General features: G+C 46.7%; 1 protein-coding gene across 1 annotated transcript; it reads right to left on the bottom strand.

The window, feature by feature from the left end:
• Nucleotides 1-47,621: 47,621 nt before the first annotated feature.
• LOC147703001 (uncharacterized) lies at nucleotides 47,622-61,425 on the bottom strand. Its single transcript, XM_086928862.1, has 4 exons — nucleotides 61,220-61,425; nucleotides 60,364-60,414; nucleotides 58,584-58,727; nucleotides 47,622-50,077 (listed from the first exon to the last, which is right to left on the bottom strand). Exons 1-4 carry the CDS (start codon nucleotides 61,364-61,366, stop codon nucleotides 49,952-49,954), a joined length of 468 nt encoding a protein of 155 aa, XP_086784988.1. The 5' UTR covers nucleotides 61,367-61,425; the 3' UTR covers nucleotides 47,622-49,951.
• Nucleotides 61,426-72,089: the final 10,664 nt, after the last annotated feature.

The following is a 72,089-nucleotide window of genomic DNA, read 5'->3' as shown; positions in this document are numbered from 1 at the left end:
TTGACATTTACTAAGAGGAGTTACATGTATACAAGTGGCAAATGATCTCAAGCACATGTACTGGCAGGCAACGCTTTTGCATCCACTTGATAGGGCTCGTAGGAGTGCTTACGGTACTAAGTACAGCTAGTAGAATTGTGTTAGAAGCTATTGGATTTGTTCAATTCAGCTATTGTTGACATCCTCAACTTGCTGTCCAGATTCGTTGCATTTTCAGTATACTGGGGGCTGTTCGCCTGGTTGGTGTCCTGTGCGTGAGAGGGGCAGTTTCGGGCCTCCCGTCCCCGGGTTGGGGAGGGCAGTGCTCTCTCTAGATACAGTTGTGGCTTGGGGGGCCTTTGGGGTGCTACTTGATGATGGCACCTTGACTCCCAAATCATTGTGTATAGGTCTGTCTCACACATGCACACTCCAAGATCGGGAATATCTCATAAAAGCAGCCATAAACCAGGGTCCTCTTAGAGTCTTGCTGGTCAATTGGTCGTAATCAGTGATATCGGTCTCCCTCATCCTCATGGTTTCATTGCTAGCAAGAAAGTGTCATTCATACAGCCTAATTCATGAAGCTGAATTCGGCTCGCAAAGGGCCAGATTCTGAGAATCTGGCCCTTTGCGAGTGAGATTTTTGCATTTGGGATTCATCATCCCAAATGCAAAAATCGGTATTTGCGTTTTCGCAAATTTGCGATGGATTACATTTAAGGAATCTCTATTTGAGATTCCTTAAATGCAATTCATCATCCATTAAAAAATTGCGAAATCGCAATTTTGGGCCGCTATTTACCGCGAGGTCAAACCTTGTGGTAAATAGCGATAACTCAGAAAAATGCTTCTAAAAGCATTTTTCTGAGTTGCATGTTGCACACACACATGTCCTTGGGACATGTGTGTGCGCAACCCCTGTTCATATTAGCATTTAAGGGGTGCTACAGGGTGTCCTTTGGACGCCCCTGGCACCCTTTCAATCGCTATCTTATTTGCGATTAGCTAATTGCTAATCGCAAATAAGGAATACTCCCCATTCATTCCTATGGGCCTTTTGGGGAGTTATTCCTTATTTGCGATTAGCAATTTGCTAATCGCAAATAAGGAATTAGTAGGAATCGCATTTTTTTTGCATATTCCTACATGAATCCCGTTTTGCGAGTCCTTAATAGCGATTCGCTATGAATCGCTATTAGGGGCTCGCAAAACGGGAGTATGATGAATCAGGCTGATAGTCATTTAAATGTAATTCATAGTGCACCGAAAGGATGATATGTCACACATAGCAGTTGAAAGTTGGCAGCCGTAGATAGGGGCGGCTAGCTCTAGGTGGGCTACACAAGAAAGCGATTTGGTAGCTTCTTTAATCTGATGCAACTAAGAAGCATGGACTATGTCAGCAGATGGGCTGGTTGTAGAAGTAGTGCTCCTTTTGTGGTAATTATAGTGAGGCAATGGTATAGTTGGGCATTACCAGGCAATCTTCAGCACATTGCCTGAGCACGCTGGGTAGCCCTGTTGATTAGTTGGGCCCGCATAATCCATACCTCCTATAACCTGGCCCACGCTGAGACATTCACTTAAGTTGTATCTCAGAATCACCAGTTTCTCATGCAGGCCCATTCGCACTAAGGTGATGTGTGAGCAATTTGCACAGAATTTGGTCCTGCTTTAGCCACACTTACCCCCAGTCTGACCCCACTAAGACCATTCAAGTCTGGCTCCGCTAGATTACAGTCTTTACTGATAACGCTAGTGTGGGCCGGTAAGAAACCAAGAGTGAAATGGGACGTACTGACTAAACCATATGCTTTGGGAGGCTTCGCCATCCCGGATATGAAGCTATACTACCTATGCGCTCACGCGCAGTTTGCTGCTTATTGGTTGTCAGCCCCGCCGTACACGCCACATGTGGCGCTTGAGGCCAGTGCGGTTCTGCCTATTCCATTGAAATAAAATGATCGTTAATTCGCACTCTGTGTTTGAGAAGGGGGAAGTAGACACTGTGCGATCCACCGCTAACGCCTGGCACGAACTGGGTAGGCGGGTGGACCGGCTGCCGCTATACGCCCCAGATATGCCACTGCTGTATCACACGGACATCTCGGTCTCCAGTGAGATTGGGGCTTTACAGCTCCTTTAGGGGGTAGGCCTCAACACGGTAGGGGACCTTTATCTGGGTGCCTCTTTTCTCTCACTGTGGGATATGACGGATCGATCCCCGAACGTGGTTATGTCCACATTTATATATGCCCGGCTCCGAGCTGCCATACACACCTTATATCTTACATATCCGAAGGAACCATTATCGCTGGGTGCGCTGCAGTTGCTGTACACCGTGCCGGATAAAGTTAAACTGCTCTCCAGACTCTATAAAGCCTCGCAGGAGGATGAGGGGGGGGGTGCAGTGACGGCAAAGGCTAGGTGGGATGGGTGCTTGCCTGACCCGCTCACAGATGATGAATGGGCTGAGTGTTGCTCCATGACTGGGAGTTTTGTTGCCAACGGCAACTTTCGCCTTATACACTATAAGTTTATGCATCAATGGCACTACACCCCAGTACAGCTGGCGAGGTATGGTCTTCGAGAGACATCTCAGTGTGTTCGATGTGGGGCAGATGGGGCGGACTTTGTGCACTTGGCCTGGGGCTGTGCGCGTGTGTATGCTTTTTGGGTCGCTGTGACTGATGCACTCTCTACAATGATGTCGGTTGAGGTTACGCTGGATATCCGCTTATGCCTGTTGGGCATGGCATCTGGAGTGCCTGCAAGTGTGAGACGATTGATACTATTGGCATTACAGATTGCTAAACGTAGAGTGGCTATGGCCTGGGGAGGGAGGCGAGCACCAGAGGTACGATTGTGGCTGCAGGACATGGCGTACTGCAGGGATCAACTGGTTTGCTACCATGAGGGGCTCCCTGCAAACTTGCGCCCGCGCGATATCTGGGGCCCGTATACGGCGTATATGCTCTCTTTGGATGCAGACGGAAGCACTAGCAGTGTGCATGATGGCTCCCTGGTAGGGGAGGGAGGCTCGGGGTATTTCGATGCAGGGGTGGTCCACTACAGAGAAGTGCTGGATGCGTGTTGTGATTTCTCCAATTCACAGACTATCTTCGGTTGCTCACCTGTAGCGCCGAGTGGGCAAGTTGGATATGTGATGCCGCCATGCTCGGTGCGCAGTTGTCAATAATCAAGAGCATTTGAGATGCGTTTCCCTGATGTCCTATACAGCTGAATGTTGTTTGATGCTAGATCTAACTCCTAAAGCACTGTGTACAGCTATCCGAACCTGACTCATGGGGTGTGGGGTGGTGGGAAGTTGGAGTATTGAATTGTTCACTGTATAAAGCACAAAATGAGACCATATTTCCTGTGTACAATGCTGTTGTAAGATACAAGTGACACCAGAGGAGCGGAGAGAGACTGCCTTCATAATACCACTACGTACTGTTATCTATGACTAACTATGTGCTTCTCTTTGTCGCTGCCAAATTGATCGCGGCCGGCCCTATTAACGGGTTGTAGGCCTGTTGCCGTGTACTTGTATTCTTTGCAATAAAGGTGTACCAAAAAAAAAAAAGTCTGGCTCCGCGTCGGGTCTGGTCGATATAAAAATGCCTCTATCTGACCCATGTAGGCGTTTGGTTCGGCTGAATTGACTTGAAGTGTCCCAGGTTGGCAGGCACATTTTAACAGTCAATATTCAACAACTAGGGTTGACACGCAGTGGAGGGCCCATGGCTAGGTCCACGGGTAAGCCTTTACCTAGACGAATTTTATTTGGTGGTTATTCAGGTACCAAAGTAGTGTTTCCTTTGGCAGTTTTCACATGCCAGGAAATAAGAGTGAGGAAGTAATAGTTCCCCTAGTTGCACAACATGTATATACAGTTGTATAGGCTGCTTGTCAAAAGCTTCATAGGGTCCAACAATGGCCAGGCAAAGGGGCAGAGTGGGACGACTTGTACAAGTGACAAACATGAGGAGATACTCTACACAGTGTTAAAAGGGATGATGCCTAATGAGGAAATATAAATTTTATGGTCAAGATGTGTTCCCTAGCGCGTACCCCACCGTCTCCATGTACGAGTTAAAGTGCATGTAACTTCCCTCCTGTACCAGCTATGAAGACGCAAATACATTTGCGTCTAACGTTAACATGTCCTCTTTCAGACCCACCATGAATGGGTTGAATGGTCCGTTCCTAAGTATGCTATGCCAACGTCTTTTTGTAGTGTACTTCTACGATTTTCAGCTCTAGCTGAGTAGGCCCCTGAATTTCTGCCACCGAGCCTCTTTTCTGGCTTCTGACTCCAAGGGCCTCTGCCCAGGCTGCCTCTGTACCCGTGAACTCTGACTTACTTTCAGCGCGGCCCCTCGCGCTCAGCTCAGCCTGCTGCCTGCCAAGGTTGACTATAATCTTCGAGTTATCTGTTCCGCTCTCCGAAAATACATTCCTGCCTGCCAGTTTCAGTAAACATTCCTCCCAGCTGCAGAGCCAAAGGGCCGGCCTGTCCATATGCAAGTAATTCAAGTAATTCATAGCCCTTGTTGCCATGCTCCCATGGAAGGCCCATGCCCCCACGCTTCTCATACAGACACTCAGGCGCTTATACACGCACTCACAGCAAGTATAGAATAGCTTCTGCCCTAGAGACCTTTCCGCCCAGATAGCTTAGTTCCTAAACATCAGATACCAGATATGATAGAAGCACAAGTTGATCTGACATGCCAGACTTCTGTCTCTTTCCGTCAGTGTAAATGTCAAGTCCCCTGCACCCTCCAGCTTCACGTCAATCACACGTCATGCAGCTGCGCGCGCATCCAAGCTTCCGATTTCTGCTGACATTGCAACATTTCTGTTAGTGCCACCCCTTTTGTGACACCTATCAGTGACGTTTCTAGCACACACCTCTAGTTCACGCCTCTTGATTACGCACTTGTACCACGTGTATACTGTTATCTTGTCTTCTCTCAGCTGTTACGCCTCCTGCACTGTTGCTTATGGCATGAATTAAGTATATAAGCTATGTACTGTTAATAAAATGTAGCGCTCTATCCCTTCTGACACCCCTGTGGTGGTCAGAACATGATATCCTGGCCATGACCATTCCTTTTTAAGGAATAAAACCCCTAAGATCTCTAACACCACGGACTCTGTCTTTTTCTTCCGATCTGAGTTATTATTGATTAAGTACTTACCTGCATAGAAATTAAGAGAGTAAATTAATTATTTACGTCATTTGGCGCCCGAATAGGGACCCCTCCCCCACCTCACGCGCCGGTTGGCGCATTGCAAGCTCTGTCCCCTGCCATCAGTTAGATGGACCATACGCGTACCGGCAGGATTTCCTGCATCTCCCTCTGACCCACGGAGGTGACGAAGACTGCGATCAGTGCCCAGACGAGGCGGTGAGGAGTGCGGAGGATCCCGACCAGAGCCTAGCCGAAAGAAACAAGGTCCGAGGTGTCAAGAGGCCCACCAGGTTTCCGAAGTTTTCCGACGTTTCCCGAAGTTTTCCGAAGTTTCGAGTCGAGTCCAGTCGAGTTTTCCGAGGCCTTCTGTTTTCCGTGCTTCCCGGTGAGTACCATTGCTGGGACGTATCTAGACGGGTTTAGGTACACAAGTCCGGTCTGCACTGTTTTTAGGCAGTGTATCTGTACTGTATAGCAGTATATCTAGTATTTTGAATTTCTGAATTTCTGCACTGTTACAGCAGTGTATCTGTACTGTTTAGCAGTACATCCGGTATAGGGGGTAGTCATCTATGTCTCAAATGTCTTTTCATGTGATTAATGTTGTGGTATGAATGTGACCGTTTTATGTGCATTATTGTGTGTTTTCTTGTATAACTAGTTATATTCAGAATTAAGTATCAAGGATCGAGCATTCAGTATTAAGTAAGCAAAATGCCGTTTTTCAACAAGTTAAAGCAGATAGGAACTAGGAAAGGGATGTTAGAGGAAGAAATTCCTATCCCCCCTAGGGACACTCCAGGTAACTTTATGTATAACAAGCATGGCATAGATGCCATATTGTATCTAGAATTATGGGCCGATTATACGAAACATCTAGACGAGAGACACAGATGGCCAGTTAATGGAACATGGGATGCCGAGTGCATCATGAAGGTAGAAGAGGCATTATGGAAAAAGAAAGCCAGACAATCTCAGAAAGACGCCATAGAATTCTGGCGTAAGGAATCACATAAACGTACTGAGAAAGCACTGCGTAGAGAAGACAGACTTAAAGAATCAGATAGAGCTCAAGAAAACGAATTAGTTATTGAAGGAATCCGAGTAAAAACAGAACAAATAGATCGCATCCGAAATAGCCAAGTAAACGGCATGTATCTTATGGCCGAGGGTACACCTGACGCCATTTCAGAAATACCGAAAAATCTGCCGCCACCACTGGTTCCAACTAAAGTAACTCATAGGACCACTAAAGATATATTCCTGAATTCCTATCTAGAAGATGTAGCTCCCGCTTACACCAATCTGCCTGTCCGCGCCCTGCCTACTGACAGGGACGAGGGTGGCACCCCGCCCCCAAATCATGCTCCGCCAGTACCACGACAGACCTCCCCCGTTCCACCAGCCCCGCCACTTCCTGCACTCAAAACAGATCTACCGAAACCACGTTTACCTGATCTAACAAAAAGACAGATTCAAGTACAAAAACAGACTCCACAAGGAGATAATACACAAGCCTCCGCTTCAGGGGGTGCGACCGCGGGTCCTCGGACCCCGCCATTAACTCACAGATTAAATCTCAGGGATATACAGAGTCCTCTCACGTTCAGATCACCCCGCTATGATGCATTTAAAGAAAACATTTCAGTTTGCAGATACGATCCAGTACCCGGAAAAGACGACCTAATGATATTGGCATCACTACGGTTAAGATCTGCTACTGATATGTTGCTATGTTATGTAGGTATGAAGGAACGTCTAGATAGAATATATGAGTTTGTTCAGACAGGAAAAGACCCTGACAGCATCAAGGATGCCATGGAGAAACAGAAAGTTGACATTCAAGCACAGATATTACGATTTTTCATAAACTGTCTAATAAGAGAACGAGACAGGCCTGAGACAGATCAGGATGAAATAGAGGCACTCCACAAGTGGGGTCAAAATATATCGGAAGGAAAACATGATAGACAGAATTGCATAGCTAGCATGTACAAGAAAATAAGAAAGACAGTAATAGAAATACACGAAAAAGAGAAAGACAAAGCTCCCTCCGAGGAGGAAGAAGAATCTGAAGAACCAGAAAAGACTGCAGATACTATCGCATATGTAGGTAAGGGAAATTACCTTAGGAAAGGCATCCGTCCAGAAAGCAAGAGAGTTTTCTTCTCTGCCTTGACAAATCCGAATTCTGCTGAGCATCAGTTCCAGGAAACTGATAAAAGGCTTCGAGATCGAGTTGGGTACCACGTACTCAATTCTATGGATGAACAAGAACTAGCCCGATCAGCTGTATCATGGGCCGAAAATGCAGACATATATAATGATGACACAGTAGCGCAGACATTTCTGAACCTCTCCCCCGACGAACAGAAATTAGCAGGTGTATACATGATTCAGCACCTTCTCATCAAATACAGAAAACATTATTCTGATCCAGGTCCCTTACACGAAACACTAGAAGCACTACTCATGGATAGATGGAGAGGTTTAAGCACCAAATTAATTCAAATAATTCTAGAACAACGACACAGATATAATACCTTCGTAAGCTCTGAATATGTTCCCGCCCGCCCCCAGAAAGGAAGATGTATCACATGCAACGCCTGAGTGGCGTTGAAAGTCAGAACCCCTTACGAGAAGTGCACCCTGTTATGGGTGAGGATCGTGTCTTGAAGCGCGTATATGTACACACGCCTCTGACTAAGTTAGAACTGTTAGAAATGAAGAAACTAGTCCCGTGCCATGATAAAGACCCTGCAGGTTTTCACAGAGAGCTTAAAGACATGTTACTGATGGGGGATTACACATATGATGACATCATGAAAATGTTAAAAGTACTGTTGCCCACGGGTATCTTCGAGAAATTGAAGGAAAAGGAATGGGAGGTGGGGGACACAAAGATTGCATGGGCTGAAATAGAGGACGAAGAAAGAAAACGGGTCCCAGGGGTAGGCCTTGGGGACAAAACTAAAGCATTACCAGGTTTGATAGTACAGGTTCTGCCCAGATTATTGACGACTAGAAAGGAAGATTGGGACGCGATCTCGTCCTGTAAACAGAAACATGATGAAGATACTAGTGACTTCTATTCAAGATTCGAGAAATGTTTTATTATTAACAGTGGCCTCAAACCAAGCAGCGAGTCATATCCGCATCTTTTTGTATCAAAGTTAGTCGAGAATTCCCTACCGTTAGTTAAAAACCGTGTGTACAAAGTTGAAAGTACATGGCAAGCAAATACGCCATCACAGATGTTACAGATGTTACAATATCATCAGAACAGAATTAGAGAAGAACAAGATCAGGAACAGAAACGTATGAAAGACACGAAGATGAAAATGTTAGTAGCTCAGACGGTCCCAGCTGACGGTCAGAGAAAAGGTGGGACCCAGACAAGTCACGCTACAGCTCCCGTTAAAGGGACATGTAATTACTGCAAGCAGCCAGGTCACTACGTACATGAATGCCCGGTCCTGAAACATAACATAGCGACAGGTAAAACTAAAGAAAGACCGCATCCGCCTAGACAAGACCATAACCAGCATCAGTCTTCACAGAATACACAGAATACACAGCCTATGCATGCTTCTTCAACTCCAGCACAGACAGTAGCGGTACCGCAGCCACAACCCATTGCCGCGTCTCAGCAAGTGTCACAGCAGATGTACCAGTATGCCCAGTCCGCATATCCAGATTATCCCCGATATACATGAAACAGCCTAGAGAGGGAAGGTGGCTTGCCTCTTATTGAGATTCCTGTAGACCAAGAAGGTCCTTATGTACATAGTCAAGTATTAGGAAAAGACAGAAAATTCTTAATTGACACAGGGGCAAGTCGCACCACAATCAGCCATGACGAAGTCCCAGGGGCACCCCTCTCAGGCTCACAGAATGTTTCCCTTGGTTTTTCAGGACAGCCTATTGTAAATGAGGTATCGCAACCAGTTCCCCTGGCTGTGGGTCCATTATCACGTGTTACAGACTTGTTACTTACAAAATCATGCCCAGAAAATCTGTTAGGAATTAAAACATTGAAGGCTCTAGGAGCTATAATATGCTGTTCCCAGGAGGGAGTTAGACTCTTTCTACGGGATTTCAAGGGTCATTATGTTTTGCGAGAATTCGATGTCAGATTGAAAAATGTACCAGATTACTTGTGGGCAAAAGGCCCAACTGATGTAGGTTGTATGCACATTACACCATACCGTGTTACACTTAAGGCAGGAGTTGTGTTACCCCGAATCAGACAATACAAGTTACCACCCGATGCTGTAGTGGCTTTACTGAAAATCATTGAAGAGCTCATAGCCCAAGGAGTGGTCGTAGAGACCGACTCCAATGTCTGTAATTCACCCATCATTCCGATTCTTAAACGTACTGATCCCAATGCACCGCCAGTATATCGGCTGGTGATTGATCTTCGAGAATTAAATAAATGCATTATACCACAGTTCCCTGTGGTCCCCGATATCTCTTCCTTATTGACTGCTATTGATTCAGAAGCAACGTTCTTTACTGTAATTGACCTCAAGAACGCCTTCTTCAGTGTGCCCATTGATCCAGAGAGCCAATATCTCTTCGGATTCAGTTTAAATGGACGAAGTTTCAAATTTTCACGCGCACCTCAAGGATTCACAGAAAGCCCCAGCATCTATAGTCAAGCACTGAAAAGACAACTAGATTGTATTCAAATGCCAGTTAACACCGCTTTACTGCAATACGTCGATGATCTACTGATCACCGCACGAAGTGAGCCCGAATGCGAACAAGCATCACTGACAGTTTTACATTTCCTGGCCGACAAGGGACACAAGGTGTCCCCTTCAAAGCTACAATTCTGTGTTCAGCAAGTTGTGTACTTGGGTCACTTGCTGTCCAAAGTGGGGAGACAGCTCACTCCCGATCGCATTCAGTTAATTGTAAATATGCCAAAACCCCAGACACAAAAGGAAGTGCGGGCCTTCATAGGCCTCACCTCGTACTGCAGACAATGGATTCCTCAATATGCATTTCTAGCCAAGCCACTCATTCAGTTAACGACACGGGAGGCAGCAACTTCGACTGCCCTCCCTTGGACTCAAGAACATACACAAGCTTTTGAAGAATTAAAGAAAGCCTTATGCCAAGCACCAGTTTTAGCGACACCATGTTACAGCAAACCGTTTACACTTTTTGATACAGAACGTGATGGTACAGCGTTGTCTGTCCTCACCCAAGATCAAGCAGGTTCACATAAGCCTTGCGCTTATTTCTCAAGTACATTGGATTCAGTAGCTCAAGCACTCCCTGCATGCTTAAAGTCAGTAGCAGCAACAGCGTTAGCAATAAGACAAAGTGATTCAATTGTTTTAGGCCATCAGTTAACAGTTCAAGTACCACACTCTGTAGAGGTTCTGTTGAACAGAACCCAGACTCAGCACTTGACTATAGCACGACTGACAGGTTATGAATTAACGTTATTCCAGCCACACATAGAAATCAGACGCTGCAGCATCCTGAACCCAGCAACACTGTTACCTACCGTTATGACAGACCCAGCCCCGCATGATTGTATAGAAATCATTAATGCAGTAACAAAGCCACGACGAGACTTAACAGATGTACCACTGACAAATCCAGACCTGACACTTTATGTGGACGGTTCATGCATGAGAACAAATACAGGAGAATTAGTGGCCGCGTATGCCGTGACCACTGAAACCGAAGTTAAAGAAACACATCGTATTGACACACTGTCTGCTCAAGCAGCAGAGCTCATCGCTCTGACCCGAGCTTGTATTCTAGCCAAGAACAGAAATGTTAACATATACACAGATTCACGTTATGCATTCGGAGTTGTACATGACTTCGGAGTCCTCTGGCAAGAACGAGGTTTCCTGACCTCTCATGGGGCCAAGATACAACATGGTCCCCTCATTCAAGCACTGCTAGAAGCAATACATTTGCCCTCGGGCATATCAGTCATGAAGTGTAAAGCACATACTAAAGTTACAGATTCTGTTTCCCAGGGTAACGACCTGGCAGACCAGACAGCAAAACATACAGCACTGACTCACACCCAGATCACTGATGTGACAAAGACAATAGTACCGACAAAGTGTATGGCAGTCAAGGATCCCGCTCTAGATGTAATTGACATTCAGGCACATGCTACCCCAGATGAAATAAAGAAATGGATTGAACTAGGAGGGATCCAGACAGATCAAAGTTGGATGACGAAGGGAAAATCTACATGGTTTCTCCCTGACTCTATGGTTCAAGTCATGATTAATACAGCACATAGCCCGGCACATCTAGGAGAGAAAGCGATGTTAGACAGTTTACAAAATCTCTGGAGCAATAAACACTTACGAGCAGCAGCAAGACAGAAAGTGCGTACTTGCATGATCTGTTGTCAGTTCAATCCAGGTAAAAGCGTCCCTGTAGAGCAAGGTGGATTTCATCCTCCCGATCACCCTTTTGAAGTCCTCCAGATGGATTATATCCAGATGAACAGTTGTCGAGGATTCAAGTATGTCCTTGTAATTGTTTGTGCTCTGTCCCGTTGGACCGAAGCATACCCAGTATCAGATTACACCGCCCCAACCACTGCCAAGCAGCTGGATCGTGAATTCTTCCCACGGTACGGTTTGCCCCGTGTCGTGTATTCAGATAACGGACAGCCATTCTCGTCCGAGTTAATGAAGCAGGTTTCTTTACTGTTAGGTTACCAGTGGAAATTCCATTGTGTCCGACATCCTGAAGCAGCAGGCCTTGTAGAAAGGCATAACCAGACATTAAAAATCCGCCTTGCAAAGATATGTCAGGAGAAAGGGGTCGACTGGATAGTCGCCCTGCCCGTGGCACTATTCTACATGAGGATGGTCGCCCACTCGAGATCAGGGCTATCTCCGTACGAAGTGGTTTTTGGCAGACCACCGAATATGTGGGGGACGCCCATTCCGAAAAAAATCACTGATGTTGATTGTAATATGTTGACAGATTACCTTGCCTCCTTGATGTCTGCACTCCAATCATGTCGTTCACAGGTTGCCGCAGCCTTTCCTGACAACACTGATGTAAAGCCACATGAGGTCCGTCCGGGGGACATAGTTCTCGTCCGAAATTTCGACAGGAAAAGCCCGCTGGAGCCCCGCTGGAAAGCCCCGAAGATCGTCCTCCTTACGACCAGGACCGCCGTCAAGTTGGAAGGAAGAAAGGGGTGGGTCCACACGAGTCATATTAAGCTTTGCAATGAACTGAAAAATAAACTGAAACAGGACTCTGACTCGTCCACCCCCACCAAAGACTGTGTTGAGCAAAAAGACTTTACAGTATCCGAACGCGAAAAAACTCCCCAAGAAGAGTACCGTATGAAACTCCGATCTAGCAAGTCAGACAGTTTAATTGTTTAAGTCCTCCCCTAGGTGAATCGGTTAAATAGTTTCTGACATGTATCCCCTAGATCGAGATAGAGAGAGAGAGAGACAAGTTAAAAAAGGTGCATATTGTAAATCACTCCGTAGTCACTGTATAGTGACCCTATTAATCATGTTTATTCTAAGTATTTTAGTTATTGTTGCCAGCTTTCTGCTACCTATCTACTGGCCTATTTTCAAACGTGAACAATCTGTTTACAATGTCTCTGCTGAACACACTTTTAGTGAACTACCTGCACACGAACTCTCTTACAGACTTGCGCTGCGCAACAATACATTCATTAGTATGTTACACCACTCCCATCAGACTAATAATGCTACAGACTGCTGGATATGTGGCCGACTCCCTCCCTACCAGAATTACAAGGGAGCTCTGCCCCTCTTCCCGTACCCGTTCACTCACAATGGCTCCTGTGGGGCATGGTTTAAAATAATTAATTCCTTAGATCCTGATATTGCTGTTTTCGATGGGGGCTGGGTTTGGGGAAACTTGAACTTAGTCCTGCTCGATGTCTGTTACCCTGATAAGGAGGGACTCCCTACTCGAATAGGAACTGATCTAGAAAATGAAGTATATGGATTAGGTAACTACACAATTAGTCTCATGATCCTTACTGTTGAATCCGAAGCTGCACCAGTTCTGCCCCATATGCTAGTATTACCAGTCACTGGTGAATTATGTGTCCGAAAGAAAGGTTCAGTACACTTAGGTCATAGTAAATGCACTACTGTGGTCGAATTCAGTGACCATGGTAAATCGTCCTTCAAAGCTATCAGTCATTCCTATTTTGTTTGTGGTCATACCGCATACATACGTTTGCCTCCAGATTGGGATGGTACTTGTTATATTGCATTCCTTCTGCCACCTGTTTTTCTAGCTCCCCCTGATTATCACAGAAATACAAATCTTGTAAAGAATAGACCCAGAAGAGATGTCCCACCTGTTGACTACACAGAAACGGCATGGGAACAGTACACTGATTTTAATAAGGGATTCTTTTTCTTTTTAGGACCTGTCCAAAACAGTAAATTAATACGTAGATTAACTAGAACACTTGAAGCTGTAGTACATGAAACTGCCTCCGCCTTAGGTAACTTAACAGAGGAGCAATCTGCTATACGGGTTGTTGTCCTTCAAAATCGTCTTGTTATTGACGTCATCTTGGCAGATAGAGGTGGAGCCTGTAAGGTCATCGGGTCAAGTTGCTGCGTTTTCATCCCACAAAATGCGCCATCTGTCTATCAAGCTATTACCCGTCTGCATAAAATTGCAAATCAGATACATCAGAATCCAGGCACCTGGACTTGGTCCGGTTGGTTCTGGACAACGTTAACTGCCTGGGGATGGAAGATCCTATCCTTCCTAGGTTTCGGCCTTGTCATAGTATTCAGCTGCTGCCTGTGCCTACAGTGTGGGCCGGCAATATGTGGACTGTGTGCCACATCATGCATCGAACATTCCAGTTTCCTCTCAAACCGTCAAAGAAAGAAAGATGAGCAAATGATGTTGCAAGAACAAACTGATCAATTTATGATGATTAATATATCATGAAGGGTCCGTAGGGAACAAGGAGGGAATGAGGAAATAGAAATTTTATGGTCAAGATGTGTTCCCTAGCGCGTACCCCACCGTCTCCATGTACGAGTTAAAGTGCATGTAACTTCCCTCCTGTACCAGCTATGAAGACGCAAATACATTTGCGTCTAACGTTAACATGTCCTCTTTCAGACCCACCATGAATGGGTTGAATGGTCCGTTCCTAAGTATGCTATGCCAACGTCTTTTTGTAGTGTACTTCTACGATTTTCAGCTCTAGCTGAGTAGGCCCCTGAATTTCTGCCACCGAGCCTCTTTTCTGGCTTCTGACTCCAAGGGCCTCTGCCCAGGCTGCCTCTGTACCCGTGAACTCTGACTTACTTTCAGCGCGGCCCCTCGCGCTCAGCTCAGCCTGCTGCCTGCCAAGGTTGACTATAATCTTCGAGTTATCTGTTCCGCTCTCCGAAAATACATTCCTGCCTGCCAGTTTCAGTAAACATTCCTCCCAGCTGCAGAGCCAAAGGGCCGGCCTGTCCATATGCAAGTAATTCAAGTAATTCATAGCCCTTGTTGCCATGCTCCCATGGAAGGCCCATGCCCCCACGCTTCTCATACAGACACTCAGGCGCTTATACACGCACTCACAGCAAGTATAGAATAGCTTCTGCCCTAGAGACCTTTCCGCCCAGATAGCTTAGTTCCTAAACATCAGATACCAGATATGATAGAAGCACAAGTTGATCTGACATGCCAGACTTCTGTCTCTTTCCGTCAGTGTAAATGTCAAGTCCCCTGCACCCTCCAGCTTCACGTCAATCACACGTCATGCAGCTGCGCGCGCATCCAAGCTTCCGATTTCTGCTGACATTGCAACATTTCTGTTAGTGCCACCCCTTTTGTGACACCTATCAGTGACGTTTCTAGCACACACCTCTAGTTCACGCCTCTTGATTACGCACTTGTACCACGTGTATACTGTTATCTTGTCTTCTCTCAGCTGTTACGCCTCCTGCACTGTTGCTTATGGCATGAATTAAGTATATAAGCTATGTACTGTTAATAAAATGTAGCGCTCTATCCCTTCTGACACCCCTGTGGTGGTCAGAACATGATATCCTGGCCATGACCATTCCTTTTTAAGGAATAAAACCCCTAAGATCTCTAACACCACGGACTCTGTCTTTTTCTTCCGATCTGAGTTATTATTGATTAAGTACTTACCTGCATAGAAATTAAGAGAGTAAATTAATTATTTACGTCACTAAGCAAACTCAAACTGGCCTTATACGCATGATGTAGAAGCTTGCAGCCAGGCAGTGGGCTGTCCAACTAGTGGAATATTATATGGGGGCAAGCATGCACCAAGAGATGGATCCTCGAGATCATCCAAGACAGTCAAAAAGACCCGCCCTATAGCCAGGCTTTTGTGGGTTACGGGGCAATAAGGTGAGGGGAACACGGGGTCAGAGCATAGGTTGCTGCAACGATTGAAGAAGGGTTGTGATGGCGATAGCACTGCTCAAGAAGGGGCAAGTATTTGTTCTTGTACTTCCTCCCTCTTACACGGCAGGTACACAGGGACACCCGTGCATATGTCACATTCCCTTGGCAAGATAGTCACCATTAGGTGGGAACGGCCATTGACATGCCTTGACAGGACAGGGCTAGCCACTCACAATAACTGGTAACTCTAAGGAAGATATATGTTACAAACACTGACTGGGTGTGCTGGGCCAAACGCCAGGCTTTGAGGGACGGTGAAGGGCATTAAAAGGCCTAGTGTGTGACAATGTATTTGCAGGGATACAGAAGGATCCCAGCGGACCTTCCAAAGGGACTACAGCGAAGCAGGTGGCACAGAACCTGGTAGTCCGACACCATCCTGGTGGAAGATCAAGGACACACAGGTGGTTAGCAGGAACTGGGCATCGGTGTCAGTACGAAGGTTCAGCAAGCAGGTTAGGCTGCGTAAGTTGGCCTTCACGAAAGTTTCAGTGTCTATATCAGACACACACACTCATTCCCTCATTCATGTGGTGACACCATGCTATGTTTGCCAGGGAGCAATAGAAAAGTACTGTGAACTTGTCTGGGCCAGGGGGCAAGCTGCACCCTAGAAGAAGACCACAAAAGGCAATTGGCCACCCGTTGGGGACAGGTGAGCTTAGTGGTCTGAGTTCACACCCTTAGCTCCCGTGGTTTGGAGCTCTGTTGGGGACAAGTGAGGCAGCTGGCACGCAGGAGGTTTATCTGCACCATGCGTAAATTCATTGAGCAGAATTTTGGCTTTATTAGACATGTGTGCTACACACCAAATTCAGAGGGCGTTTTAGGACGATTGGGTACAGCGGTCCACTTATGCATGGACCTGTTTTGATCGACAGGGAGGAGGCCCTAGTAATAGCAAGTAAGGAATAGCTAGGAGGAATGCCGGCCTTGGTGGGGGGCCCCGGCTGCGACGGCCGCCACACCCAGGGCTGTAGCGGAGTTACAGAATGATCCAGAGGTGGAAAGGTACTCAGGGGTACCCTCTTCAGGAGCACATAGGGTGCGGGGGCCTAATATCCCCAGGAAGTCTGTGTGGTAGACCCTGGGGTGCAACGGTGCCCCGTCTGTCCTATGGGCGGTTGGAAACCTGTAAAACCGGGGGTCGCTTGAACGTTCCACCCCTTGTAGGGGCGGGGTCGTGAGCAAGAGGGTAGACCGATGGTTCACCTGAAGTCGGAGTGGCTATCCACTCACCACAACCGCAACGCACCGATTGGCTAAGGCCACGATGTAAGTTGGCCCATCAGGTGGTAGGCCGCGAGGGGCGGTTTGCCTTTGGATCGTCTGTAAGATAACCCACTATGTTGGCATATGTATATGCTAATAAACCTGCAGCGACTTCATCCCAACAAAAAGTTGTCTTGTCTGCTTATTTACGATACATGCATGTTGCTGCGGGAAGGCTGGTGAGTGGGCTGATATTGGCACTATGCGGGCCGACCAACACGTCCCCACAGGGTAAAAGGGTCTTGGACGTCACTTCCGGCCGTGGTGGGAGGTGAGGAGAGGTATATATTCCTCCCCCCACCCACCTGGCGGCCTCTTTGTCCCCTCACCCTGACGCCGTTTCCCTCCCTACCACTTACCAGGCGCTTCAGGGTGGGGGGAAATAGATGTTCTAATCCCTTTTATTTGTGTTGCAGGTGGAGTTACAGGGCGATCCAGAGGCGGAAAGGTACTCAGGGGTACCCTCTTCAGGAGCATTCCTAATTTCCTGTCTTTACGCTTATTACTTTATACATATACTCCCGCCAGGCGGGCAACTAGAGCCAAATTTTGGGGGGGGGCGAAACATTTTTTGGGGGGGGGGGCTAATTCTTCGAACCATAGACAGAGTGGCTGTAAAATGGGGTGAAAACAAAACAAAAGCCTCATTTACAAGTAGATTGTCTTTTTTTTTACACAGCTGAAGGCCTACAACCCAACAGGCTGGCCGCTATAACGAACTTGTAATCATCATGCAGTATCATCAAGTTATTGTCAGAATGTCAGTCATTTTGAACACCATTGTAACTGCACCGATGAAGAGGCACATTGTAGTCATTATAATATTAATCAGTACTGGTACTTGATTTTCTATTTTTACAGAAACAACAACAAAACAAAAGAAACTCAAGGAATCACATTTTGGTCATGTTTGTTTGATATCGGTCGTGATTAACTGAGTCATGAAATGTCATGAAATGTTCCCCCATTAGAACTCCACCCTGTCCCTCCAACACTGCCTGAAATGCATGTTATTGTGAATACACCGGCTTCGTTGATCTCTACTCCCCAGTAACCTCCCCCATTCGTCCCACTATACTATTCTGCCAAATCTGGTGAAACCCATGGTCTATGGCTTCCCTCCCCATCATACTCTGTGAGAATCCTCATTCCTCCTCACCCTCCTCATCCGATACATCCTGGTCATCTTCCGGCAGTGAATCACATATATCCCCTCTGTACACGTTCCACTTGGTCCAAATTTTGTTCCACTTCCCCGGACAGGCTCGATTAGAGTACACCGCCCTTTCTGTTACCATCACCCTATCCATATTCAGGCACCATTGCGTCTTTGTTGGCACTTCTGCCTCTCCCCATCGCTGTGCAATATCACGTTTCGCCACTATCAAGCCCACTGTGACCCAAAGTTGACCGTATCTGGATAGATCAGTAGGTTCCCATATATTTAGGAGGCACCTCTTTGGTTCAGGTAACAGTGAGATCTCCAATGCCTGTGATATTGTTCTCAGTATTTGTCTCCAAAACTCCTGGACCCTGGGGCAGTCCCATATGGTGTGAAAAAACGTGCCCTCCTCCCAGCACCCACGAAGGCAGTAAGGGTGTTGTGCTCTGTGAATGCGGTGTAACATAGTCCTTGTGTAGTACACCCTATGTAACACTTTCAGTTGCACAAGTCTCAGTCGTGCGGAGATGCCTACTTCCTTAGGCGATGCTATTGCCTCATTCCATTCATGTTCGTCCATTTCACTAGTGTCTCCCTCCCATTTCTCCTTCAAAGGGGTCAGTGGGTCCGGTAAGTTGTTAAGTAGTTTACGGTACGTGAGTGATGTCGCGCGTTCAATCATAAAGTCAGTGAGAATGCGGTCTTCTAGCGTGGACAATTCTGGCAGATCCATGTCCGGGGGCAGAGCAGCCAGTAACGCATGTTGTATCTGAATATATCTATATAACTCCCGCTCACCCAGGTCGTAGAGCTCCCTCAATCTACTAAAAGGTACCACACCTCCCCTCTCCCAGAGATCCCCCACTGTAGATATACCTATAGTATCCCAGTGTGAGAACCCTCTGCTGTTTCTCATGTTACCTAAGGCTCGAGAGTCCCACAATGGGGTAAGCTTGGTTATTCTCCCCTTCCATCCCAGTGTTGCTGTCGCTGTGTGCCATATTGCCACAGTTAGTCTGGTGGGCCCCACCAATTTGCGCATTTTACGTTGGTCATACAACGGAGTCAATAAACTATTTGTGCCCAATTGTGCCCTGTCTGCCTGAAATGCTGGTTCGTTTTGTGGAGTGTGTATCCATTGGTTGATGGGTTTCAGGTGTGCCGCCCAATAATACAATTTTAGATTAGGCAACGCGATCCCGTCATCATACCATCCCCTGTGCAATTTGGGTTGTGCGATGCGCGATGGGAGGTTCCCCCATAAAAGATTGGATACCATTACCGCCACTTTCTGAAAGAATCTCGGAGCCACCGGATATGGCGTGTTTTCAAGTACGTACAAAAATCGGGGCAAAGCCATCATTTTATACAGTGCCGCCCTTCCCAGTAGTGTTAAAGGCAGCCCCGACCAAAACTTAACGTCCTGCTTGAGTCTTTCCAAGTGGGGCCCCAGATTTTTGTCCATGAACTCCGAGGGGTCCCTAGTAACCTGGATACCCAAGTATTTAAATGACGAGCCTGCTATCTTCAGGGGGCATTCTGCATTCAGTGTCAGGACCGGTCCCTTCAGTACATATAGTTCCGACTTGCTCCAGTTCAACGTGTATCCTGACACCCTACCATACCTATCACAGAGATGCAATAGAGCCGGCACCCCGCGTTCTGGGTCCGTTAGATATACCAGCATATCGTCTGCATAGAGTGAAAGCCGGCCCTCCCAGCCCTCCGCCCAGCGTATGCCCGTCAGGAGCGGCAAGGTCCTTATTAGAGTGGCTAGGGGTTCCAATGAGATCGCAAATAGTAATGGTGAAAGGGGGCACCCTTGATGTGTGCCCCTCCCCAGTGGGAACGTCCACGAGATATGGCCGTTTGCTACTACCTGTGCAACCGGGTCAGCGTATAACAGTCTAATCCATGCGGTAAACCGGGGGCCGAATCCCAAACGTGACAGAACCTCAAACAAGTAGTTCCACTCTACAAGGTCAAAGGCCATCTTGGCATCAAGGGTCAATATCACTGCTTGTGTAGCGATCGATTCCGCCCTGGCCAGCACTCCATGCAGTCTACGCAGATTCAATGCCGTATTTCTATGAGGCATAAATCCGGCCTGGTCAGGGTGTATGAGGGACGGCAGATGAGGCAAAATTCTGGTCGCCAAGAGCTTGGCGAGGATTTTAGCTTCTGCATTAAGCAGCGAGATAGGGCGATATGAGGAGCAATCCTCAGGTGGCTTCCCTGGCTTGGGGAGGGCTACTATAGTTGCCAACCTCTGATCTGGTGGAAGTAAGCCCTTCTCTATACATTCCTTAAACATCGCTAGTAGATGTTGGCTTAGGCTCTCGTGCGTCGCTTGATACCGTTCTATCGTGTGCCGTTGGGTCCCAGCGCCTTGCCCGGATTCAACGCATTAATAGCCATCTGGATTTCTTCAGCAGTAATGTCCGCATCTAACTCAGTTGCCACCTCCGAAGAAAGCGTCCGGACCTCTATCTGTTCTAGTGCCTCTCTGGCCATCTTGGGTGTTACCATGCTCTCAGGGGTGTAGACCCCCTCGAAGTGGGCTGCGAGCTTCTCAACTATTTGTTCTAGGTTAGTGTGCATCATCCCCAGATTATCCCTCGCTTGTTGGATTTCTCTAGAACTTCCTCCTCTCTTGTCGAGCTATGCCAGCATCCTGCCTGCCTTGTCTCCCACCTCATAAATCCTATTCTGTGTGTCTGTCATTTTCCCTTTAACCTGAAAACGTAAGTGGTCAGTGTAAAGCTGCTGTTGATGGTTAAGTGCATGTAACGTGGCCGGAGTGGGGTGTTGTTCATGTGCCGTTGTCAATTCCTGTACCGTTAATTCCAATTTAGCTAGTTCCTGAGCCTGTTCCCTTTTGTAGCCCGTGATTGAATTTATGGCTTGCCCCCTGAAAACCGTCTTATACGCCTCCCACACGACCTCTGAGGAGCGTACTGAGTTTACATTCTCGTTGAAATACTGTGTCGTCACTTTTTTTAGAGCCTTGCGAACTTGGGGAATCTTAAGATACGCAGCGTGTATGGGGTATATGCGTTTGCGGGACTTCTCCTGAGTGGAGATCGTAAGAATAAGTGGGGAGTGGTCCGAGATTCCCCGGGGGTGAATTTCTACTGTGTCTATATGTTGGATACCATTGCCCAGGGCCAGGAAGTGGTCTATTCTTGACATACTGCTGTGCACTGCGGAGTGGAAGGTGTATTGTTTAGCCTTAGGGTGGGTGTACCTCTAGACGTCAATGAGACCCATGGCTGTTAAAAAACGTTGGAAGCGGGGGGTCTCCCCGTGGGAACTGGCGTTGGGAACCTATCAAGTTGTGTATCTAAAATGGCGTTGAAGTCCCCCCCAAGAAGAACGTCCCCCTCAGGGAGGGTCAGTATAAAGTCAGCCAGTTTCGGGAGTTGCACCGAGTGAAGTGCCGGTGGGATATATACAGAAACCAAGTTAAGGAGCCTACCCTCCCACTGTCCTTGCAGTGCCGCGAAGCACCCTTGATCGTCATTCTTAGTTTGTAAGGGAATGAACTGTGAGGATTTCTGAAGCAGGATACCAGTCCCCCTGGATCCCGACGTGAAGTCCGAGTGGACCACCATCTTGTAACCTCTCCTATCCAAGGCCTTGGTAGCCCCCCGTCAAATGTGTCTCCTGTAGTAGTGCTATAGTGGGTTTCTGCCTTTTCAGTGCGGTCAGTACCAGTCCTTGTTTTACCTTATCACCCAGCCCTCTCACATTCCAATTCAGTAATCGTAGGGATCAGCTCTGTGTGCTTGGTCATCAGCCATTTGCAATTATGAGGTCCTTGGTATTTCTGACATGATTCGAGTCATGAGTGCCGGCTTTGTACCTGTTCAATAAACTGCTTAGGGTCCTCATGGAAGAGCTAGACCAGTGTTGCATGTACCAAACCTTTGTCAAACCGCCTGTATGCATAACAGTATTCTTCGACCTTACATGTGTATTCCGAACTGTGTCAAAACAACCCCCCCCCCACACTCCCTCCCTGCACCCCTGCTTAACGTAGTTCCAACTGCCCGCCACCCCAACTGAGCAGAGTGCTTAACCCATCCCACAACCAGAGTACTTGCGTGTAGGGGGGAGAGCGTCTCCCCGAGCAGGCGGCATCCTGCTTACATCCGGGGCTAACCAGGCCAGTGTCCATCTGCAACTGCAAACCAGTGTGTCCATAAACAAAGACAGCATCCATTATAGCCTCTTATGTTCCAGGTCATTCTTCTCCGTCGGCCCCTGCGAATCCATGAGTAGGGGATCCTCCCGCTCCTCCTCTGCATGATGTCCGCGACCCTGTCCGTCTATCTTCTCTGTGTCCGTGGTTTGATCTATGAGTTCTCCGCGGCTGGTCCGTAGTGCGCCAACCCTCGAGCCAATCCCTGGCCGCATCCGGAGAGTCGAAGAGCCAGACCTTTTTATCTGCTACCACTCGGAGCCGGGCCGGTAAGAGCATCGAGTAAGGCAATTCTTTTTCTCTTAATGTCTTTTTCACCTCTAGAAAAGTTCTCCTTCTCCTTGAGACCTCCGCCGTATAGTCTGGGAAAAAGGACACCCTCGAGTTCTGGATCTGAATGGCTGGTGCCACTCTTGCCGCTTGTAAAATGGCATCCCGGTCCCTGAAGTTAAATAGTCTCGCTAATATTGTCCTCGGCGGTCCTCCTGTCTTTGGCTTACCCCCTGGCACCCTGTGGGCCCTTTCCACAGAAAAGAAATGTGAGAGGTATTTAGGCTGGAGATGAGTTTTGATCATATCCTCCACATAGAGGTCCATCGCTCCCGTTTCTTCAGATTCCGGTACGCCTAAAATTCGGACGTTGTTTCACCGAGAGCGCCCTTCCTGATCGTCAAGTTTTTCTCGGAGTATTTTGTTGTCCGCTTGCAGTTTACCCATTTCGATTTGTAGTTCCGACACATCCTCGACTAAGGATTTGGTCACCACCTCAACTTGTTTAACTCTCTCATTCATCTTCTGGAGGTCCGCTCATATCAGGGTAACCTCAGTTGCCCTAGACCCCACTGTCGCCTGTACCTGAGCCAATGCCGCCAGAACATCCTCCAGTGTAGCCTTCTTCGCCCCTTCAGTTTCCGTCATTTTCCTCGTGGGCTTGCGTTGTTCTTGGGGGGGAGTCTGCTTCTCATATGCGAATTTGTCAAGCTTGGCCTGCGTGGAGTTGTGCCTGGGGCCTCTGTTCGCCATGTTGCGTCACCGAAGAGCGCTCTATTCACCCACAGAGTCGCGGTATCTGGGCAATAGGAGGGTGTCTCACGTACCTTCTGGTTGATGCCTGCGTGTAGTCGCGATAGTCACTCCGCAGTGCGTGGTACAGGCCTCACCTGGTGGGCCCTCGTCTGCTGGGTCTTCCGTTGTCGACAGTGCAGGATCGGGCAGCGCCCTGTGCAAGTTATGGATAAATGGGGTATCCCTCCGCCTCTTTCCAGGTGGAGAAGGACTCCGTACACCTCTCCAGTACCCCGAGCAGTGTCGCGGCTCAATCAGCCGACTGAGCCTGTAGGAGTAAACCGCGCAGTGGCCAGTTTAGTCGGGTCATATGTTGCCTTTCCTTTGCGCTGTCCAGCGCGTTTGCACGTCACTGATCCGGAGCCCCTTCTCTAAAATTCAGGCGTTCGACCTCCAAGCTGCCTAGCGTCACTTATGTTCCAGCAATTAGGGGGAGGGGTGGGGTGAGGGGGGCCCAATTCCTTGCAGGCTCTCAGTACTGCTTGCACCTCGTCCCCCAGATGGTACACCTCCAAATGTTCACGTGAAAGAATTTCGGATCGCCTCACCACTCACCAGGGATTACCCCTGTGCGTATTATGCCAGGCGGATCTTCATAGCTGGTCCCGCTTTTGTTTCTCGGGGTCTCTGCCAACGATGCGAGTCTGCCGCCCAAGATGGCTGTTCCGCCCTTTCGGGCCGCGGCGTCCTCTATGTTGCGTTCCGTGCACTTTCTCCAGCAGCGCTCACTTGTTCGGGTCTCCGCCCGGCCCTTTGCCGCCTATGGATGCTCTCTGACTGTTTTCCCTCGGCTCGGCCGGAGGACCGGCACTTCTGGCCGGCAGCACCCGCCAGGACACCGCTTCCGGACGGACTCGTTCTGCCCACTACGTCGCTGCTGCGAGGCGGCCAGTAGGCCCCTCTTCTCTCCTCGTCTTTCCGTCAATTGTCGTTCCACCGCTGTCTTCAAATTGCTCCGATGGGCGCTTCACGGACGCCGGACCTAGTCCGCCCCGAATGGTAATTAATCTATCGGATTAATATAGCGGATTTATGTGGGAAGCCGCCTTGCCACGGGAGCCTCCCTAAGCTGCGGCCGCCATCGTTGGCTGCTAGCCACGCCCCCCGTAGATGGTCTTTTAAAGACCTGTTGCGTACTCAGGTGCGGCTGCAATTAGATTGTCGCCAGCCCCCGAAGCTGTCTCTGCCCGGGCTGATTCAGACGACATGGGGGGGGGGGGGGTTAAAGCCCCGTGAACCCAATGGGTGTTGCGCGCCTGACTACCGTTCCCTTGCACACCGAGGCAATTGAGGATTGAGCAACCGCTGCATCATCGAACTCTTTTTGGTATGTGCTGACGCTGCCCGGGTACTAGAAACATGAAGCACTTGTTCTGACTCTGCCACCACAACAGCAATCCATCACCCAGATGACACAGATACATCTGTGCATCTTCGAGCCACTAGGGAATATACAACCAGCCTTGTCACACACTACGTGCTTACTTGCACGTTCCTTGAAACTTTCCGCACGTTTTCTACCAGTATTTTACCCACACCTCTGCCATCTGTCACTTTGTATCACTGGACTGAGCAGAAGCCTGCAGATATCATATCCTACAGGTACGTCTCTAAACGCGCTTGGTCCCTAGCGAAGCCTTGGGGCCCACCAGTAGGAGGTGTGGGTGGGAGGCACTGACACAGGAATAGTGTGATAAAGGCCGCTTTATTAGAATCAGGTGCACCCTACCTCGACCCAACCTTGGCCTGCGCCGCACAAAACTATGTCTCACTAAATAAGTGGATGCCTAACAACCCCCCCACCACCCCTAAATGGATCCCCAACATTGCAACTCATCCAACATCATATAACATCCCGTCCGCAACCTACCCCCCTTGCCTACAACTGCAAAAGACCTCAGCATCCCCCCCTTCCTACCAAAAGCTAACCCAGGCCTCTTCCAATACCCCCAACTACCCCCTTTTAAACTAGGAGAAACGCCAATGGAGAGGCAGAAGACCAGCACCTGATACAGCGACAACACAGCTGTCCCTCACTACCCTCAACCGCATGTGCACCGTCATCCAAGAAAACATCCTCCATCCGACTAGAGTCCCCTTAAAAAGGGCGGGCAAAAATGTGAGCCCCAATTGCCTACTGCCGGCTGCTGTGTCACTGCACCACAAAATGGTGGACAGTGACACTCGATGTCCGGCCAAATCCGCTCCCATCCCAAAACCAGCCCCAAATGAGCCCAACTGCCATCCCACAGCCCAAACAGCCCAAAAAACCCTTCCTGTCCGTCCCTAAACCCCCTCCCCTCCTACCGGCCGCAAAATTCCCGTAGGGGCAAGCCACCCACTGGTCGGCCACCCCCCCAAGTCCCCATTGGGGCACACCAGTAGGAGGAGCGGGGAGGCACTGACCACTGACACAGGAATAGTGTGATAAAGGCCGCTTTATTAGAATCAGGTGCACCCTACCCCAACCTTGGCCGGCGCCGCACAAAACTATGTCTCACTAAATTATTGGATGCCTAACAACCCCCCCACCACCCCTAAAAGGATCCTAAACATTGAAACTCATCCAACATCATATAACATGCCGTCCACAACCTACCCCCCTTGCCTACAACTGCAAAAGACCTCAGCATCCCCAACCTTCCTACCAAAAGCCAACCCAGGCCTCTTCCAATACCCCAACTACCCCCTTTTAAACTAGGAGAAACGGCACTCGAAAGCCGCATTAGCGTCTTTCGACCCCCCATAGGACTCCAGCCCCCTTGGATACCTGCTCACCCCTAAAGCCGCATCCAGTGCCTCCTTCAACTGAACGATGTATAACTCTATCCCATATCGTGATGGGTGAACCCCATCCTCTCTAAAGAAATACACCGCCCCATACCTAAGCTCGGGATGCTCCATCCTGCCTATCCCCTCCCTGGCACAGAAATCCTTCATCTCCCTGTTGATCTTCCTCCTGGTCCTGTCAATCGCCCCCGGGCGCTCAGCTCCCCTCCAACACCGCCTGGGAAGAAAATCTGACCAAATCAAATGGCAACCTGACCAACGACTCTTAAATTCCACCAAATCTTGCTTCATCTGCTTGACCAGTGCCAAACCTTTACATTGCACTAGGTAATTTTCACCCAGATGGATAACTACCACATCTGGGCACACCCCCCCTCCCTTACCACATTGTTCAGCAAGGGCATCAACTTGTGTCAACGCATTCCCCCCTTTCCCCGCCAATGACATCAAAACAATCTGTCATCCAACTCCAAGTTGAGCGTCCGGTGTTTATCCCATTCAGCCCTCCCAGCCCGCTTGACAAATGAGTGTCCCACAATGTAAATGTTCAGAAGCGCCGCCTCCGGCCCCGCCACAGCACCTGAAAAGACACACATGTAATAGGGCGAAACATAACTCTCAGACCGTCCCCTCTACCCCCCGCATTCGGACATAGTGCCTGTAGCAATCAGACTTCCAAAGCCCCAACCGCTTGATCTCCTCCGTCCCCCATCCACACCGTGCTGCCTCCGTCGCCGCCCCAATTCGAAAAGAGTGTGTCTCAAACGCCTTTGGGTCCTCACCCACAGTCCTTAGGGCGTGCCGAAGAACCCACAAAGCCTGAGCCACCGTCACCCTGCTTCCGTCCTTCCGACCAAAGACCTCGTCATCATTCGCATTCTGACCTGCCGCCAGCCACCGCCCCCATATCGCCGGACACACCCCCTCCCGACCCCCAGGCCCCAACACCACCCATGTCCCCACACCCCTTTGGTCCGTCTTCGAGCGTCGTAAGTGCACCGCCACCTCCAGGGACCGCATCTCCACGTCCTCCCACAGGAGACCCCGCCCCCCTATTTCACACCCACCAGCTCCGACACCCGAAACGCTCCAAAAAACAGCCAGGACATGAGCGTGGGAAAACAACACCGTCTCCTCCCCATTGCGACACACCGACGGCAACGCAGCAATCAATGCCACTAGCAAGACCACCGAGATCTGCCGACGCTGCGCCACGGCCGTTCCTTTCTCCCTCGCCCATCCTTCCAGCAAACGAGCCCCCAATTCACCCGCCGACGGTGGATACCCCCACCACAACTTCCCCATGAACGCCACCGCCGCCAGCTTACCTGCAATCGTGACCCGCGACAAGCCTCTGTCCATCAAGCTCAACATGAATCGAACCACCTGCTCCTCCCATTGCCAAAGATCCCCCTGCCTTACCGCACCAGAGTGCCGAAACTCCTCCCATGCCTGTGCGTATGCCTTCCACGTCGATGCCGCCACTGATGCCCTCACCAGCTGAACGACCCGGCATCTCCCACCGACTAGAGCTTCCCCGGGACCGGCGTCTTGACCATCTCCGCCGCCGTGGCCAGCCCATGGAACCTCTGCCACCGTGAACGAGACAAGGAATCCGCAATGTCATTGTCCACTCCCGGCACGTGGCGCGCATGAAACATAATGTTATTCTCCAAACAGCGCAGCACAAAAACTCTCATCAGCTTCGAAACCTGGGGGTCCCGCGCCGACTGCCTGTTCACCACATGTACCACCGACATGTTATCCACCCGGAACAATACCCGCTTGTGCGCCAACTCAGTCGCCCACACCGAGACTGCCACCAACAGCGGAAACAACTCCAGGAAGGCAATGCTCTGTCCCCCGCCTGCCAATGTGTCGGCCATTGCTCCGCGCATCATCTCTCATCCCAATACAGACCAAAACCGCCGACACACGCAGCGTCGGAGTACAACGTCACATCCCACTCCCAGTCCTCCGACGGCGCCATTGGCACACCATTGAACCGCTCCAGGAAAACCCACCACATTCGCAAGTCCTCCTTCACCCCCGCTGATATACACACGTGGTGATGTGGTAGTGTCAAGCCTGACAGCGCCAAACCCAACCGGCGACAGAAGGTACGGCCCGCTCGCACCACGCAACATGCAAAATTAAGATGCCCCAAAGGCACCTGCACCTCTCGAACCAACACCTTCTGTTTTCCCAGCATGTTGCCCACCAACGACAACATAGCTGACCTCTTATCCTCCGGCAGGCATGCTTCCATGGCCGCTGAGTCGAGCTCTATACCGAGAAAGGACAACACCTTACTTGGACCGTGCGTCTTCTCTGGCGCCAGGGGAACCCCAAATTCCTGCATCATTCCCGCCAAACTGTCCAGCAGCCACTGGCAGTCCATCGCACCGGGTCCCCCAACCAGAAAGGAGTCATCCAGGTAGTGCGTCACCATCTCAGAGCCTGTGCACCTGGAAAAAGCCCACTGCAGAAAGGAACTGAAACGCTCAAAAAGCGCGCAGGATATGGAACACTCCATTGGCAGTGCCTTGTCCACAAAAATGCCACCGTCAAACTGGATCCCCAGCAACTGGTAGTCCCGCGGGTGTACCGGAAGCAAGCGAAATGCCGACTTAATGTCACATTTTGCCATCTTAGCGTCCCGCACCACCCCGGACACTAGCCGCCGCGCCACATCCACCGACGTGTAGGACACCAACGCCAAATCCGATGCGATGAAGTCATTGACTGACCCACCTGCCGGCCACAACAGGTGCTGAATCAGCCGGAATTGCCCCGGCTCCTTCTTGGGCACCACACCTATCGGGGATATAATCAACCCCGGCAGCGGCGGCTCCGCAAATGGGCCCACCATACGGCCCTCCTTGACTTCCTTAAACAGCTTCTCTCTCACAATACCTTTGTGTGCCTGCACCGACTTCAGATTGTCCGCCCAGAGCGCAATCCGCGGGCCCTCATAGCCCAGCCGAAATCCATCTCGAAACCCCCCTCGCAACCCGGCCGCGTCGTCCGCCCGCAGATACGCCGCCAGCCAAGGCTCTAACCGGAGTACGAGCCTTTTCCCAAAGCCCCAGACCCCCCTCGGCCACCTCCCCTCCCCCCACTCTGAATTCCCCCGCCCTGCACTCCGCCTTGCGCGGGCTGTTGTCCTGGCAGTCCCACGACACCCCAGCAGCGCACCACTGGGGGCCTCCGCCCGCATTTGGAGCACTCGTGCCGGAAGCAGCACATGTGCCTGCCACACACCCCCTTAGTGAAATCCTAGCATGCCCCGATTGCGGGTTGACCAATGGGCTCACAGTGCCTAAAAGGGTGGCGGCACGAGCGGCAAACAGCTGGCCGTATAGACGGTGAGGCGAAACTTGGCACCTCCCATCGTCTGCTGGTACAAGTCCGAATCCAACTCCCCCCACTTGGCCTCCGGAACGGCCGCCATCCGTGCCCGGAATTCCTCATCATAATGGGACCAGGCATTCCCCCCATACGTCACCTGCGCCCTCCGCACCACGTCCATGTACTTGAATAGGGCGATAGACCGAACTGGAAATTTGTCACAATATACGCTGGCATATATTAGAAAAGCCGCTGACCAATTGTCGATCGTTAACGGGACCTTCGGCCACCGCGCCAACTCCTGCTGCTCCTCTTTTAACCCCTCCTTCGAAGTCAACTCCCTATGCAACAGTTTTAACATGTCAATGTACTCCCCTCTCCAGATCTTCTCCCTCTTTGCCAGCGACAAGTGTGCCCCCAACGGCTTGGTCACCCCCTATGTATGGGAGCTTCTGAACCGGCACCACGCAACTCTCCTTGCCCCCCGTCGCAGCCGCCCCGCCTCTGCACGCCCCAACGCCGTCCCCCCACCAGCGCACGACCCGACCACACTCGCCGACATCCCGCCATCCGTTCCCACCCCGTGTCTTTCACATACCTGCCCTTTACCAGCCGTCCCCCATCATGCCCCCGAAAATCTGTCCCCACCGAAACCTGCACACAGTGCCTCTTGCCCGCACCACTCCCCACTCCGTCTCCAACCTTACCTGGCGTCAAGGTCGGCATCTGAACTGGATCCCGCCGCCTAATCAGTGAAGCTGAGGGGGCCGTCACCCTGGGCGCTTCTTGCTGCGGCCGGACCTGTAACACACTGCCAACAACGTTACAAGATCCCCCCTCCCGTATCTCCCCCTCCTCCCAAGACTCCCCCGCTCCAACATCCTGTAGCCCCCGGCCGTCCCCAATGGTCTCCAGCCGGCTCAACCCCGCCTTCTCTCTGCACACCCGCATCAGGTCCACTAGGTTCACGTGCTCGCCCCCCCCGCCGTCGCACTCGCACCAACAGTCAAAGTAACAAGAGCTGCCTGCACCCCCCTACCCCAGGCGCCCGATAGGACCCTTCGGGTGGGGCTGGCGGTTAAACGTCTTGTCGCCGCCCAAAGCTGTCCCATGCCATGTCCCACATTGGAGCGCGACCGCCCATACCAGGCAGAGCTGGCCCATCCCCTCGGTGGAACGGAGCCGCATGCCTGCTCACCCGTGCCCCTCACCAACATGTCCTGCCAAAGAAAAAAGGTGGAGCCCAGCATGCCGGGAAAGAAGTGGCCTTCCTGCCCCCCTTGTGCTGCCCCCGCTCCATCCCCACTGCACCCCCAACCCCACCCTGCTGAGTGCCCTCCCCACCGTGCCGGGCGCCTCCAGCTCCTGCCCCACACCCTGGACCCCCAACACTCTTCCCACCCCAGCCACCCCAGCCCCATCCCGCCCCCCCACCCCCCGTAACCCCATCCTGGTCCCGCCCCCCTGGCCGGACCCCCCCGCACCCCTCCACCTCCCCCTGGCGCCGCCCTCCAACCGGGCTCCCTTTGCAACCTCCGCACCCCAGCGCACTTCCCCTCCATGCCCCGCCCCCACTTGCCCTCCCCCTCCCCAGTGACAGCAACCTGCTCGGGCCCACCAGGCTGGCCCCTCCCCGGAAGAAGACCCCCAGTCCAGCTCGCTCTCCGCGCCCGCCTGTCCCCTTCCCCCCTCCCCGCCCCCTTCCCCTCCATATCTGATTCCTCTATCAGCAAGGGCGACCCCGCCCCGCGTCCTGTCCAGCCCCCCTTACCCCGCACCCTCCCACTCTTGGACCTCCCCCACGCCCCTGCCACCGCCCTCACCCCTCCTGCTGCTCATCCAGCAACCTCCATTTCTGCCTCCCCCATTGCCCCCCGCAGCTCCCACCCCCGGGACTTCATTGCTGTCAACCCCCGCCCCCTCCTCCCCCCCAACTCCGCCTACAAACTGCAATTCGGAGCGCCCCCTCGTCCCCTTAGGCCCGCGTGCCCCTCCGTGCAGCCTTCCTCCTCGTTGGCTTGCCCCGCCGACCTCCTCCTCCCGCCTCCCCTCCGCCCCTCCCACCTCCCGGGGCCTTCCGCGGTCGCAACAGCGGGGGCCCAAACGCCACTTTTGCTGCAGTGGCGCCTTACCTGGAGGTCCATGCGGCCCGCTTCCCCCAGAAACCTTAACGCCTCCTGAACACGGGGATCCCCGAGCGCCACCATCGTCCTCCACCAATGCCGCAGACCTTCAAGATGCCACGACACTCCGCCAACCACTTCGACGCCACGAAATCCACAAACACGCGCAAAACCGCCTCAAAATACAAAAATGTGAGCCCCAACTGCCTACTGCCGGCTGCTGTGTCACTGCACCACAAAATGGTTGACAGTGACATTCGATGTACGGCCAAATCCGCTCCCAGCCCAAAACCAGCCCAAAAAGAGCCCAACTGCCCTCCCACAGCCCAAACAGCCCAAAAAACCCTTCCTGCACGTCCCTTAATCCCCTCCCCTCCTACAGGCCCCAAAATTCCCGTGGAGGCAAGCCTCCCGCTGGTCGACCGCCCCCCCCCCCAAGTCCCCATTCACCCTCCACCTCGGCTTACTTTGGCCGTAGCATTGTTCTCTTGGGAGCACCTTAATTATTTATTATTTATTTTACTTTTTGTTCCACTACTTCCACAATCTATGGCCCTCGTTTGCACTTCAAAATGTATTATATTCACTTTGGCCGCAGCATTGCTCTCTTGTTAGCGCTTTCTATTTTATTTTCAATATGGTCCCGTTACTATCTGGCCCTCATTTGCACTCATAGATTCTTTTATGCTCTCCACATACACGGAACGTCAAGCCGCACCTACCCTGCCTGGTTGGTGCCGTACCAGCCTTTGTTTCTACTTAATTGTAGTACTTCACGCCAACACAACACACCAACCCGCATCTACCCCGCCCGGTTGGCTCCTTCAAGTGCACCACTTGCTGTGTTAATTATCCCATACGACTTTCTCTCCCACTTTTCGCCTATACTGTTACCACCACCGCTAATTGTAGATCTCTACACAAAGGGTACACAGCAGGGGAGTGCGGTCATTGTGTCCGCCATTGTCTGTAACTGTACTCTGTTTGTGTGTGTGTTGCAAAACAGCTCTGTGCCAAGCTACCAGAGGGTGAGTTCAGGTTATCTTATTGTGTATCTCACGTACCCTGACTAGAGTGGTGGTTCTTGCCTGACCTGAGTACATACCTTAGCCAATCAGGAATCCCATTTCTAACACCAGTTTTAAGCGGTATTCACCTGTTACAACGCATTTTTTACAACGCACTACCACTACAACACAGGCATTACAACGCATACCATTACAACGCATAGCGCTGGGGGGCGCTCTAGGATAAGAGGTAAGTTTAATTTACTATCCAACACCTTCCCTAGGGTCCACGGGGACTGGAGTTAGAATAGTAAATTATACTTACCACTATCCAGCACCCCAAAGCGCTATGCGTTGTAGTGGTATGCGTTGTGAATACCGCGTTGTAATGGTATGCGGAGTAAAAGTATGCGTTGTAACGTCATACATCCGTTTTAAGCAAAACGTGGAATTTTGTCTGATCTCTCATCACTTGTTTAATGAGCATTCAACCGAGCCACAATATACACAAAGTAATAAATATGTGATATATTATCTATTGATCCTTTTTTAACAGCAGCTTAAGCTTGAGCTTCAGGGGCCCCCTCTGGCACTAGTGCACAAGCGGTGGGCCCCTGTCTGAGAGCTCCTGACTGGGTCCAGAGCTTGGGGGGCCCCCTTCAGGTACTTAGTAGGGGGGGCCCTCAAGTTTCATTATGCTACACCTCCTTTGCCTACGTTTAAAAAAAATCCACAACCTAATCAGACTACACAGGAATGCTGCAGGACTCAGTTTGGCTCACATAATGCTTGACTTTACTTGAAACTAATCCAGTCTGATTTTGTACTTCAGCCTTTGACCCAATCTGTCCTCTAAGCATATAAGAGGAACTGAAACTTCAAATTTGTGATGGAAATGTGATGTAGAGACTATTACACTCTTATGCACGATAGGATGATTTCATCCAATAATAGAGATAGCAGAAGAGACATCGTGACCTTTGACTGTGATGACCTGAAGACCCTGTATTGGAAGACATAGGGCTGCATGCTGATATTGCATGCATATAGAACATGGTTTCAAGCAGAAGGATAGTGGTAGCAACTGCAACGCTAGTCCGCAGTCTTGCTTATGATTGTGCTTTAAGGTGGTCTTAATTTATCCTTCAGATGACAGGAAACAGCCTTAAAGTTCCAAGAAGTGTATGCTTTGATCTGCAATTCACAGTGACCAACCCAGTCATTTCGTGAAAATTGGGTGTAACGTTTTTGAAGTTGGAGAACGCTTTACCATTGCTTTTGCATTTCAATAGCATAAAATATATTTGCGCGTGCCGGCAGGGAAAACACTTATGAATCTATTTGAAGTGCAAGAGATACATATCACAATCCACAAAATACTCAGAGAAAAAGCCAGAGAGGACTTTTGTAAATAATGCCTCCATATGGAGTAAATGATTGGTTTTGAAGAGCTCTAAAATAATTCAAGGTTTACTTCTGGATATTTTGCAGTTATACAAAAAGAAAGAAAATATTTACAACAGTATGCCTAAACATATTATTTATTTATTTTGCCTGCCAAACACCCTCAAGACTCTGTGCTGCTCTCTCCCTTGTTTTGCAAGCTCTCTCTTGTGTGCCTCTTCTGCGCCAAGCTATCCCCCCTGTCCGCCATGTTCCTATGTCACCTGTTTTCTTCTCCCCCCATGTTACTCTCCATCGTGTGCTTCTTTACTCCTTTCTTGTCCACTTCCCAATTATACCTCTACCCGCTCCTCCATTACCCCCAACTCTCCATTAAAAAAAAAAAAATTGATCTTTCCTTGTGGTGGTGGGGTCGGGGTGGTGGAGACCAGACAGCAAATTGCTGCGACCACTCTATCTTAAAATAAAGTGCTTTTGCACTACTTATATTTCATTTTTAAAAATGTACAGATCCATCTTGGATCAGTACATAAATAAAACAAGCATTTGCAAAACAATAGGTCTCGCATTTACAAGAGTTTGAGCTATTGGCATTGCAAATGACTGCCTTTAATTTATGTGTTTTGAAAACATGCAGGCGGTGGGTAAACACACACTTTGTACTTATAGTCCTTGCATACGACAAGCAAAGCTGGCAGGAAAAGATGCACAGTTACTGCCAGCCTTGCTTCTTGTAAGCCATGTCTTGCAGATTTTCAAAACACATAAATAAAAGGCATTGTCATTTAAAATGTCAAAAGGTCAAATTCTTGCAAATGCGAGACCTATTGCATTGCAAATGCTTGTTTCTCATTGCTCTTGCAGCGTCAACTTTGTAGGTGCTCTGATAACAAGGCAGTATATGAGATAGACAAGAGAGGCAGGTACTCATATACATATGGCATACACTCCTAGCCCTCAGAACCAGAAGACTTTTTTCATTTTTAAAATACCCTGGCACATGGAATTTTGGGGCTGTCTGCAGTAAAACAAGCAGGAACTACTGAACATGTGGCATTGTCTCTAGGAACTTTTACCCCATTAGTTGGTGAGTACCCAGGAGTGACCCTCACCAGCTAATAAGTGCCATACATTAATGTGGCACCCCAGCATCCTCAGAACAGTTTCTTGACCTGCAGAAGAGGACTGGATCTACTGTCTGTGAACAGAGAGCAACCCTGGAGGACCTGCTCTTTCTTGCACCGAGGATACAAAGACGTGGACTCCAAGGGTCAGTTGACGGACCTCATGTGTAGCTATGTATATCTACAGGGACTCCACAAGCTTAAATATTTATTTTCCCTGATTCGCTTAGTTGGCTAGTGGCAACTGGAACTAGAATGAGCCCTGCTAATTGACCTCACCTGACACTCTGTGAGTCTGTAAGAGCCTCCCTGAGGTCCTGGGACCTTCAGAAATATACTCCTATGGTTGTTTGGACACCAGAAGGAAGCTTGAAAACTTTGGAAAACTTTTTCCCCCAGAGCTTCATGGGGACTTGTGGAAAAAAGTATCCAGTCAGCGGATTGAATTTAATCTTTGTCTTGGGTAAGGCTCCCAGCACCTCTGAAAAAACAACAAAATCCCATTGCGTGCTGTGCTCCAGAGCTGTCTCGGGTATCTGATCTTCAGCTCCACAGTAGTGACTACAATTTCAGGGGCAGCCACTAAGGGAATATTTTCGTCTCAAAAAGTGGCCAAGTTCCTTTCTGAGTCAGGACTTCGAAGAAATGTCAAAGCTTTTCTTAAAAAAAGAGTCCAAATGTGTTTTTTAAGTCAGACTTAGAAAATGCTTTGACTTCCAGACTTTCATTGAGACAAATACACTTGTTGTGTCCAACCAGGGCTTCCTCACATTCAGCCTCCAATTGCTCCTAGGTCCCGGTAAACTACTTCCTCAAACTATCAATGGCGCCTTCTGCTTTTTGTTGCTATTTTCATTTAAGTCTTTAAAAATTCATATCTCTGATTCCCCTTATTACAGTTTAGTAATTTTGATCTTTTCGGATAAAATTATAATCCTCAGATTTAATATTTAGTTCACCACAAATAATCCTCTTTCGTACACTAACTGAGCGAGAATGTCCAACAAAGCTGTCATAGGGCTGCGGTAATAAACCATTAGACTGAAGATCAAGGTCCAGATTGATTAAACTGTCATGCAGCGCAATGCAGCAACACACTGTGCTGTGCTGCATGAAAGAGCCGGGACAGGAATGCACACATCTACCAAGGTATGGCACATTCCGGTCCTCTGTCTGCGCTGGCGCACAATTAGCATCCTGGGCCAAATGCAGGCACCCTCCCGCCATAGAACAAGGGGGCTCGTGTGACAGGCAGGATTTTTTTGTGCAGGAATGGACACCTTCCTGCACAAAAATAATTCTTTGAGGCGTAATCCCCATCTTAAGTGTGCTGCAGAATGCTGCACACTTTGAAAGAGGAAACAATGAGGAGAAATATGGATATTTCTCCTCGTGCCTCTGGTGAATAGGCGGACAATTCTGACGCATTGCCAGGTCTAACACCGTTGGTACATCTGGGAATGCTTCAGAATACATGGGTGGATGCATGGCAACACCCACACTCCACCCATGTAATGCCCCCTTCACGTAGAGTAGTGAGGCATGAACATGCGCTGCCCTGCATTACTCCAGATTTACCAAGCCACACAGGACCACGCAAGGTGGCCTTGCGTGGTTTCGGAAATCTCATCTAGGTTTTGTGTGCTCTTGAGTTACCTTGCGTGGCACAAGGGCGATACAAAACATAGGTAAATCTGGCCCGAGTGCTTTGTAAATCTCACCAGGACTCCAAAATAGCTTTTCTTGGCCCTAACTCAGCTTATCCGTATGGCTAGAGCGGTCGAACCGGGTTCGAGTCTCGGCAACGACGCTCAATGTCCTGTGATTCTGGGCAAATCAGTTACTCTCCCCGTGCCTAACAAAAATGTATGTGTCTTTCTGTAACGAAACTGGTGCTATGTAAAGTGCTCTGATACAGGATGTCTCTGGTCTAGTTTGCTCATAATAAAACTCTCAAACAACCAAACATAAATTGTTTACATTGATTGTGTACTTTGATATAGTAATAAGGAAATTATATGTTTTTACACAGTAAATTATTTGCTGACTAGAGTTAGATTAAAAGTAAGTATGTTCTAAGTGTTTGCTGAATGTAGTCACATAACACAGATTTTTTGCTGCTTCCATATCCTAAACTTGCATGCTGAATCATGTTTGTCTGATTATTCTGTGACTTTTTCATTCATTTATTATTTTTCGTTCATTGTTAAAGAAGTTTCAACTCCAGTCAACTAAACTCACAAGAGGACCTTCTCATGAAAATTGGATCATCTGCTCAGGTTAGCCCTGATAAAGTACTTAGAGGAACTAGGAGGTCACAGGGATGCACTTGAAGAAGGCTTGCCATAAGAAGTACTTTTTTACAAATTAGCATATGTGAACGAATTTCTTTAGTTTTGAGACCTAGTCAGTATCCCTGAAAATGAAACCCTCAGCACATTGATATTGCACTTACTCTTTCAAAGATTTGAGTTTTATTCCCCTAAGTAAAGGCAGCAGAATTAAACACTAGCATTATCGGTCTTGTTTTTTAGGTTTCGCCTATTATCATTCGCTTGCGAATGTAATAGGCGAAAATTCAAGTGCTCCATTCGACTCGTCAAACCACTGCGGTTTTTCCACAGTGCATGTGAGTCACGTGACCACAAAAGCGGGTCACGTGACCACACAAGCACGCGCATCTCCCTAATCCGCCTGCCACACTTCTCCTCCCCTCGCTCGCATTCCCGCCCCCCCACCAGGCTCTCCTGCCCCCTTCCGGCTTCCCTCCGCGCATCTCCCTAATCCGCCTGCCACACTTCTCCTCCCCTCGCTCGCATTCCCGCCCCCATCCGGCTTCCCTCCGGCCATTTGCCAGCATACACTCTCCAAGCGCATCGCGCTTTCGCACACAGTCATTAACTCCCACGAGCAGAAGGCTGATGTGTTTAATAATCTGTTTTTACTAAAACAATGTCGAAGATTCTAAAGGCGGGTGTTATTTTTAAACAATAACCAAGAAGGCCTCCCTGGGATGCCAACTCGTGCCCCCATATATCAGCAGTCAATAGTCTGTAAAATAACCAAATCTACCGATCACACACAATTATTACTGGGCTGTATGGTTCAAATAATTTTGCGTTTTTTTTCCTTCAAGTTAGGTGCATGACTTATGAGTGTATTTTTTTTTATTTAAAAGCATTTACTGTAGATGTACAAGGAAATATTCCTAATGTGTGCCGAGGAGCTTTGCATTTATAATGACATTTTTAGCAAGTTGACACTGTGCTGGTAATGTTCCCAGCAGACCGATGTCAGCAGCACGCTGCTAGTTTTGTGCTCGTGCACACAAAGGGCCCATGAGCCGAACACATGCCCCTTGTCTGTGGCTCCCGCAGCCGCTCGCAGATGCCCCTGTATTCTAAGCCATTCTAGCACTCACGTGAAATGTTTCTGCAGCTCGACTCCCCCACCCCGTCTGTTTGGTTTCACATTTGCACGTCTCCTATGCTGCGATTACCAGTGGTTCTCAGGGCCAGCCTGACCTGACCCCGGGCGCCTGAACACCTCCTTGTGGTGGGAAACGGAATAGCCGCTGGAGTGATAATGAAAGTCGGCTTTCTCATGGCACCGTGGTCTTGAGCACGTCACAGGAGTTTATATGTTTTTATTTGTGCACTTTAATATAAGTCAAACTTGAGCCAATGGTATTGGGTGCATGAGCGCCTGTTACATTACACAAGGTCAGATAAATTTTTTTAGGCACATGGAGATTAAGTGATTTGCTCAGAATAATTCTGGTGGAAAATCCTGCTTCCTATGGCGAGCTCGCGCTGCAATGTACATGGCAGGGCCGGCCCTAGGCATGGGCAGTGTGGGCAGCTGCCGAGGGCCTCGCGCTCAGGGGGCCCCCTGCTTCACTGTGAAAGGCCACGCTTTCACAGTTAACCTCCAGGGCCCCCTGCCCCACGCAATCAAATTACAAATGCGAGGTGTCTTGACCTTGCTGTCAGGGTGTGATGGCATTCCTGGGTGCACAGGGTTGGGGGCGAAGGAACAAACAAAGTAGGGACTGCACCGCAACTGGGCCAGCAATTATGTGTGCTCACAGTGTCAGGGGGGAGGCAACACCTCTGCTAAGTACCGCCATTGCCTTTCTGCATTTTGTTGCTAGGTGACAGAAGGCCCCCTTTGTTAGCAGAACTAGCCAGACACAGGTAAGGAGAGGAGGGAGCAGCCAGATCAACTGGCTCGTGTTTACTTTTGTATCCCCTATTTTTTTATGGGAATGTGCATTTAAAATGTATGTAGAACTGTCACATAGTGTTTTACGAAATGCTTCTTTACTGCTTGGAGGCCCAGGGGAGGGGGCCCCCTTTCCCTGGGTCTCTAGGCACTAGAGCAAGATCCAGGTGTGGGGCCCCCCTCCTTGTGCCCTGTAGCCATTACTCCTTCTTTCCTTTCTTTGTCCCCCCACCAAAAAAAACCATTCTTGCTGGAAAGGTTGTCTTTTTCTGACATTTTTCACTTTAAATGTGCTCCCTCGGGACGGACAGAAATAAAAGGTTAAAATTGAAAAATAACTAAAGCAAGACAGTGTGGATCGAAAAAAGTGGCAACATTGATTTTATTCAAACCCAAAGCACATTAGAGCCACTTTAAAGAGTTTGCCAGTGAAGCGCTACTTTTGTTTTTATGAGATGGGGCAGAGGCAGGGTGACAGAGGCAGGGTGACAAAGGCAGGGTGACAGAGGCAGGGTGACAGACGGAGGGAGACAGACGGAGAGAGACAGACGGAGAGAGACAGAGGGAGAGAGACAGAGGGAAGGAGAGAGATAAGGAGGGAGAAAGACAGAGGGAGAGAGACAAGGAGGGAGAGAGACAGGGAGGGAGGGAGATAGAGGGAGGGAGACAGAGGAAGGGAGACAGAGGGAGAGAGAGAAAGAGATGTGGGTATGCTTGTCTGGTGGCTCAGTAGACAAAGGCATCTGCTGCAGGGACCTGTGTGAAACCTCATGGTCACAATTTTTTTTTGCTTTCCCCCTCTGACCCCGCCCCCACCGGTGCTGCCCTCAGCCAAAAACCACACTGTAAATGTGCCCCCCCCCAGAGAAAGTTTGTGAGTTCCCATGCCCTAGATGGTTAGTGACCCGGTCATTGAGGTCACAGGACCCTTGAGCAGGGAGGCTCTAGGGCGGTGGGACCGGTGACCGCACTGAGCGCTCACTTCGGGTGGGGGCGTCATCTTTGCAAGTATATTATGTTTTTAAAAGCACTTGCTGCCTCCTTCCTGGCCTCCAGCAATTTTCGGCAACAATAAAAATGTCATGATGACTCCAGTGATTAATGTTCCTCCTTGAGAGAGATCGAAGTTTAGTCTAGTGGAAGTTTTGACTCGTGGAAAGGTAGAGCAGAGGATTAATGTGCCTGCTGCAAAGAACATGTATCATGCAGATCACAAAGTGCACATATTGTAAATAAGTCAGTTAATATGTCAAAATCCTAACATTGAACAGTGAGCTATTAACTGTCATCTAAAAGCTGCATGCAAACTTCAAGGTATAAATTGGAGGATTATGTTTTTTCCCCAGTCTTTGGTTATTTTAATGTTGCAAAAAGGGTTCATTTGGATAGAATTCAATTCTGGCTATTAAAGAGAACCTCCAACCATGGTATTGCGTTCTAAATTCAGAGTTTGTGTTTATCCAGACCAATCACTAATAAACTATAATGCCTAATAACATGATTGTCTGATGACTCCTACACCTTGTAGTCCTTTGTCTTATGTAACATTTCCTATACAGTGATTTAGACATTTATGAGAGATTGTCTCTGTATTATGTGTGTGATATACATTTCTCTGACACCCTACACTGGTATCAGTAGCGCTGTAAATCAAATTAAATGCATCTCAGTGAGAATGTGGTTATGGCGACTCGAGGGGCACTGTTAAAGGGTGGTAGTGAGGAAATCCGTGGCAGAGGAAGTAATTAGGGGCACTAACAAACATTGTTGCATAGGGCTCCACCAGCGCTAAAGCCGGCCACTTGCCTTTCTAACACCAAATCAAAAACGTTGATTTAAAAAAAAAAAACTTAAATCTGCAGCATACCTTCAAGTCAATGTATGATTTAGTAGTGGTCTCGGTTGTTCTAGGTCTTTTTTTATTTATGTACAATCTTAATTTGTTCACAATGGTGTCTTGTAATTTTGTATTATATGTGTTGTGCTTTTTCACTCAACATAATTCTGGCAAGTAAAGAGCCCACACACAAAAAAGATTGTCCTATGACTCTTAGCATGTTCGTGTGGTATACTGGTGAGAAGATTTACGTTAATAGAAATTACTTAGTATTAATGTCATCCTAAGGTGGCAGCATGATGACACAAAATGGTAAGGGAGACTTTAGAAATGTGCGAAGTTTGCTTTTGTGTAATTTTATATTTTGAATGATCCCGCCCCTCATTACCTCAACAGGATCTCCCCCCTTTATGAGACAGAACTGGAATTTCTATCAAGCACTCATCTGGAAACGATCAGTTAACATTGAGTGAACGCTGATGACACCCAATTGGTGTTCAAACTTACGCCCGACCACAGAGAAGACGCCACAAATTTCTCCAACTGCCTCTCTTCCGTGGCAGCTTGGATGAACAACAATTGTCTCCGCCTTAATGGCGACAAAACTGAGCTGTTGGTGGTAGGAAAATCTTCTTCCGCATGGTCCCACATGTGGTGGCCTGCGGAATTGGGCAGTCTGCCTTGCCCTGTGGCTTCGGTGCGGAACTTGGGCATAACATTGGACTCTAACCTGTCATATAAACCTCATGTGAACAAAGTCACAGCAAGATGCTTCAGCGTACTGAGGGTCCTTCGGAAGGTACTAGACCTTCTTCCCATGGACTCAAGAAAGACCATTGTCCATGCCCTAGTCACCCCCCATCTGGACTATGGGAACACCTTGTTACTGGGTTTGAGCAATACGGGCACCCACCAACTCCAGTGCGCTCAGAATGCCGCTGCGTGCCTTGTGCTCAAGCTTCCTCGAAGAGCCTCAGGGAGACTGGTCTTGTCCAGACTCCATTGGCTCCCCATCAAGGAGCGAATTAAATTCAAGGCCCTATGCTTTGCCCACCCAATAGCCCATGGCACCGGTCCAGGTTATCTGCACTGTTTACTCACTATACATCGACCTACCAGGAACCTTAGATCCTCTGGTACGATGTTGTTCAAAATCCCTAAGATAACTAGAGCCAAGATGGGTGGTTCCTCGTTCAGATACTTTTCTGCCAAGGGCTGGAATGAACTCCCTCTCGAGATGCGGATGGAACCCTCTGAAATAAGATTTCGAGAAAAATTGAAAACCTTCCTCTTCCCCCGCACCTAATCTCCTCTTCCCCCTTGCCCTTGCCCGTTCTTCCTGTGTACATTCCTCTGAGCTCCTTTGCGGTTTTCAGCGCGGGGACACTCTGTTTTGAGTAACCAGGCGCTTAATAAATGGCTTCTATTCTATTCTATTCTATAAAAAACATCCACCTTTCTAAGACCTGGAACTAGCTTTTCCATCCAATGTGACAAATTTAATACAGTTTGAAAATATATGGACTTATTTTATTTGTATATTTATATTGTTGTCATTGTTACTGATATCCACGTTAGGTCTCTTCAGTGATGCCAAATAAGATCAATAGTCCTGCAATGTCACTTTCTGTGGTCACTTCTTGTGATGTTACATGCAAATAGGATGGGCCTCACATCTTCCCTTTCGCCCGGGGCCCCAAAAGTTCTAGGACCGGCCCTAGTACATGGGAGTGTTTTACATCTCCAATGTATACCAAAAACATTACATCTATGTCTCATGAACACGTTGTATACAGAAACATTTTTTTATCCCTGCTGTAGGCTTTAAATCGTTTAGGTAGGACTCCAAACGGTAGATACACCCATTGGCTTTGCCAGTGATTGGAACAAGTAAACTGGATTACTATCATGAATTAAAAAAAACATGACTATGTGTCTAAAAATCCGTCTCCCCTACTGGTTCTCGTACAGAACGTTTCAAGGGTTCGTCAAGAATTTTAACTGCATAGAAAAGAAAAAGCGTGCCAAAGGGCGACTCGTTCGCAGTGGGCACAGGAGGAGCCTTCTTTAACAAGCACTGGCGTTGCCAATAGGTTTCGCATTTGGAAAGTTGGAGCTATTGGTTTTGTAAATGACATTTTATATTTATATATCGTTATTGGCATTGTCAATAACAATATATAAATATAAAATGTCATTTACAAAACCAATAGCTCCAACTTTCCAAATGCGAAACCTATTGGTAATGCCAGTGCTTGTTTCCTTTTGTCAATTGATGTATTTATTTGGTGAACTTTAAGCATTCAAAGGTATTATTCATAAAAACTGTTTATTTCATGTTGTCGGTGATCTTTATCAAATCAAATTGTGATTTGTGTATCATGGATGAATAAAAGTGTTAAAAACATCTGTCACTTGCAAATTCGTTTTTAAAAAGAGTTTTGGAGTAAGATTTGAGGAGATGCTGCAGGGAGTAAAGAGAGACACGCTTTAATATTGAACATTGCCCAGCCCAGCGTTCATTCATGCTCAGTGCAAGAAGGGGCAGTGTCCTAGCCTTAGCAGGGAGAGACCAGTTCTTAACACGCATGTTGCAAAGTTAAGGGACAGGATGTGGCGTAGCAGCCAGAGCAGAAGACTCGGAAGCTGGGGATGAGGTTTCGAGTCTCGGCAGCGGCTCCACATCCTGTGATTTTGGGCAAATCACTTATCTCTCCGTGCACTTGGACAGCGCCTCGATACCCTCAAGGGTGATAAGCCGTGCTATATAAATAACATATTAAAGTGTCAAGTGCTGGATAAAGCCAGGAGCTATACAGCTACTGGAATATTACACCCGCTGAGGCTATGGTCTAAATTAAACAAGGATATACAGAAAGGCAAGCATTAAGATGTTGGAGTAGTAGAAGGTCTATACTAGCTGTTATTGCCGCTGAGCCACTCATTTTCTTCAATGAAGCTTCCAACATCCAGTACTCTCATTAAGAGAGATAACCCACGCTTGTGGACATTTAGGCTGTCAATTGCCCTGCGCAATTACAGGCCTGAGCCGCAGACAAAAGCCCCTGGTGAGGGGAGGGAAATGAACAACTGCTTTTGCTTTGCACTGGTATGGACAATAAGCATATTAGCACCCCTTTACTTTCTCGCTAGCGGTTTATTGACCCCCCCAAGGCTTCCGCACAGCGCCGGCTCTTCCGTCACAAGTTGAATTCCATAGCTTGCTGTGCCGACCCCTTCCCTTCCTTCACTTAAGGGGAAAATAAGCCATAAGAAAAGTAGAATAATGAAACCAAACTGACTTGTTTGGGGATTTTTCTGCTGCACATTAGGGATGGCTTACTTTCCCCTTAAGTGAAGGATGGTGTGAGAGGCCAACACTGCAGTGTAGAAATCAGTGGTAGAAGTGGGGGGGGGGGGGATCGGTGGGCACGGCGTGCCCCTACTTCTAAAAAATTGTTCAGTCCGATCCCCTACTTCTTGCTTTCAAAAAAGAGTCCCGGGACGGCAAGAATAGTCCAACTTTAAAACTTTTTTCATTCGCTTCCAGCTCGCACTTCGCTGTGAACTCCAGAGGCTGCAGCAGCCCCTCCCTGAGCTCACACAGACCGAGGAGGCCCATTGTCATTCCGATTGAGACTGATTACCTCTTTCGAATGACAATGTGCCGCCCTCTGCCTTTAGCATATCAAGTGGCCCTGAGATTAGAGTTGATGATTAGAGATGAGCTTTCCCCAAGCAGGGTACTGTGGGGAACTTGACACCAGTGGCTATCTTGTGACGATTTGTGAGTGTGTGTGTGGTTAGTGGATGGAGGCGGCAAACTCAACCCCAGAATCTAGCCCCTGGCGCTGTTAATGTTCTACAGATAAGTGTGAATGCATGGCTTGTTATCTTCACGATCTTTTTTTTTTTATTTAATGCATTTTTATGTAGCGCGGACTTTATCCGAAGGTGATTGCAGAACAACTTCCTCAGCACTGATCAGCCTCCCCAAGTGAGCTCCGTCGATATCTTGCAGACAGGATGCTGTGGCACAATTGTATCAGCAACTCCTGGCACATACTTTTAGTAGGGGGCTCACATGTGCGAATTTAATTACGTGTTACCATAGTGACTACATATCAGCCACTATGTCTGTTTTCCTTCTCTCACTTCATGGTGCTGCTGTACGCTAACATTTATTCTAGTCAGGATTTAATTTCACCAGTGAAATGGGTTTCAAAACTTAGAAACAGATGCACTGATGAAGTGCCGCTGCGTGGTGCGCGCAGCCTGCTGTTTCCTTTAGCAACCTGCGGAGGTGCATTAGAAGAGCCAGGAGTGCAGCGAGGAATCTGTACACCATTATAAGAGAAGGGTTGGAATTGTCTGTATGACTGCAGAACGCCATGCAAACGTTTTTACTGTCTTTTTGTGCTTGGCTGAAAGTCAACATATGCAGGCCCTGGTGAGTTTAAAGTATTTGACATTGCCCTGGCTGAAATGTTAAATGGCTGTGTGTGTGTTTTCAAATGACGTGATTTGAAAGTCTTTCTTCTCATCGCTTTGCAGAGCAAAAGAGCGAGAACTGCGTTAAACACATGAAGTGCAAAATAATGTTTCTTTGTGAATAATTTGAAAGAGCTAGCAATGACACGTTTTGACCTGTCAAGAGTATTGTGCTGGTAGACCCATAAGACGTATCATAAAAGTACCCAGCACCAAGCTTTTTTAACTTTTTCTCTTTTGTTTAATAACACTGTTCATTTTACGCTACACTATTGGTACCAGGCTTATCCTGTCCAGTCAACAATATACCATGCCTCCCTTCCTCTTTAGCTTATGCCTACTTATGTTTGCTCACTAATTGATAATTGGTGTCTTCATTTTACACCCCCACCACTTTCAAACTTTACCAGCCAGCACTGCTTGACACCTTTGTCAATGTTGTACACAGAGTGAAGTGAGCTGGGCAGGAGCAGTGACCGGACAGAAGAGGCGACAGGAAAGGAGAGGTACTAGGGCAGGAGAGGTGACGGGGCAGGAGAAGTGATGGTGCAGGAGAGGTGACTGGGCAGGAGAGGTGACGGGGCAGGAGAGGTGACGGGGCAGGAGAGGTGACGGGGCAGAGAAGGTGACGGGCCATGAGCTAGAGCAGTAACCGGGTGTGAGCGGTGAAAGGACAGGAGCAGTGAAGGGGGCAGGAGCAGTGAAGGGGGCAGGAGCAGTGAAGGGGGCAGGAGCAGTGAACGGGGCAGGAGCAGTGAAGGGGGCGGCAGGAGCAGTGAAGGGGGCAGGAGCAGTGAAGGGGGCAGGAGCAGTGAAGGGGGCAGGAGCAGTGAACGGGGCAGGAGCAGTGAACGGGGCAGGAGCAGTGAACGGGGCAGGAGCAGTGATGGGGCAGGAGCAGTGATGGGGCAGGAGAGGCAACAGGGCAGGAGAGGCAACAGGGCAGGAGAGGTGACCGGGCAAAAGAAGTGACAGGCAGGTGACATGACAGGCAGGTGATGTGACGGGTAGGTGAGGTGATGGGGCAAGAGAGGTGATGGGGCAGGAGAGGTGATGGGGCAGGAGAGGTGACGGGGCAGGAGAGGTGACGGGACAGGAGAGGTGACGGGACAGGAGAGGTGACGGGGCAGGAGAGGTGACGGGACAGGAGAGGTGACGGGGCAGGAGAGGTGATGGGCAGGAGAGGTGATGGGTCACACGCTTTACATAAACCTGTATTCCTTATGAGAGTTTGCTTTTTCCTGAATTAAACCTCAAATGAACATATCCATTCTTTTAATTAAATAACGTTATAAGCTGAAACGGGTCAGTAAAATGCTAAACGTACTAAAAATTGGTATGTTTTGCTATTTCTAGCCACACCCCTGACTCCGCCCACTGATTCAATCTTCGGTTATTCCCGCCCCCTGATTCTCCACCCACAGTTCCCCTACTTTTTTTCCCCACTTCGACCACTGGTAGAAATCAGCAGAAGCAGAATCTAAGCATGAGCAGTTTATCTCCCGCCCACGGTGAGCTGAAATCACAACTGGGGCAGAGGGGAAGGGCAATACAGCAGAGCAAGAGAGACGGGTGGGCAGCTGGCAGCCACAGAGGGCTCTGTCTGCGGGCCTGTAACAGTAACTACTGCCTGCACGGAGACCATTCCGATTGGTTGGTCAGCTCTCAACATTCATTCAATGTTTTCAGTGCTTCTTATGATAGGAATACATCTTTGCACACAATATCTTCCAAGCATATTATTCAGCAAAGACCCCCAGCTGACAAGCTGAGCGGTCCTGGTGTCTTGGAATGGACATCATTGGGGTGCCCTTTGCACGTGGGCAGCTCCCTTGAAAACAACTTGAGCGAAACAAGTAATGTGACATCATCCTTTAGCATGAGCTTAATAGACTAATGAAAAGACAAATCTAGAGAATCTTATAGAAATTGTATTTTTATTATTTTTGGTAATATTTAATCTCATACTTATACATTACATATGATTATTATAAACTCAACATTTTCTCTTTAAAATAAACTGAAGCTCTTGTGAACAAGCTTTAAATAGATACAAATATGTCATACACTTGACTACATTCACTCTATGCATTCATGAGAAAATAAGGATGTGCAGCAGACAGCTGCGAGGTATGTGAAGCTTGCAACAGCATGTATGCAAACTGAAATATGCAACTACAAGCTGAATAAAAAAGCTGAACCAATAAGCAGAGCTAAACAATTTGAGTTGAAATTGAGTTTGTTTTTTGCTGCTTAGTTCTCTAAAGTAAGCCTAAAATTTTATTGCAGAATAAGTACACTTTTTGGGCCTTGAACATATAAATTGCCAATACCCACCCAGTGCCGAAAGGATCAGTTGACAATTTTGCACTGGTCTTTGGTGCAAATCTCACAATACAATTGCCAAACAATTACACTAGTACTCAATCTAATCCGGTTTAAGTATTTAGATGGGTTTCTACCATGTTGGAATGACAGGAAATATGAGAAAATCCACCCTATGTAGGATAGATTTCCACAAAGTAAAGATCATTCACCACAAATGCGAACAGAGAAGGAGCTGTAGTGAGAGGAGAGGGGACACACTTCTAGCATTTCTATTCAGCTGGAGGTTTATTGTGAGGTCTCTGATGCAAAAGAGCTCTGGGGCAAATATAGTCATGGAAAGATGGCACCACACTGAGCTAGCCAGCCATGCAGTATGGTGCCTTCATATTTTTAAGCGGACATTTTTGGAAAATTTCCAGTGCAAATCTCACTGTGAATTTGTACCTGCACTCCATCCCTCCATATATTTAGAGGGAAGCCCTTGCGTCAGATGATCTTTTTAATCCATGCCATTTTGCCGCCATTTGATTCAGTCCTGGACCCTTTCTTTTACCAACCGGTGCACCCTGGAACTTGTAGTTTAGTTGCCTTCTTGTGAACCAAGATTGAAAATATGGTGAATCACATGTTCAGAAATGTATGAATGAATGGAAGCTACAGAGTGAAACGTTATTTCTTTACCTAACTCTTTTATAGGCAGGATAGAAAATTACGTAATTTATAGTATATGGGTCTAAAAGGGGGAGCACCAATATTCTTGAGCAATATAATGGGAGGAGTTTAAAAGTAAAGATACAAATCCACCAGATCAGAGAATCACGAGCCTGCTCATATCATAAACTACAACCCCATAGATCCGAGATTCTACAGGTGGGCAAATACATGCATACATATATATATCAGCACACACACACACACAGATGCACCTGTATTCCCTCTCCCTCATATTATGTTCATGGTGCAGTTAAGGCAACATACTAGACCCTTTGTTTGGAGAACTTATGGAATGATATAATACTTAGGGAGTCCCAACATTGAGTTTGTAAGCACATGCCCACCACTCTAAAGTTTTCTGGTTACCAGATACTTATTCTTTACACCCGAAGATGTACCCGCCAATGGATTTAAGGTTTGGTATTACCAATACCCATTGACACTGGTTTTTGTTTCACCTCCTAGCCCTCTGAATACCTTGTGGAAAGATTTAAAGAGAACTGGAAACCACACAGTTTTATGTTTAGACATACATACCAACATTATAATGAGTTACCCCTTCCTTTACAAATAAAATCCCATCCAAAAATAACAATTACACTCTCATAATGTAACCTAAGGTTAGCATTTCTTCTAATACTAAAGCAATGGTGCTATGGATTCAAACATTATTTGCTTCCCTCATAATAACAATAAGACTTCTATTTTTCATCGAAGTGTGTTTGGCGATAAAGATAATTGTCACTTTTGTTGTACTCAGTTTTTAAACCTATTTTTTGACAGTAGATGGGTTGTAGTTGGTGACAATAATTCTTTCAAAGTTCAATATCTGCAAGTCACAGTCTTACGGATAGATTTTATGTAGTATATTGTTTTTTTTTTCTTTTTTGCACATAAGCTATATTTAGGATGGTGGGAAATGGTGTGATCTGGGCCCAAACTATTTTTCCTGGTTGGCTCTGTGTCGTCCGGGCTCCATACTCTCAGACCAGGAGTTGCCCGAGGGATGGGTGAAAGTATAACAGTGGCCCCAATGGGGAGCTTTGAACAGAAGATAATAATGGGATTGGAGAAAAAAAGATTGTTCGTAGAGCCATTTTCATAATCCTTCTTCAAATATCGGAGGAAATCAAGGGGTCTTTTGCTTTTCTTATCTGCAAGTTGGCCGACACCATTGCGTTCTAGTATCTGAGACAAAGATGCATCTGTTAATGCCGCGTCAAGATGTCTAGCTTCCAATATTGCTCTTGTGTGGCCTTCAGGAGGCCCTTCAGGAAGGTATGAAGATCAACCTCTACATCAGCCTTCACTTCTTCATCCATTTTACATATGACCTGGAAGAACATAAAATGGGAAAAGATTTTCACACACAGACCTGAGAAGAGCTTCTGGTTGTTCATAGTAAAAATGAGATGGGCAGCGGACAAAACAAGCACTTCAACAGGAAAGGTAAAACATGTTTACTTCAAGACCAGAGTCATAGTGATGATCACTGCTGTAAAGACATTTACTGGAATAACTCCATATCTATTTATTTATGTATATATGCATTTATTTATTCATGTTTAAGCTTTTGTACTCAAGAGAGAAGCAATGTGTGCATTCAAGCAGGCATACAAGCACTGCACAAAATAATTTCCAAAATAACATCTCATTTAAAAAGAGCCTAATATAAGACATAACTTTTAAAACAGACTGAAGAGAAACCAGGCGCTGATGGCAGTGTCAGAGCATTACAGCTCACAGGTTACGGACATGTGCCTTTTTCAGGACTTGCAGAAAGTATTTCAATCACAGCTCTTCTTTCAGGAGCTTTCACTGCAGTAATGGACACTTTATGAACACTTTAAAAGTTACTTTGGACCACGCTTGATTGAAAAGTTCCAACTCGTAATCAAAAGGCCAGGACCCGAATTTGTACCCATTTCGCCGTGTTTTCCTTATTTTAACACAGGTGGACTTTCATCTGCATTCTTACTTGTGCACACCGTTGTTTGTTTTTGGCTATCTAAAGGACTATATGGACCCTGAGACCCCTGCACGTATGGCATTTTAAAGAAAGTTCCTCAGTAAAATCTGCTCACCCAGTGCTAGAGATATTTGGCTAAATTGGTACATTACAAGCTTCCTAAGAAGAGCACCCCCCCCAACAGATTAAGGTATAGAAGTACTTTATTCATGCATACTAGTTATATGTTGCATTTCTACATTTGAACAACGATCCTAATTTTACTGTGTGATAGTCCACACTGTAACCAATTTCCTAACTAACACTTTTACCAGCTCAGGTGCACCCTGGTTATGAGAGCTGTGACTAGTCACTGGAGAATGTTTTTTTCAGTTTACATTTTTATCCTATTTCTTATTTTGCATGTTCATCACCTATTATTACTCTGTGCTCTCACTAAATATTTTGTATTTATTTATTATAAGTTACATGCAATCGTATCTGTCATTTTGATCCAGTTGTTTACTGTATCGTTCGTTTTGTGTTTTGATTTTACTATCTGTTCTTGGCCTGCTTTCACACAGCGGTGCATCCCAGGCATTAAGTTTTATGTCTTTAATGAGCCAAGTAAGTGTTATCTAAAAAATATAATGTTTGCTGGGTGCACCGAAAGATGTCAGCCAATAGATCCCTAGCTCTAGATTAATAAATATTCAAAACTACTCCTCAATGACTCTTTACTCTTAAGTTTATGCTAGAGGCGTTTTAAGTATCCAATTTTAGTAAATCAAAGGAAATACAAGTGTTAAAAATATACAGGACAAGAAGGAGGCACCTCGATAGGTGGATGGTTACGGAGTGCCACCCCTCTGTGTAGCCACAGGTGCCCTTTGATCCGCCCCCCCCCCCCCCCCAGTAATAGCGGCAGCTACCTGGCGCTGAATCCAGCCGAGCGTATCTCTGCTCAACGCTTCCCCAACTCTACCTTTCCTAGAACCATCTTGCTGAACTTTGCAGATTTTAGGATCAAGGAAAGAATTCTTTCACAGGCATTTCAGCAGAGACAATTCCCGGTGACGGGGACCAGTAAATGCCATATTTTCTCGGATATGACTGCCGCTGCTGCCCGGAGGAGAAAGAAGTTGGTTAAGATCCTGCATCTATTTAAGGCTCATGGTGCACAGGCATCAATTGCACAGCAGTCAAAGCTCAGAGTACCAGTGAAAGGAACATTCTTTATGTTTTCAGCACTAGAAGAAGCACAGGCCCTTTTGAAAGAGATCTCAACAGGGGCTGGTAGTTGAATAATCATATGGGGGCAGATAGAGATGTTTTAAATGGCAATATTTATTTTCTCCACCGATGCAGATTTGATTCAGGATGGAACATATGTCCTTTAGATAGAGGGGGAAGCACAGTCTGGCGGGAGGGTTAATTTTGGGATTATTTTCTGTTATCCACTAAGTAGATCTAATTTTTGTGATGATTTTTCAACTGTTAGATTAACATTTGCTACATTTGCTAAATCTGCGAGATTTTCATTGGGTGAAAGATGTGCTTTCTCTATTCGTAGATAGAGGTTGAGTGGATCAGGTAGCTAACCAGATTGACAGTGAAAAGATTATTGGGGGGTCCTGGGATCAGTGGGGGCACTTAGGGTGTAATTTCATGACACCCAGTAGGAACTAGCCTACTGGGTCGGAATGTGGATAGCGTGGTTGCTAGGGGTTTTTTCACATTTCGAGGGGGTGGGCAGTTCGGGGTTGGAAGGGGGGTGTTTTATAGCAGAAAAAAGAGCAGGGGCAGAAAGTTCATGAAGGTTGGGAAAATACACTAAGAATAGTTAATTACGGAAGATAGTAAATGTAAGATCCTATCAGCCAATGTAAATGGAATACTTAACAAAAAGAAGTATGGCGCTCTTATAAGATGTCTGTCCTCTTTAAATCCCCAAGGGCCTTATTTATGAAGGTCTTGCGCCGCCGGTGCGTCACTTTTAACATGGGAAAAAGTGACGTACCGGTGGCGCAAGGCCTTCATAAATAAGGCCCCAAGTCTTGTTTTTACAGGAGACACATCTAACTCTCCAAAACTTTTTCTACCCAAAATGTTTTCTAAAGTATTTTTTGCATCTTCAGGTCTGGCAGTAAGAGGGGTAGCAATTTACTTCTCAAAAAAACTTCCCTGGGAATTCTTAGAGGTTCATAGGGATATACATGGAAGGTGGATATGGGTAGTAGCTAAGCTGCAGGGAAAAATATTAAATTTCATAAATTACTATGGACAAATCTCAGATGATATAGGACCCTTGACAGAGATTTATGATTTATTGGTAGGAGTTTCTGGGCAGTTGATATTAGGCAGGGATTTCAACTTTATACAGGATATTAATAAGGATACCTTGAACAGAAATAGAAAACAATTAAAACCAAATACAAAAAGAATATTGGAAGCTATTATACAAGAGTATTAATTTGTAGATTCATGGAGAGAATCAAAAAGAGATAAGGAATTTTATACTTGTTACTCGTGCCGGTTTCGGACGGCTTCTCGAATAGATTTTTTTCTTAAATCCAGATCCCTTCAGATTCGAGATGTCTGTATAGGTGGCAATCCCATTTCAGGTCATGCATACGTTGGGAAAGAAATTTTACTTGGGAGAGAAAGTAGGGAACGCCCTAGGTGGCAGCTAGATCGGCTTCTTCTACAAAATGAGGAGTGGGTAGAGGGATTCAGAGAATGGATTTGGGAATACTTCCAGATTAATGAAGGCACTGCCACTCCATTTTCTGTATGGGGAGGGTTTAAGGCAGCAGGCCGATGGCGGATAATAGCTTATATGGCGGGTCAGTCCCGCGCCCGAAAGGTTAAGATAGCCCAATTGCAATTAGAAGTGGATCAGGATTATGCTCTTAAACTCCAGTTCCTCCCAAATAAATATGAACAGACAAGAGCCACGTTGGAGGATTTTTTTTTATCTTAGAAGTTTGTAACTCGCAATTATTTCAGCAGAGGGTCTATGAGGAGAGCCAGCTAATTGGCAAACTCTTGGCGAATTCTTCCAGAAAGAAACAAGAGTCAGCTATAATATTGAAAATCTTGGATCCTCTGTCCGGTCTAGAAATAGTTGACAATGGCGAAATCTCTCAAGTCTTCATGGACCATTTTCGCCGGTTATATTCTACCGAATATTTAGTGGAGGATGAGTTAATTAAGGAATATTTTATAAACATGAATATCCCAAAACTTTTGGAGAATTGGATTGGCAAATTGAAAGGGGAAGTGGAGACTTGTGAGATTTTAGCAGCTATTAAAACAACAGCCGGGGCAAAAGTTTGCGGACAGGATGGTTTCCCAATTGAGTTTTTTAAAAGTTTTTGCAAAAGAACTTTTGACTCTTTTGTGGAATTTATGTAATTTTGTTAGAGAAGGAGGTATAGTTCAGTTGGCTTTTAAAGAAGCAGTAATCGTTTCTTTCGTTAAGAAGGATGAAAATCCGGAGGACGTGAACTCATATAGGCCCATCAGTCTTTTGAATTCCGATTATAAACTTCTAATGATATGGGCAGAAAGTTTTTTACCAGCCGCCCAGGAAGTCATACATAAAGATCAAACAGGCTTCATAGCAGGTAGATCAATGGCGGCTAATACCCAGTTCCTAACACATGCCCAAGATTATATTAATACAAATTGTATTCCCGCAAGCATTGTAATGGTCGACGCGGAAAAAGCTTTCGATCTAGTGAATTGGAGAACCTTGTTTGCCACCCTTGGACGGTTTGGGTTTCCCATACAAGTAGTGGATATGCTGCGGAATATCTATCTGGGTGCTACAGCTAAGATTAATATTAATGCGAACTGTGCGGGAACCATTAAAATAAACTGCGGCACCAGACAGGGCTGCCCACTTTCGCCCCTACTTTTTAACTTTTTTATTGAACCTCTGGTTTTAAAAATACAAAATAATGCTGCTATCCATCCCCCAATTCCTGACATGGCCAAACTCAAATTATTTTCAGATTACATCATTTTGTACCTGACTCCGGAAAGGGTGAATTTTGAAACAGTCCTGAGGGAATTTTCTGAGTTTGAAAAAATAGGCGGGTACACAATTAATGCACAAAAAATTGAGGTTCTAGCCCTTAATGCTGATCTGAATTCTTCTCGACCTTGTTTGAAACTTCAAGCGACCAAAACTGACCCGATAAGATATCTCGGGATATATGTATCTTCACAGTTTAATCAACTATTCGAGTTAAACTATTTGAGGACGAAGAGTAAGATTAAGAACAATGGACATTACTCCCCTTATCGATAGTGGGCTGAATATCACTAATTAAAATGTCCATATTACTGCTGCTATTCTTCCTATTCTCTAATAACCCGATAAAAATAAACCAGTCATATTTCAGGGAAATAGATACCTTATTTAGACAATTTATTTGGGGTAAAAAAAGCTCCAAGGGTCAAACTAAATGTCTTGCAATTGCCTATAGAGCTAGGGGGTTTGGCGCTGCCGCATTTAAGAACATATTACGAAGCTGCCTTTTTAGAGTTGGTGTTGGGTTTAATAGGATCAAATTTTGCTAGAGACAGCTTTTTTATAGATAAAATGACACATGAAATTGGATTACTAACCCCAGTATTTTTAAAAACTTCAAAACTTCCCAAAAAACATGTTACAAAACATTAAAAGATTATCTTTTTAGACTTCAGTCCTTCTATAAAAAGACAAGCTTGTTGGGTCTCCAGTACTTAAAAATTAGTGAATGCGCTAGTCTTGGCTTCCAGCTACAATTGAGACATATAAATATTTGAGAAGGTTTTGGATTGTCTGAGCTAAGGCATTTTATAATACAAAACAGACCGATCTCCTGGCAAGAGGTATTGGCAAGGGCAGAGAACCACCAGAAGCCGACCTTTCTTGAATATTTACGAATTGTTTCAGGTTACAAAATACTAGTGGTATGCTGAATTCCCCTGACCCCTAGGTGGCTGCTCTTTATGTGGCTAAAATAAGAGGGGTAGGAAATTGGTATAGGCTGTTGCACAAACCAGGACAAGCCCCTGTGCTAAATAATCATTTGAAGAAAATAAATCGGGAAACCGGACGTGAGCTGTCTGGTAAGGAGTGGGAGTCTGTTTGCCTACTGGGAAGTAAATCATTACGTGCTACAAATTATAAAAGGATGGTCTTTTTATCCCGATGGCTCTCCTACCTAACTCCGGCTACCCTAAGTAAAAGATTCCCGGGGGTTAAAAACAAATGCTTTCGATGTCAAGCTGAAGGGCAAGGTGGGTGGCATCACACCTTTTTCACCTGTGCAGGCCTAAAGATTTTTTGGTAGACAGTTTTTTTAGATATCGAGCAGGCAATCGGGAAAAGAATTCCGATCAAGACTGAAACTGCCCTATTCGGAATTCGTAAAGGGGGAATAAGGCAATCTGATTCCGAAACAGCTTTTATATTCATTTCAAGCTCGGTAGCCCGTTCCCTGATTTTACAAAATTGGAGATCTAGGGAAGCTCCTTCCCATCAGAAATGGTTCAATAAAATGAAAAGGACTCGAAAATTTGAAGAAGCCTACGCCAGGAGGGTAGGAGCTACTAAGAGATTTGAAAATAATTGGAAGTTTTTTAATGAATTGGAAAAGATCAAAGAGAGATCATAATACTAGAAGAATTTAACAATTATAGAAGCTCTTTTCTTTTTGCAGGGGGCATTTGCATTTTCAGGTGTTTGTATTAAAGGTGTATTAGGAGAAATGTATTGTTAAGAGCACACTAGCACTAGCACTTTATTGATATTGCACTTTAGGCCTACCAACATTTCTTGATATTATTCATATGTAATTTGGATAAATTGTATTTTGCACTTTGTTTCATGAATAGTCATGGGATTAGCTGCTTTAACTCCTCATAAATTAGCACTTTGCACTTTCTCTGCCGAATGATCATAGTTTTTGCTCGGTGAACAACTATAGGATTATTGGCTATAGCTTTTTACAGATCTGCACTTGGCACTTTATAGGACGAATGATTATAGTTGATCTTTGCACTTTAGGTGTATTTGGACATTTTTCTCTTATATTGCTGCTATGCTAAAAACTTAACATTTTCATTTTACAGGTTGTCTTCTAAATAATTATGAGATTAACTGCTTGTGTTAAAAAGCTGTCTTATTGTTATTGTTTTTAAGTATTCAACCTATCATGAACCATATGCTCTGCTCAAATAAATGTTTTTTTTTTAAAGTGCAAAAAATATAATGGGGGCAGATAAATGTAAATGCACCGGCCTCATACATGTGCCAAGATGATCATATTAGATCAACTGGTTGACAAACATATTTCTCCCGTCAATCTCTCCAGTGAGCTTTTCATTTTTTTAGTTGCTCCATTTCTATTCACCCAGCTGTCTAGGGCCAAAAGGTAGGGTTATAGAACAGTGTTGGGTGTTCTAAGACTTCTATGGGCCTTTTTGGGAATTTCTTAAATGTTTATTTTGTTGTGCATTTTACTTTTACTTTTCTTTTAAACGACACATAGGTCAGTCATATGACTTTATTACTACAGCAATTCTTAAAATTACCAGACTTGAAAATTAAATACAAAATCTAATACTGACATAATATAAGCCCCTAAGTCAACATCTATTCATGGCAAATTGAAAATGGCAATTTATTAATTTAATATCTTTCTGAAAAGACTATAACTAAATTTCCATCAGGAAGCAGTACAAATAAAATCTTGGGGGCAGAGTAATAGTGAAAAGTGATAAGCAGTTATCAGACTTTTGAACAGTTTAGTAGACTGAATATTCAGCATAACTTTATTTACCCAATTTCAAGAACTATTATTTAGTTTGGAGAAACATAGTGCATCGGACCAAGAATCGGACTTAAATAGGAAGTAAATAAAGATTTGAGAGGCCCTTATAACAATACAAGCCCGCTACATATGCCTTCACCAATATTTCAAACGAAGAGGTCTGTAGTTGTAAATTATATATACATACAGATCACTGAAAGCACTTGAGTTTACGTGGAAGGATACACCCAAACAACCAATAGCATTAGATGTGAGAGATATACTCAATTTGGCTGAGCAAGACGTCATTGATAAAGTCTTAAGCCAATATCTAAAACAATCAGGACAAAAAAAAGACAGTAACTAAAAGGGGAAGAACTTAAGCTCACTTTAAATATATTGTAAGCAATAGGTTTATTTTACAACAACTACTGGAAGACTCCACAGTATTGGGAGCAAGGTAGAACTTCTAGCTTCACCCCTGTCGGCTGATATCATTTGGATGAGAACGACTAGTACCCGAACCCCAATCAAAGAGAGGATGTTACAGTGTAAGGTAGAATCTAATGGCCAACATAGTTAAATGCTGCTCTGAGGTTGAGCATTAGCAACAGACAGGACTGTCCTTCATCTTACATGCAGAGATAGTCATTAGCAGGGTGGGGTGCAACTTCCTCAATGCTGAAGCCCTCACAGTGTCTTAAATTATGGTTGTTTACTTCAATTTTCCCCGCTAAATATATTTTGCAGAATTTCATGACTTTGCGAAGAAGGAAACATTACTTATTGGGTAGAAGTCTCTTAACGCACCGTGATTTAGGGAGAACATTTAATTTATGGCTTTCACATGCCTCCTTTTAATCCATCCACCACCATTCCCTGCAAAAGTGATACATTGATAAAGTGAACCTCAGCATATTTTTAAATAAAGAAATATTATTTTATAATGGAAGTGCAAGAATGTATAGGAACTCCTCGAAATTAAAAGTAGCCTTTATTGAAGTCACAGCTTTGTTGCCATTACTTTGAAGAGACTTAAAATGATCCCTATTGTGTTTAATGTGTTCCATATAAGGTACTCACGGGTTTTGCCATATGTTTCTCTGATCCGTTGATTATAAGTCGATTAACCAGGTGTGTAAGTATAACTCTCAAATGTTCTTCTGCAACCTTGACTTTCTTGAGGGCAGCTGCTGCTTTGCAGAAGATGTCGAGCTGGTGAGAGTTCTGTAAAACCAAGGGAAATAAAGGTTTTTCTAAGTACAACAAGGCTTCTTCCACCAAATCTAATGAAGTAGGAAAGGAGGCCATGGTTCACAGACAAAGAGAAACCTTTACATATAGTAACTTTAAAACTGGAGGGACCGTGTTCACAAAGGTAAATCTGGTTGTAAACGTTAGTTTTTTTATGACTGACAGGGATTTACTGCTGGTCCTCTCAAACACATGCTTTCCCACAACCTAATTCATGTTCATTGGGTCCCCAGAGTGATGCTTTATAAAGCCCACACCTACATTGGCAGAAATATGCAAACACACCTGTGCAGCAGTGCTTAACTTAAGCCGGTGGGGGCCACCAAAACTTATTTTTGGGCACAATCACTTATTTTTCAGAATCAGACATTTACAGTGAGCAAGAGAGGGAAATCGAACAATGCAAAAAGACACAGGAAGCAAAAAACTGAAAAATAGTCACAAAAGGGGAACAAAGGAACGTGCACAAACAAGCAAGAGGAAGGGGCAGAGAGAGTCTTGCAGCGGATTGAAGAGGCCTGAGGTGGATTTAAGACTACTTGGTATTCAGGTGCCAACATTTACAAATTAAGCGCTGACTGGACTCCCGACTGAAGTCCCTAGATGCAAGGACTATTTAGAAACTTGAATTGATTGTCTAAATGCCTAAGGACAACCTTACAAATAAACAAATACATATTATCTGTTTCATGTTCTTTTACTATGTCGGTGAAATACCGAGGAACCCTTTCAGACATTCACTACTTTTAGCAGACCTGTATTGGTATCTTACTCACAGTCTTCATCTACTTGGAAGTCACAGATTTTAACTGCTGAGATCAGTAATCACATCTTAAAGGGCCACGTGCAATTCTATAAGCCTTCCCCAACACCTATTTCATTTTTACAAGTACACCGACCTCTTGCACTATAAGCATATAGAGAATTAAAAAGCTATAAAACGTACATCAGAGCTACTATGCTGCAATAATTGACTCTCTATATATATCTATGTATCTGTGCATATATCGAAGTGTAATTGGTTTCACCTAAAGGGTCCATATCACTTTGCAATGTAAGGTATAAATGTACATTCCAAGACCTATTGATCTAATTCCCTATCAAGCACACAGATTGTTTAAAGTTATACACACAAAGTTTATAGTGCAAGGCAATAACAAGGGCACTGAACCGGTGTGGTGTAAAAAAAAGAATTAAAAAAGTGCGTAAAAATGCAAAAATGCAAAAATATTATATACTTAGGCTTGAAAAATACTGAAAAAGATCACTGGAAACACCGAAGGCTCTTATGCACAGGTTAACTCTGATTAATAAGCAAACTCACGTGAGCATGTATTGGCTAATGCATTCTTAACGACAGTCACTTGGGTGTCTCTTAACCAATCAGAAGGTAAAATACTTGAGGTGGCATTCTAGAACATCTCTCCCAGTATAAACATTTATCAAATTAACAGTGTGTGTACTTATTGCAGCGCACTGTGTCATCTGCTCCCTCTTACTCCCATTGATCTGAGAGGTGAGCATGTACAACACATGTTGGCAACACCAGATCATTTATGATGTGTTCGGATTGTGTGGGAATAATGTACATTTGACTTTCTTCGCCTACCTTTTTGTGTTGAGGTATGACATCTTGCACATAGATTTTACTGCAGACAGCCTAGAAAAAAAACAGAGTACGTGTTACAGTCATTCATTTGTAAAGGAGTGCATGCAAACTGCCCTGCCACTGGGCTTGGCCAACCAATAAAAAGTACATTCCAATCACTTTGTTGCAAGACCAATCAATTTGCAGATTGCCATTCAAATTCATTAATATCGAAGCTTCTAATGCATAATCACAGTCCATTTTTTATTGTTCGTTTGCTTAAGGAACCCACCCACAATGCAAGCCAGTGTGTTGCCCTTTTCATCCCCTGGGGTCTGGCGACCCTTTGATCAGAGACTGGTGCCGTTCTTTCGGCCTTGCAAGTTATGGGTCCCTGGATGGTGAAAGAGAGGAAAGAGATGCCTGTTCATTTCTGGACATGGTACGACCCCCTGTGGATTTTAGTCTCCCGAGAAGAGCAGTCCACAGTGCTTTCTACTCATTTTGTCAGATTTAATGTGAGCATAGGTCATGGTGCTGCAGTCGCGGCCTCACCGCTGATCAGATATTGAAGGCTCACTTGAGTAACAAATGCACGTCTCTCCCCAAGCCTGAAAGCGGTTGTTACTTGTGACTGGCTGGTAGGCAGTGTGAGAAAGGTTAATAAAGTGCAGTGACAGCTACAAAGAGAGAGTAAGAGAGAGAAAGAGTAAGAGAGGAATAGAGATAAAATATCAGTTTGAAAGATAAAAGGCATGAACGGACAAAAAAATTGAAAACATGTACGTGAGCGTGTGCACAAGTGTAGCCAGATAGCAGCCTGATCTAATACTGGATACTACACATATCTGGAACTCATATATTCCTTTCAATTTACCTTGCTCCGATTACACAGCTGAGTGACATTCTGGACCGTTGCCTGGATCTCCTGCAATTTCAATTTTCTGTGTGGCGCTGGCAGAGCTGCCGCATTGATGATCCCAAGGGTGGCGAGCAGGGTCACCGCAAGCATCAAGGACTTCATGGCACTGGTGCAGGAAGGGCAGGGTGTGGTGCTTGCAGAAGAAGCTGATGAACTTGTGTCTTCCTACCTGCTCACACGCCATCTCCTCATTTTATACAGCACGTCTCAGCATAAGGAAACACTCGAGTGTCGCAAAAATCCTGATGACTTGACAATTTAGGATCGTGGAAACCACAGCTATCAGAAATCTCTGCTAGTCAGTGGAACTAAGAAGAGATGACAAAAGTTGTTGATAAGAGTTTCCAGGCCTTGAAGTACTTCACCAATATATAATTATAGAACCGTCTCATTTGCATGTCTTCTCTCTTTCTTCGCCCCTACCTTGTGAGTTTCCAGATACAGGTTCAAGATGTCACCATAAGTGATCAGGCAGTATTCCAACAACGAGATTCTACTACCACGCTTTCCTTACCTTATTTGTGAGGGCAGAGAGAAGACACCAATGATAATCAAAGTCAGTGGAAAGACCAGACTCAGTTCAAGGGCAACTGTCATGATAAACGGGATTAATAATATGTTAAGAAATATATGAAAAGGAAATGGAACAAGAACAGGGAGATAAATCAATGACGGATGATGATGCCCCAGAACTCAGCACAGCCATAAAGACTCCACCAGATCACCTGGCTGCTAACTTAGTAGGTCCAGAAACTATAAGCGTAGCAAAAGATTTGGAATTATGTTCAGGGGGCAACAATGAAGACAGTGAAGATACCCTCCAGCATTTACTCCTCAACATGAGAAATTAGATTAAATGAGGTTTTGCTGAGTCAAAAAAGAGCTTTGCAGAATCAAGGCAAAATCAATCTGCGATTCGGGCTATGTGCGAAAATCTAGAGACCAAAGTGGATGGGCTCTCTGAGAGGACTGGGAGCTTAAAGGGGAAAAAGGGGAAAAAGGAAAGAAAAAAAGAGGGAAAAAAACAATAGGGAGAAGATAGGGAGGGGGGTAGGAGAGGGGGTGAAAGCACAAAAAAGTCCTCATAAACAAAACACCAATTTTCTAAAAATCATCGATTCCAGGGTGTGTTACATAAAGCGAGTGGTTGATACAAAAGATAATAGACAGATAACAGTTGAAATAATACGATGGGAAAAGCGGGACACCTGGATGATAAAGATAAATGAGGGATATTAAATTTGTGTCCTGGAACGTAAATGGCCTGCGCGTACGAGGAAGAAGGCATAAAATCTTACAGTACCTTAGAGACTCGCCCGCGCAGATCATAACAATCCAGGAGACACATCCAAGAGATCACAGACATATTGAAAAAATTGAAATGGGTTGACAAATTCATAAGCACAGATCAGAATGCTAGTATTCGTGGAATAGCCATCATCTTCAAAAAGGGAGCTAGGGCTCAGATTGTGGATTGGAGGACAGATCCGAGTGGCAGATGGCTGATAGCCAATGTTCAGCTTGACGTAAGGCGATTGACCCTGGTGGGTTACTACGGTCCCAATCAGGAGGATTCCTCCCACTTAAATACGTTACAAAACCACCTGATCACCATTACAGACCCAATAATATGGATGGGGGATTGTAATTTAGTGCTGGATCCAAAATTGGATAAATCCCCTAGTTCTAGAGCTGTAGTTCACAATAAAATGAGAGATACACTTCTGCATTGTATGTCCAACTTAGGATTGGAGGATCTGTGGAGACAAAGAGCTGGGAAAACCTTTGGTGTCTTCTTTCACAATTACAAATATAAGCATAAATCACGTATTGATTATGCTCTATTCAGCTTCTCCATAAAAGACTCTATAACAAACTTAACGTATCTACCTCAGCATATTTCAGACCACTCAGCTATTCTCTTCTCGATAATGCTAGATCAGGAACCCACTTATGCGTCATGGTCTTTTGACCGCACCATCTTATTGGAGGAAGAGGAAAGAGAACATCTTATATCTGAAACCGCCTCTTTCCTGGAGTGGAATATAGATTCTACCTCCCTGGTCAGTGTGTGGGAGACATGGAAAGCATATATAAGGGGTTGTATCACTAACCGGGCATCCTACAGGAAAAAGAAATACAGAGAGGAGTTATTAATTATAGAGCAAGATCTGGCCCTATTGGAGTCTGCAGATCAAGCGCCTTCGGTAAATCTAGAAAAGAAAAGGGAGTTAAGGGATAAATTAGAAACGTTACTGCAGGAGAGGCTGTACAAACGATGGCAGGCCAGTAAGCTTTCCCACTTTGAATATGGTGAATGGGCAGGGAAGCTGCTAGCTTGGAAAATAAAAGCGGACCAGACTAGAAACCATGTAAAAGAAGTGAGGCTAAATGGAGAAATGGACAACAGGAAGACTGATCTCGAAATAGGCGAAGCTTTCAGTACTTTTTTCCAAAACATGTATACAGACGACACCAACATCAATATCGAGGAAAGAACTAAGTGGCTGGAAAAGGTAAACCTTCCAAAACTGAACAGGCTACAGAGCGAAAATCTAGATAAAGAGATAACGGAGGCAGAAGTAGAAAGTGTTATTAAACAACTAAAACAGGGAAAGGCTGCAGGACCGGATGGTATTCCGGGTGAGTTATATCGAGTGCTTAATTCTACTCTCACCCCGATTTTAACAAATCTATTCAATAATATACTAATTAGATGTGAGACACCACCTAGTTCTTGGGGAGAAGCAAATATTGCTTTAATCTTAAAAACAGATAAGGACCCAGCAGATTGCGGATCATATCATCCAATCTCGCTTCTCAATAACGACTATAAGATCTTTTCGACAATTTTGGCTGCACGTTTGGGAAGCGAGATTGGAACAATTATTCATCAAGATCAAAAGGGGTTTATTAGAGGGCGTCAACTGGCTGACTTAACTTATGATCTAGTCGGAGCGATAGATATTGCCTCAACCTTTGCTTTGCCTCTCCCTATTATGACACTCGATGCAACAAAAGCATTCGATAGGGTCAATTGGTCCTATCTAAATGCAGTCATGGAAAAGTTTCAATTTGGCCCTAAATTCTGTAGAGCGGTAAGCTTATTGTATAAAAACCAGAGAGCCAGCCTGTTAATTAAAGGTACACGCACAAACCCCTTTGAAATCAGCAGAGGGACAAGACAGGGGTGTCCTCTTTCCCCTCTTTTATTTAATATTTATGTGGAACCATTTGTTCAGACTATAAGAGAAGACATTAATATTCAGCCTTTTTCTTTTTCTGGTTGGGAGAAGAAAGTCGGACTATATGCTGATGACATTCTCATCTATACAACGGACCCGGCCCAGGCATTTCCTATGGTCATTAAGAGGGCCCAGGAATTTGGAAAATTTTCAGGCTATGAAATAAATGCCGGAAAAACAGATATAATGGCTTGGAACATCACTAATCTTCAGCTTCCGGTAAAATCTTCAATTCGCTACCTGGGGATCAAAATCACAAAATACTTAAACCTCTTGAATCAGACTAATCTGGACCAGATTTCCCGCGAATCCAAGGCATTGATGAAATCTTAAGCATGTCCCTGTCTGTTGTGTCCTTTTCCTTGTCCGTACTGACACGCACATGCCATTATAGTCTATGCCATCCCACTGGTGTCTAACTGTGAGGTCTGTTCATTAGATTGTCCACTCTCGTGTCACAATGAGCATCGTCCCTACACAGGGAGGAACTGGCTGACACATTTGCAATGGGGGAGTATCCGTTTTGCAAGCTCAACCTCTGTGAGCCAGACATTGTTATGGGATAGGTGCTTACCGATATGTGCAGTAACGTGATTTCAGCAATGTTAGTATGGTGTTCAACCTCTGACCATGTGGAGCAATGTCATATGTCATAACAGCATGTGTCCACACAGATGTATGTAAGTAGGTATGCGTTGTGAAGTTCTGTTGTCACATGTGAAGTAGGACACCACTCCTGGCCTGCTACCGATGTGATCACTCCTACACACAGCCCAATTCAACACATGGGCATGGACCTACCTTGGGGGGTCGTGAGATTGTTGTTGAAGTGCATCGGGGACACAGCCACTACTCACCTTCACAGTCATCCAATTTGCCATGTGTCTCAGGGATACACATGCGCATAGATGTCAGTTACCATGGTGTACCTTCATGTGCAATCATTGTCCCTACACCCAGCCATACTACCATACATGAGTGAACATAGTAATGACACATCTGTGTGATTTAGAATATTTTATTCACATTTAGGTTATTGACAGAGCTGGAGCTCTACATGGCCATCCAAGCCCACATCACATGGAAGCCCAGTGGTGGGCCAACCAGAGTCCTTTGGGGATTGTGAAGTGACTAGAAAGTGGGAGAGTACAGTCCGCAGCAGGATTGCTGTGTCATTGGCCAGCAGTGATGAAATGGGAGTCCGTGTCCAGGTCCGGGTGAATGTTGCAGAGTGTTCCGTGGGTCAGTAGGAGGTATTTCCCAGGGCATGATGCATAGGTTATAACCAGGCAGGGACAGGGCATATGGCGGTGATGGATGCTACTGCCTCCGTCCTCACACAGTAATTCCCATCCCCTTCTAACTCCCAAGATAAGGGTTCTGTGTCCGGTGTGTCTGGTGTGTGTGGCGGGGTGATGGCTGCATCACTGTGTGCCACTGACATAACAGACTGCGAGGGTGATAGGGCAGCATCCCTGTGTACCACAGACACATCAGGGGTTGGAGCTGTGTGTGTGTTGATGTTCCTGGTGCAGTCATCTGGGAACGGCTCAGTGGCAGCAATGGCAAAACGAAGAACTGCAGGGCATTGTAGTGCCAAGATACTATTCGCTGGTGTCCAGCCATGGCAGACATACTTCCAGTCTGCTTCTGCTCCATGGTCTCCATTGACCTCTGCATCTGTGCCAACTCTGTGCTGTAATCACTGGTGCCTGTCTGACCACACAGTTCTTGTATTCGATTCATGGCCCCAGCGAGGTCAGACAAGGTCTGTGGTGCGTACAGGGCGTGTCCGATAGGGACTGTACGTGGTCCCTGATGGGATTCAGACACCCACGTATGTCATCGAGTTTGGCGGCCATGAGTTCAAAATCCACCAGCAGCTGTTCAGCCAACTCCACCTAGCAACCCCACACACGTTGTTGGAGCTCCATATATTGGTCGGGGGTGCTGGGAGACAGCTGTGGTGTGTGTTTCCTGTGGTCTGTGCAGGTGGTGGGCTCACCTCCGGGCACCTGGCCTGCCCTGCTGCTGGGGATGGGTTGTTGAGGCTGTCCATTATCCATTGGAGGGTGTCTTGACATATGTGCAGGTTGTCCTCTTCATCATCAATGCTGTGAATTTGGTGTGCCCTGCAGGTGGTGTTGTTTGTCCCTCTGTAATGTGAAAGGGGAGATGCAGGTTAACAGAGTTACTCATGTATGCTGAGGATTTGCAGATGTTTCTGCATGCCAATGTACATTGTCACTGTTTTGGTGGAGCTGGCTATTTGATGGCAGTCAGTGTGTTTTCCACTACATGAAGGATGTGTGGTAGTACCTGTGCATTATCATCACATAGTGTCAGGCAATGCCAGATGTGAGTGGACAGTTACTAGGCACGTGCAGGACCTGTTGTGAGCCATGTCCTATGGTGTTGGTGTTGCACTTTGTACCTCATTGCCGTCATTGCTGATGTTCTTTGATTGCCATGTGTGTCTGCTGCATTGCGGGGGAGTTGCCCCTGCAGCTCTGATTTCGCGTAGCCTTCTCCCTTTGTGGTGGAGCGATTTTGAATTGTGTGCATTTCGGGGCATGATTTGTTTTTGACTTGGGTCATATGTGCTCTCAGACAGATTTTGTGGCCCTGGGGCATTGCTCATCTGCTGCATGTATTGTACGGCATAGGTTGTGTGTGCACTTGGACATGTCAGGGTGTGACATGCTCCTTTACGGATGTGATCCACACGGGGCTACCTCCATGTTGATTCGTGGGCCATCTCATGTTTTTGGCCTGCTGCCATGCTATCCGGCATGCAGTATTACTTGCATAGTCACTGTAGGTCACAGAGCCGTTGCTTTGCTGGATTCAGCACACGTGCATGGGTTGGTTGTGGTATTGGTGATATGGAGGGGGCCCCTTTGTGCATATTGTGGATGGGGGACTACTTGGCATTTCTATGTGTGCTCCAGTGTGCCAAGGCTATCAGTGACATGCTCCACGAACATTGTGGGTGTACAGTGTGCTACACATAATTGTGCATGTGTGCCATTGTGCCCATCTCCCCCATCCCCCCGTCCCTGGTCATTAGTCACCCAGTTGCTGTTGGGTCTGGTCGTATCGTGCTGTGTCCAGGTCCCCAATTCCTGCCACCGTCTCCACACTGCTGACTGTGGCCACCATTTCCTCCAGCTCATCAGTCTCCTCCTGTGTCACAGGACTCCCACCTCCAGTAGTTCTTGCTGCCTTCCTGTTGACGGAAAGCTTCTCCTTGGTTTGGCTGTGCAAATCATGCCAGCACCTCTTGACCTCCTCCAGTGACCTCCTCGACACTCCGACTGCATTGACGTTGGTGACGATGGCCTGCCATGTTTCTGTTTGGGTTGCCAGTGCCGCAGTGGAGGTGCCGAACAGTTGTTGATGGTGTCCTATCACCTCCCTGACGTTGATCCGGTCTTCCTGTGGACTGAACCTCATCTTCCTCTTCCTCTTGTCCTTGCCCTTTCCCGAACACTTGGTTCCTGGCAGTACCTCCGTGGGGCTTGTGGAGTTTGGCTTGTCCTCGGCACTCGGTTGGGGTGCATCCATGTTGCAGCGCAGTTAGATTTTTCTTTCTTTCCTTTATAATGCATTTTCCTGCCAGACACGTGGAGTTAGCAGGCCTGTGGCTGGATTTCTCTGATTTTTGTATCACGGTTGGCCTCATTGGATGTTTTTTAGCGTTCGCGTATCGCATTATTGCGGAGTGGTGTTGAATTTCACACAGATGTTTGACGCCTTATCTGGTGTCTATCGCATGCTAACGCCGCGTTATGAAATCCACATTGACACAGGGTTATTTTCCAGCGATAGGCTGCGATTTTGAAAGTTGCTTCATGCTACTCTTGCGGTAGTTATCACACGTTCTTGTGGATATACCCCAGAGTGCTTTATCAAACAAAACAAGACCAAAGCATAAAAGATTCAATCAGTAGAACCGGAGCTATGTAAGTTTAAAGATGGCAATACATATAGTGCCAAAAAGCACAAAGCAACCACTGCGGTCATCTGGTTGCACCAACCGTGACAAAGTCACAAGTTCAGGCCAACCGCGAGGGAGAACGGGCAGGGTGGTTCACTGACAGAATATCGATCCCCAAAATATCCCTATTCACAAATATTGAGTTTTTAATATCTATGTAAAAAATATTGACATCCTATATTTTTTATTGTAAGTACAAAAATATTGGAGAAAAAAATAATGATGTAAAAAATATAGTTGTACAAAATATCGATTTTAATATATATAAAAAAGAATATTAAATATATAAAAATTTAAAAAACGTAACAAAATAAATCAGATTTAATATGCATGTGACAGAGTAGCTGCAGGGGCAGACCCAAGACACCCCAGGGCCCCTTCAAGGACATACTCTCCCCGACAGGAAGCCCAGCCCTCGGCTCCAGCAGAACAAAAGGGGAAGGGACAAAACAAGTGAGGTGTTGCAGTGTGACGGAAGGAGACGGCATATCAGACCTTAGCGAGGACCGCGAGGAGGGAGAAGAGAGCAGAGAACCGGAGACCAAGAGCAGTGGACAGGAGACCGGGAGCAGCGGACCGGAGACTGGGAACGGAGGAGCAGGGACTGATGGAAGACAACAGGAGTGAGGGAGTTCAGGACAACACCCCTCGGGAAGGCGCTGAGGACGAGGCAACCGTGACCCCGTTACAGGGTCACAGTACAAGGGAAGTGGCGAGAGGGGCGGGAGTGTATGGAAAAGCTGGGCGGTTTTCCGGGTGGCGTTTATGGGATATTGAAGTACGGGGTCAGGTGGCACTTAAGTCCAGAGGCACCACAGCCTCAAACAACAGGCACATAAGACTAATAAGCACCACTAGTACTACTGGGGTACTCACCGGCCTGGAGAGGATTTAGAACTACTGGCCCTTCCTCCCTTCCTGCATGGGCGGGTACTCCCACCACAACCCCTCCCCTTTTTTCTGTAGGCATTTCCTTTTCTTTTGGTATTCAAACCTCCTTTTTGACGGTATGCCCTGGAGTGACCCGGTGAGGTAACACGGTCCCCAAGACAGGAGGTTCCACCTTCTTTTGTTTTGTTTCACAAAACGGGTGTGAGCAATAGTAGACAAACGCAAGCCTCTATTTTGCCTGTTCCACTCTTCATTTTCGCGAGGCGGAGACCCCTGAAAGAAAAGTCTCCAGGGAAATACCGGCAGACTCACGGTGAAGCAACCTGAAAGCGGACCCAAGACCCCAAAAGACGTGCAGGACACACCCAAACCACAGAGACAACATACTGTATCTGAAATAAACATTGTGCCCTATCAATTTCCTGGCCTTGCAGCCTTTCTGGTGTGTGACAAGTGGTGTCAGAAGTGGGATTCCCCTACCCGTCACACATGAGGAAAGGCCACGAAGACATGTTGAAACAGTTGTCCGAAGGCCAACATCACCTCCAGCTAGTCGTAGAGGGACAAGCAACCGAGGCCAAAACAGACCGAGAGCACCTGCAGAAAGCCCTACAGGTGCAGACTGGGCTCATCATGCAAAATCAGGCGGTTGAAGATACCTCCATCCAAAGGTTAACAGATACTATCGCTAGAAGTAAGGTGCATCCCAACGTTCCCAGCTCGGTTCTGCAAAAATTCCAACCAGGCAAGAACCCCGATTTCTTTTTCACGAACTTTGAAAGGGTTGAAAGTACGGCCCAGTGGTCGGTTGAGCATTGGGGAGAATATGTTGCCCCTCTGTTGTCGGGAGCATTACAGACTGCCTACCAGGCCGCCAACCCAGCTGGCACCACCCCATATGATGTCGTGAAAAAAGCGATCCTGAAGAGGCTTGGCTATGACCAAGAATACTGCCGGATAAAATTCTGTAATGAAAAATGGCTTCCCCAGGACAATCCCCGGGCCTTGTTCTATAGGGTCAAGGACTTAGGGAACAGATGGTTGCAACCCCACAGCTCCAGTATGAAACAGGTGATGGAGAGGATTTTCCTGGAACAATACTTCGCTGCCCTTCCCAGCTCAACACGCGCTTGGGTGAAACATCACCCCAAGGTGTCGATTACAGAGGCTATGGAATAGACCTTTGTCCATCAGAGAGTCCCGGAGATGAGGGCCCTACCGGTCAGACCACCCCTGAGCAACACACCCCGAATGAGAGCCCCTACGCCAAGTGCCACTACCTCCCCGATCCGCCCCTCATAGATCCCTCTTTCCTACGTCGTCCTGCCCCAAGGGAACAGGGCCCCAATGCTTCCGCTGTGCCAAGTGGGGACACATCGCCCTCTTTTGCCCCCAAAGATACAACACGACTGAACCCATGGCTGGGTGGATTACACCAGAGGAAGGGTCCTATTGGTTGGGGACCAGAACAGAGCCTATCACCTGGAGTATGTCATCAACGGCAGGCCCATCAACGCACTTATCGACTCTGGGTGCCATCACTTGGTCTCACCCAGACACAGGTTCTGGCCCAGCAATGGAAAATGGGAGAAAAGGTGGCGATTACCTGTGCCCACGGGGATCAGTAGACCTATCTAGTGGCCAAGGTTGTTCTTACAGACAATGGAGCAAAAAGAGGCCTGAGGGTGGGTGTGATCCCTAAGTTAGTGAAGGAATGCATTATCGGAACGGACTGCCCCGATTTCTCAGTATACGTGGCTAGGGCTATCAAAGAAGAGGAAGAACGTACCCTCCTAAAAGCCACACCCTATTAAACTGAAAATATAGGGGGTAGGTACAGGGAATAGAAGTCTTGCAGTACTTAAAGAAAACCTAATTACGGGATGGTGTTGAACGGGCTCGCTAACCCTCTTCCTGCCTCCTCCTCTGTTGCAGATGGCGAGACAGGAAGACCCCGAAGCTTCAGGGCAGCACAAGCAGAGGACCCCGCTCTGGGAAATGCCTGGGCCCAGTTAGTCCCAGAAGATAACGTCTAGGTAGGCCCCTGTTTTCATAAGTCCGAAGGGTTGGTATACAGACTAGTAAGGAAGGGCAAGGAAACAACAAGACAGTTGTTGGTTCCCACTTCCTTCCACCTACAAGACCTCCACCTGGCCCATAACCCAGCTGAAGGGGGCATTACAGAAGAGAGAAAACCAAAGAGTACCTCCTACGCAGATTCTATTGGCTAGGGGTATTTTCAGATATCAGGCGTCATTGTGCTGCCTGTCCTTTGTGCCAACGAACCAATACCTACCATGTACCCCGAGCACCCCTGATGCCTCTCCCTATTATCGACACCCCATTCACCAGGGTTTGTGGGGACCTGGGAGGTCCTTTGCTCACTTCTGCGTGAGACCACCAATACATATTGGTATTGGTGGACTACGCGACCAGATACCCTGAAGCCATACCCCTTTCTAGCATGACGACTAGCAACGTGGCTCATGTGATGCTAGGGTTCTTTTGCCGGGTCGGCTTTCCCAGGGAACTCATGACAGATCAGGGTACGCCTTTCATGTCCAAACTGATGGTTCAGATCTGTAAACTCCTAGGCATCAAACAGATACGGACATCCGTATACCACCCTCAGACAGATGGGTTGGTAGAACGATATAACCACACCACCAAAACCATACTTAGAAAGGCA

This window comes from Lissotriton vulgaris, chromosome 7 (genome assembly GCF_964263255.1).
Source record: "Lissotriton vulgaris chromosome 7, aLisVul1.2, whole genome shotgun sequence".
NCBI lineage: Eukaryota > Metazoa > Chordata > Amphibia > Caudata > Salamandridae > Lissotriton > Lissotriton vulgaris.
Note: the sequence above shows the minus strand (reverse complement) of the source record. Positions and strands in the feature narration are given on the sequence as shown.

Excerpts from the sequence above, each read along its gene's own strand:
- LOC147703001 (XM_086928862.1), bottom strand. The coding sequence starts at position 61,366 with ATGAAGTCCTTGATGCTTGCGGTGACCCTGCTCGCCACCCTTGGGATC. Across the intron at positions 60,415-61,219 it reads AGCTGTGTAATCGGAGCAAG|GCTGTCTGCAGTAAAATCTA; the intron begins GTAAATTGAAAG and ends TTTTTTTTCTAG. Across the intron at positions 58,728-60,363 it reads TCATACCTCAACACAAAAAG|AACTCTCACCAGCTCGACAT; the intron begins GTAGGCGAAGAA and ends TTGGTTTTACAG.